This window comes from Quercus lobata, chromosome 11 (assembly GCF_001633185.2).
Source record: "Quercus lobata isolate SW786 chromosome 11, ValleyOak3.0 Primary Assembly, whole genome shotgun sequence".
In the NCBI taxonomy this organism is placed as follows: domain Eukaryota; kingdom Viridiplantae; phylum Streptophyta; class Magnoliopsida; order Fagales; family Fagaceae; genus Quercus; species Quercus lobata.
This window is the reverse complement of record NC_044914.1, coordinates 31,742,718-31,814,806: the sequence shown is the minus strand read 5'-3', so window position 1 is coordinate 31,814,806 and position 72,089 is coordinate 31,742,718. Positions and strand designations below refer to the sequence as shown.

Sequence of the window (72,089 nt, the reverse complement as noted above, 5' to 3'; positions counted from 1 at the left end):
TGATTGTTGGGTTTGTTTTATTTATGAAATATGGATGATTGTAGGGCATTTAATAATCTATGGATGTTTGTTGGGTTTGTTTATTTTTTTATTTTATAACGATGATTTTTGGGTTAGGTGTTTATGAAATATGGATGATTGTAGGGTTTGCCTTGTTATAATCTATGGTTGATTGGTGGGTTTGCGTTTTTATTTTATAAGGATGATTGTTGGGTTAGGCGTTTATGAAGTTGTTGAGGTTGTAGGGTTTGCCTTGTTATAATCTATGGTTAATTGTTTGGTTTGCTTTTTTATTTTTTTCATTTAATGATACGCTATGTTCAACACATATTTAGTTGATATTGTTATTATTAGGAATATTTCTAAGAGGTATTTCCTATGTTGATGGTTCATTTTATGGTTAGATTACAGGTTGAGGTGTAGATTGTTGACTATAACATATTTATTTATATATCTTGCCTTTCATAACCTAGTTGAAGAGTGTTATTGCATTGTGTAGGTCACTATGGCATCATCAAGAAACAAATGGTAAGATACATTCCTAAAGTATGACTTTGATGATGCTTACTTCAACGATGTTGATTCTAATAATGCCAGTGAAGATAATGACGATGACTGGACGAATTCAGAGTGTAATAGCGATGAAGAAGCAGAGTTCAATTTAGTGAATCCTATGGTTAGGGAGATGTATACCTACATGCAACGACATTTCAATAAATAGCCAATGCGTACAAGTATGTTGACCGACCGTGGATATATGGACGAACTTTATGAAGGTAATCCACTGAAGTGTTATGAGATATTTCACATAACATGACCATTATTGATTCATTTAATGGACGAGTTGAACCGACATGGTTATTTGAGGGACGGGTAGGGTGGGGTGAATGCCACCCAGGCGGTAGCCATGTTATTATACATACTTGGGCACAACACCCATTACATATGTGTTACAGACAGGTTTCAACACTCAACTGAAACGGTGTCCCGTCATTTTCATCGAGCATTGCAGGCTGTCCACTCATTTGTGAAGCATTTGATTAAACTTGATCTGAATTTCGTGAGCCTCCCCGAATATCTTCAAGTAAACGAGTACTGGCCACGGTTCGAGGTACAATAAATTCCCCTACTTAACTAACTTTGTTAGAACATATATGGAAAGTGTTAGAAACATATGTGATGTAAATTATCTAATCCTTTGACAAAACGCACTTTACTTGTAATTAACTAAATCTAGGATGGGTTTAGTACTTCAAGAAACAAGTGTTCAAGTTTTAGTATTGAAGCCATGCAAATCTGTCTAAGAAACAAGTGAAGATGTGTTATTCATTAAAGCTCGACAGATATCTAGATAGAATCATATTTATCGAGAATTAATGTTGAAGCTCGACAGTAGCTGTATCTATCAAGAATTACAAAATCAAAATTTTTAGAACTGATTTCATGCATATCCATGTGTATTTGTGTAGGGTTTCTTTTCTCATAACCCTAGACATATATAAGGATTATTTTAAGGGACTTCACATGATGATGCAACTTGATGCAATGCATATTGTGTCTGAAGACAATTTGCCCTAGTTCATCATATTCTCTCTAGAAGCTATTGCGTCTTTGCACCAAGGGTTTTGTAACCAAGGAGCTTCTTGTTCTTCATTGTTGGATGAACTGAAGAATTTTGAAGCCAACATCTTCCTCAAGTTGGTGTGTCTGTCACGTACTGGGATCCGTGCATCATTAATTAGTCACGTATTGGGAGTCGTGCATTGAAAGGAGAGATTACTGCTACATTACAAGTCCAATTGAGTATTGGGGTAAGGGTTTAACTGTAGGTTGGTATTAGGTACTGGGATTCCTTTTTCTTGAAACCGCTTGTTTTGATAATAGTGGATTCTCGAGAGTGATGACCTTAAATTCACTCGATGGGGTTTTGTCACAGTGGTCTTCCCCATTCATAAACAAATCACTTGTGTCAAATTTATTTTCCACTGCATTTAGCTTAGTTGGTGATTTGTTTGTGCTACCACGCTTATTGCATGAAATTGAATCTAATTAATTTCACTTGGCTAATTAATTGATTAATTTACCAAAGGCGTCAATACATTCTTGGCCTATCAAACTTCCCATCTATATATTACTAAAAGCTAAAACGTAGCATTTAATGTTGCTACGCTTACATTGAGCCATGTCAGCAACCATGTCATTTCCATCCTCTTTCCTAAATTTATCCTATAATTTTAAAATAATTTTTATCAATTTTAAAATACTAATAAAACTAAAATTATTTCCTAACTATATCCACCATAAAGCCCACTTCTTTTAAATTTATTTCCACCAACCCACCACTTATAAATTAAATTCTAACTTAAAGCACAAACCCAAGCCTTCTAAACTGAAAACCCTTTGAAAATCACGGTTTCAACCTCCTTAATTTCCTTCCCTTTTGTTTCTCACGTGTTCCTTCCCATTCCCCACCTTCTAACGACAGTTTTCTCACGCAAACTGTGTGACTTCCCCTTCCCCACTTTCTAGTTGCAGACTTCTTACGCAAAATATGTTCCTTCCCCTTCCCCAAATTCTAACGGCAGCCTCTCTATCTTCCTTACTCCTTTCCTCATAGTTTATAAATACTGACAGAAGCTGGATACTTCAATTCAGGTATCTCTAAATCCTAGTTTGTTTTTTTGCTTTATTCTTTTTGCTTGATTGCTTGATGTTTTTATTCACTTCTTACATTTTGTTACTGCCTACTGCCTCTTGAGTGTTGTGATGCAACTCAGATTAGTTCGTGTAGTATGTGCAAAATAAGGCAATATTGTTGCAGCTGAAACAATTTTCTGTGTTTATGTCAATGTAGATTTAATGGATTTGGTTATGTACTTATATTTTGGTCGGATTGATGGGTTAAATTTGATTTTGATTAAGGAATATGGGTAAGAATGCTTTAAGTTTGGGGTGTTTGAGTTAAACTAGGGATTGGGTTTTTATTTTTACTTTTCTCTTTTCTTTCTTAAATCTAAACGTGGGATGTGGAGTTTTTTTTTTAATCTAAATGTGTTAGTGTTTTTGGTTTTAGCCTAGGTTGGCATTTACATTGTCTGAGGATTCTGCCTCTCAAACCGTTTACAAGGTTTAGGTAGGCATTTACAATGTCTGAGTATTGGCCGTATACACTCTTTTTGGCATGCCGTCAAATTAGTGATTGAGATGGATCAAGTTTTAGGGACTAAGACAGTTTCACTGGTGAGACGCTATGTTGTTTTCACTTAATGAGTTTTGGCCATGATCATATAGGTGTCGGGTAGATGATACGGTGTGTTGACTTTTGTTTTTGATTTTTCTATCACTCTTGCTCTGCCTCAGCATGTCGTTTGGTTTCATTGGGGTTGCTCTGCATTGCTTTTTTGTTTATTTGTGTTGCTCTATGTTGTTTTTGCTTTTTTGCCATTTACTCTCTACAATTCTCACGTAACCCCATGTGTGGGTTCACTCCTTTTTGTTTTGTATTTTCCCCTAATCATAACATAAGAATATGCGTTATTTAGAATTGATGGAGGACTCGAGTTCTAGCATATTTGGTAGTTTGATTGGTGGGGCATTATATAGTTAGGATAATAATTTTAATTACTTTGAATATCCATTGTTTGGTGAGAGAGATACTATTTATTTATAATAATTATATTAATATTAGTTTATCACTGTACAATGGTTTTTGATTTGTGGCTTAGCCAATTTTATATAAATTATTGTATTACTTTACTCAAACATATAAATTCCAGTTGCTACATAAAAAATAAGTAAATAAAGAAAATTCACAACTCCAAGAAAAACTCAGTGATGGCACAATTTTTGCTCTAAGAAAATTGATTCTAACGAAAATTCTATTACTCTGAAATCAATCTAAACTACTGAAGTAAAAAATGAAAGAAGAAACAAAAAAGAAAAAGAAAAATCCAACTGCTCACACAAATGAGTTTTGTTTAAACTCTACCACTCTACTAACAAATGGATGAAAAGGAATTAGAATCAATGTGTTTAGAATATGCAACTACAACCAAAAGACAAACCAAAAAAAAAAATTGACACAATATTTTAAACAAGGAGATGTCAGTAATGTTTAACATGAGTTAACTAATTAAATATTTTGGACCTCAAATGCACTAATATGTGTATGTTAGATTACACGTAAATAATATAAACCCTATTTTGAATTCTATAAAAATACTATATAGAAATAATATTTTTTATTATTTTTAATATTCTTTATATTAGACTTTGACTAAGAAGATTAATGAAAAGGTTGGGCAATGGAGTTATTCTTAGAAAGAGTATGTAAATCAGCTGTTTATCTATATATTTAGCTATCTGATTCCATGAAATTTCAAGTTAAATGAGTCACAAGTGAAAGGAAGAGAGTTGAAAATATATGATAAATTTAAGAAACAAAGAAGACAAGAAATAGAGAAAACATATCTCTGCTTGGAAGAATTTCATTGTTTGCTTTTACCTCTTTGGGTGGTAAAGTAGACAAGTCGGTAAATAATGGTACAGGCCCATATGTGTTCCATCTCAACGGCCAAAATTATCATAGGATTGGGTCACTTCTTCCTATTGAAGGGGAAAAACCTACATTCGCTCAACTCTATAACTATGATACAGATAATGAAATAGGACATAGAATTGATATAGTGATCAAGAAATATAAGAAAAATGATGTGGATCCTGATATTGCTGTTGGATTATTGGAAATGTTAGATAATTGTAATGAATTGGTGAAATCATTTTGTGAACGATAAATCTCTCTCTCTCTTTTCCTCTTAAATTTGCTTATTTTATAGAGTTTACCCAGAAAGTTTTTTTTTTTAAATAAAAGAATTTTGATTTTGTTAATTTTTAAATTTTGAGCAAGTTACTGGGGTTTTAGTACATACATTTTGCAGTTAGAATATTGTTTCAAATTTGGTGAATTTTGGGGAATGTAATAGTGTGGAAATTTTATAAACTTTTACTGTCTAGGAAGCCAACTTTAGTCTAACAAGAAAGCCATGAACAACTTAAGTCCAACATGAAGGCCATGAACATCTAGGTAGTCTGTTGGCATGTTTTTGTTTCAATTCTTTTCCTTCCCCTAATATAGCTTTGTCGTTTGATTTGTTAGTTGAAATTGAAATAACACAATTTTCTTATTCTAGATGAAATTGTTTATGGATTTTTATTTTATGTATAGATTTCAATGCAACTAACATCAATTCCGTTGCTTACTGTTTTAATGTTAAGGATTCAGTGACAAACTTATTTTGTATTTGTACTATTGTTTTACTTGTGGGAAAAATTTGATGAGTTTTCTATGTTTGTGTTTTGTAGTTCGTATTGATTTACTGGATGTGAATGGTGATGTGGGGGGACTTAGACAAAGACAATGAGCTACCTGTCTTCTATCTCAAGGTTTTTGTTTTTCCTTTATATTAAGCTATAAATGGGTAACACTTTCTTTGAAATCTTATATAGTCATAGGTTCAACATAATATATTCAAAGAAACTCCTATTAATTATTTTTTTACTTAGTTATTGAATCAAACATGCATCCAAAATCTGTTTTAAACGGAAATAATTCAACTGATGATTATTTACCTTTTTTTTCTAGACTAAAGATGAGTGTTTACATTGAATTGTGTACCTGATGGCGCACTCCCACACATAGATAGAGTGGAAGAAAACCATAATTTTAGTTCTATGAAGTTCTTGAAAACTTGCCTCAAGTTATGATTAGGAGTTCTATGATGATTGTATGTAACTTATTATAGAACATGGTGGAAAAATTGAATCTAAGGGAAAGAGGAACCAACAAATGTCTCAAAGGCTATTAGCGCATGTTGACAAGTTTGGGGTTTGATGGTGCCATAGAAGTTTCAGTGGAAGTCTTCTCTCAGTTGCTAAGTTGTCATGTATGTAAATTAGGCTACTTATTGAAAAAAAAAATTGTAAATTAGGCTAGATATTGAAAGTTCTTGCTGAATTCTATAGTTACTAAAAGCTATGTTTAGCTACTAAACTACTTGAGATGTTCCTTAAAATTTTGGGATATAAGTTAATAAGAAATGTCTTTTATATCATGTTTTCGGATACAATTTTTATTCAACTTTGATGTTGGTTTTTATTGCCTTTTAGATTTTATAGAGAAGTAGGAACACAGAATTTGTATTTTAATTTTGTGTGTTTTTGTGTATGCATATCCACATTCCCCCACACAATATATACACTATCAACTTATAGAGTTGCATGGCTAGATAGTTTAGCAAATACCTATTAGTCTTAAATGGAGTTTTGCATTTTAATAAAATATAATGAATTCAAAGTGGAAATTTGTTAGATAGCGTCGCAATAGGTGCACATTTTATGATATAAATAAAACCCTATAGTCCGCCGCTAAAGGTACGTACATATAGCGGCGATTCCACCTGTCGCTAAAGGTACGCACATAAAGCGGTGTTTTTACCCGCCACTAAAAGTGCAATTAGTCCGTTTTACTTAATTGCCTATAGCTGCGCAGTGTGCCCGCCACTAAAGGTGGACACCAATAGTGGCGTACATAACCCGCTGCTAAAAGTCAATTGACATGAATTTGAACGTCATATGGTGGCGGTTTTATGCCCGCCGCAATAAACCAAAACCGCTGCTAAAAGTTGTATCTATAGCGGCACCGCAATGGTGGCAGGAACAACCACCGCAATAGCACCCGCCGCAATAGGTCGTTTTTTTTGTAGTGAGAAACATTTGAAATTTTTTTTAATGAATTAGTTTATATAACATGCCTCATTAAATAGATCAATCTTCAAATATTTATAAACAAATTATTAATAGCATGTAACTTTGCAATATGAACAAAACATTAGAATTGCATATCTCTTTTCCAACTACAAAATGTACCAATAATGAGAAACAATATTTGAAAGGAGATTTATATGGAAAATAATTGTGCTTGCCGAAGGAGGAGTAAAGATTCATAAATTTACTTTTGTAAGTCTGGGATGAAGTATTTTTAAAAGTTATGATTTTGGATTCATCGAACTTGCAACATTTAACCATTTAAACTTGTTGTTTAAGTACATGAATATTAATAATTAATCTTATAGCTTTCATCAATCTAGAGGAAGATGAATTAAAAAAAAAATCTTGAACATTTTTTTGAATTTTCCCGTGCATCGCACGGGTTAGCAACTAGTTACAATAATATATCATGCTATTTGATATGTGGTACATAAGATTTTCGGAAACTTTCATTTTTAGAAATGTGTAGGAGCGATTGATGGCACACACGTGAGCGCCCGACCTCCTGCAATTGTGACTCAGGCACACAAGAGCCACAAGAGTACTATAACAACCAATGTATTTTGTGTGTGTGTAACATGGACATGCAGTTCACTTATGTACATGTTGGGTGGGAGAGCAATGCCAATGACTCAGGGGTGCTCGAAGAAGTGATCAGTGACCCATAGCATGGATTCCCATAACCACCAACAAGCACTGTCCATTACTATGACTTTATCTACTATTCGGAGTTTGTTATATGTCTATGAAAGTAATAAGTGTCTACTAGCTCATTGTGTGTGTGTAAGGTCATACTACCTGGTGGATTCAGGCCTACCAATTGACACTAGTTTTCTTCCCCCTCAAAAGTCAATTAAGTACCATGCTCAAGAGTTCCGCTCAAGCAATAGACGACCAACATTCGAGAATGAGTTGTACAATTATAGACACTCGTCCTTGCGGATGGTTATTGAGCAATCTTTTAGAGTGCTGAAAGCTCGTTTCCCAATTCTAAATTTAATGCCAAACTTCAAGTGAAGTAGGTAGTGTTACATAATTATTGTGTGTTATACTCTGCACAATTTTATACACATTAACAACAGGGATGATGAACTGTTTAGCACATGGGGGGAGACTGAGATTGAAGGAAGTGCCACCAATAGCCAAGGCAATGGCAATACTAGAGCATCAAGTAGCTCAGCAATCCAAAGACATGTAATGGAAATGTCAGATGAAGCAAAAAGACTCATGGCCCAGTTTAGGGACGATATCACTGACACAATGTGGGCTTATTATGTTGCCCATGGCCATTGATCTTTTATGTTGCTGCATTGTAAACGCTATTGATTTTGCAACTTATGAACTTGAGAGCCTATGTCAAGCAATTAGCATTTATGTAAGCGGATCTAGGGATTAGTCAATTATGTAACATTATTGCGCTATTTTGGAACTACATCACAACACGTACATGCATGCTTGTAATATATTATCCGCATAATTATGTAACGTTATTGCACTATTTTGGAACTATAGGTTTTGCAACGCGCACATGTATCTATCATAGTAGCGGTATAATAATGAACTTGGCCACCATGTTGTCAATTTTGTCAAGAGGTTCACACAGGTTTCATTGATCCATAAGCAATCAATACATGGTATGCTACTTTCCAACATTATATCCAGATATTGCCATTACTATAAAAAAAAAATATTGCCATTACTTAACTGCATACTATGAAATGTCCAAAACAGTACCCTATCCAACAACTGTTAAATATATAGCTTAATAAAACATGGCATGGAAATAGCGTCAAACATTGTGAACGTGACCGCAAATAAACTCATGGCAAGCACAGTTGCGTCTATCCATGGGCCCCAAACACTGTAGAAAAAAAAAAAATACACCCCAAGTACAATCTAGGACATAATTAAAGCTCCCCTATACTTGCACACTTTCTCTTCAGCAATCTGGAGTGCGAGCTTAGATTTTTCAGCCCTGCGCTTTGCTATCCTTTCCCACTTCCGTGCTTCTGCTTCCATTGCACGGACATCATCCTTCTCATTTCTAGCAGCCTCAGCCTCAGCTACCAGCCTTCTAAACCTTTCCCACACAATTGGTGTTGTTTCACAGCCACAAGGGCATGTGTTCTTGTCCAACCATCGAAAGAACTTACAATGTTGATCGGAGTCCTGCAACAAAATGCATACCATATATATGATGGGCAACTAAGGAGATTCACAAGTTCACATAAAAATATAATACAATACTAAATGGATATGTTACAGACTGGCGACCAATGCTGACATCCATAAAACCTCCTTCCGAAATTACGGGGAGATAGGGATGTCCTAAACTGGTCCATGTCGCACATATGCCGACCTAGGAAGCATCAACGTGGCTAGGAGGGTGCCGCACTGGAGTCCAACGCGGCCCAATGCGGGGTGCAGCCACCGATGCGGCTACCCGCGCGTCGGTGCCGCATCTGAGTTTTTTTTTTTGGTTTCTAGATTCGTGCCGAACCGGCCGAATATCGGCGTGTTTCAGCTCGAAAAAGGAAATCAGCCAATAAGAGGAAAAAAAATTAATAAAATTAATAAAAAAAAACTTAAACCGAAAATACTAGTGGATATTGGTACAAGATAGCTGCTATTGCCGTCACAAGATACCAGTGGCCTTAACCCCTTTCTTCTTCTTCTTCTTCTTCTTCTTCTTCTTCTTCTTCTTCTTTGCTTCTTCGTTTTCTTCTTCCTTTTTTCTTCGCCGCTTTCTGTTCTGTTTCTTTTTTTGATAAGGTTTTTTTTTTTTTTTTTTTAGTAAAACGATAGGATAAGTTTTGTTAAATGCCAAGCTTTATTTGGTTTTTTGTGCTTCTCTGACCAAACACATGAGCCACATCTTCCCTTTTTTTTTTCTTTTTTAATGGGAAGCTACACCTATTTTAATACCCGCCACATATATCCTTCATTTTGTTTTTGGGCTGACCAAATACGTGAGCCACTAAGCCACATCTTTTATTTATTTATTTATGGGAAGCCTCATCTATTTTAATACCTCTGTCAATAATTCAAGTGTCAAAAACTTTTGTGTACTTATTACTATCTATCTATCTATCTATTATTATTATATGAGTTTTCTATTATTATTATTATATAAAAAAGCATGCTTAGCAATATATAAAATATATAAATAAAAATATTTTAAATAATATTTTAATTGCCGCACCCGCACCCTATTTTTTCAAAAATTGCCGAGTCCTGCACCCGTACCAGTACCCGCACCCAAATCTGAAAACGCACCCGTACCTCATAGATGCCGACCAGAAGTGGAGCTGTAACTATTGACGAAAGACATTGTCTGCGTTGCCCCCACACTTAAAACAACACACACAGGGCAGAGAGTAGAAATTATTACACTCAAGTTATATAGCAATCCACAGCTACAAGTGTTATTAATTACTTCTATCATAATAATTAGAAATCAGCAATATCTAAGTATTTATACCTTTGCCATTGTTAAAAATTCTTCATAGGAAATAAGCGAAGTAGGGAACACTTATAAAGACCCGTACACATATGAATAAAAGGAACAGAAGCTTCTACATTGGATATATCACCATGCAAGTCCCTAATAGTACTGATTTTGGCATTAGTATTGAAAAAACTTTTCGTTGTTTCTGGTATTTGTTTCAGTCATTGGACATAGTTGTTCTCAAGCAAAGGTTTCTTCTCATCAATGGAAAAAACAGTAGTCGAGGAAAAGACAGTGGTTGAAAATCCAAATAGGCACAAGTACTGAAGCATCTGTGGTTTGCCCCAATTTCCACATCCTAATAAAATATCATTAAATGCAATACACCACAATCATCACCTAATATACTGAACCCCGCCACTGAAAATCGAAATCAAACTCCCTTTTTGTATGCATATTAATACCTGTAACTAAAAATCAGAAAAAAAAATGTAATTACTATGTCTCTACCTTAAATTCTTAAAAAGATCACTGGAAAATTGTCAGGGGGGCTGTTCTGTATTGAAGTAGTATCCAATATATGGGCCATAGGAAGAACCAAAATCAGCTACCATTCAAAGAATAGTGAATTTTTTAAAACATTTTTTTTTTCAACATTCTGAACCAAAATATACAATGAATTAGCATACTTCTTGGGAAAAGATCATCTTAACACACACAAACTATGGATGACAATAATGTGGCTCTCTGTCTCTCTCTTAATAATTGAAGATTGTTGGTGGTAATGCAGTCTTTTATGCTTAACTGGCAAACGGTCAGTTTTTTTATTTATTTTCCTGAACCAATGAGAAGAGGATTGCAACTCTCAAGATTACCACCACAAAATACTACCACAATTTCTACAGAACACAAAGCAAGAGAGGAAAATCGACTAAAGTAAATCATCAAACACTAAAGCTACACAATGAAGTAAAGACATATTCAAGAACCCATAAATAAGAATTACACATTGACAGCGAGAAAGAGTCAATTATTTTATTTATTAAAAAATAAATAAATAAATAAACGAATAAAGAACAAGACATACCCACAAGGAACGATGGTGATTAGAACTTTCAGGGGGCAAGGATTGGGTTGAGATACACACAACAGCAACAGTATCGAGGTTCGTCTCTTCAACAAAGCACCAACGGAATTTAATGCTGGGTTCGGTTTCGGCGCCGAGGACGGAGGAAGGAGGTACAACCTGTTATGAGTTCGGTTTCAGGGACGAGGAGGGAGGAAGAAATCGGTGGCATCGGCGCAGTTGGGTGAGGATTGAGTGGAGGACATTAGAGGTGTTGAGGCTACGAAGGGAAGTGAAGAACTCTGGTTTGGTAAAGTTGGGTTTTGGGGTAAGTGGGGGTGAAGACTGAAGAGGGGGCGGGTAGGAGTTCTGTGCACTGGTAGCATAGGTCAGAGTGTGGGTCTCAATTTTTTAAGTTTATGGATTTGAAAACAGAATGGGGCTTTGGTGATATTCGAGAGATTTTGGACTATAGAAAACTAGTCGTTAATCCGTGCAATGCATTGAATAGTTAAATAAAAAGATAATTAATCCATCTCACAGTAAAAGAAAAGGCTAAAAGAACCAATAAGAGACTACTTTGTCCATCAAGTAATCAACCCAAGTGGCATCGTAGCTCATGAACAAAAGTCATTGTTGCATTTCATGGCTGCATACTTGCTAATAACTTATTGATGACAAATATAGAGATGGGACTAATGTAAGTCATCAATGGAATTTGAGTCAGCATCTCATTGCAAATGGAATATAACTCTATATTAAAACTAAAAGTAAAAGTTCAATCATTCTTTTTCTCTAAAATGTTATCAAAAACTATAAGTAATTTACATCAATTTCAAATAAAAATCACTTGAAGAATCAACTACTTTGAATCATTATCTGAAAGAGAAGCGACATAAAAAATTAAATAAGTCTCAAAGATGAAGTTCTTCGAACATATTTCAGCACCAATTTCCTAGTTCAGTTCAGCTCTATGTATGGCAACCAATTATCTTAGTCACTTACAATTTTCATCCACCTCCCTAGATCAATAAACTATATATCTACTAATCTACCTACCCTAACTTCAAATATTGAATACAAAGAAAGAGCCAAAATTCCTCAAATAGATTGTGTAGTGTATATAAACTTAAATTGTTCTATTGCATTTTATACACAAAAATAATATAGAAGAAATAGAAAAAAAAAAAATTTGTTTAGTATGTATGATTTGCCGTATTCAGTCACCAATGCCTCTCGTGTGAACTGCCACCACTACCACCTTTGTTCTTTCCAAAGAAGGCATTCTTGGGTTTTGGGATCTCATGGATGTCCATCACCTGAATCATTCTTTGCCTTTTGGCTTCACCAAAGTAAAACACACAAACACAAACAGCTTCAGCATAAGCCAAATTGATGAATCCAGTAAAATTACAGCAGAAGCAGAAAAGAAAATAAGTGAACTATTTTCAGCTTCTTTGTAATTCTCTTGAAGCCTTTTTCTTGCTGAAGCCAGTTTTCAGAGTCAACATCCCTTTTTTGTTGTTTTCTCTATCTCTGCAAAATTCCAATGAAGTGATTCAAATTCAGTTAAATAACATTCACAATCCGTTTGGTTGGCAAGAAATTAAAAATATCTCAAACTTCATAATATTAGGGAGCATCATGGGAAAACTTACACCTCCCATTCAATTGAGCTAAACTAAACTATTTGATGCAATTGAGTTTAGTTTCTCATATTTTGGAAACAATTCCTTCAAAAACTAATTTTCTTACTCCAAATGATAATCAACCAAACATTGGAGCTAGAGACTCTTAATTTGGTATTCATACATTTTGATGTGCTGAGGTAGATACAGGTGTTGCTCTAGGAGGAGGAGCTTCTTTCCGAGGAATAACTTTCGGCTTCGCCTCGGATTCAGAATTATTCTTATCTGATCCAGAACTCCCATCTGTGCAAGCAAGTTGGATCATTCAAACTCCAAACAAAAACACACTCACACAAAGCTCAAAAGTTGAACTTGGAATCTGATTCTACTACTCACTGTGTGGATTTGGAGAGTAAGCAAAAGCAGGAACCTACAAAAGAATAGAATATTAGAAACCTCTAAAACAAAACCCATTTTCCAACAGTTTTTTTCTCCTAGAAAAAACAAATTAGTTGGCTCAAAAATCAAAAAAATAAAGAAGAAAACTTAAATACACTTCCTTAGATGCTATACATTACATTCCCCAATTAATTGTCCTTCAAAATATAACAATGTTTGAACTGCAATGACAAATGCAGTAAATGTTTGTGCAAGCCCTTCCCTCCCGATCGGACAGCAACTCTGATGGATCGGGCTTTCCCCCACTCTTCATCAAAGAAGCCAGATTTGCTTGACTTTCCTCCCGGTTGATCCTTTCAGATCTGACTCACCGCTCTCAACGATTCTAGTAAGGAAAGGTGTGTTGTCACCACCGATTGCTGCCTTTTGATTAGGAAGTCTTCACCCTTATTGTTTTGCTTGAACTCGACGGAGTGGAAAAGCAATTAATGCCACAAATGCAAGGTCTCCTTGATTGATCTCTTTTTTTTTTTTTTTTATTGAACTTACCGATTAAAAAAAGCCAAAACCAATGGAATTCTTCAGCATCCCTCCGACCTCTGAACCCGAATCTAACCAAAAATCATGCTCTCGTCCAGACCAAGTTCGAAGAGATGTTGAGGTTGCTTGTATGGTAATCATCACCCGTTAAGGATTCCGCGTATGGTGTATCTGGGCCTAAGAAGAGTCCGCCACTAGAACCCAAGCCTTAAGGGGCGAAGGTCCAAGGGGCGTACCGCTAAAACAGTACCCTTCCCCAAGGCTCCGCTTTCACACAAACATAACTACTTCAATAACGAGAGAAACCGCGCACACAACGAAAGTATACCTAAAGTCGTTTCTTTTGGAAACAACTATTCACTTCGCAAGGGAAAAGATAAGTAGGGCGGAGATTAAGTTAAGCACAGAAGTTTTAAGAATCACAGAATTTAAGTGGGAAACTTTACAACACCTAAACAAATTGTTCCTACAAAAAATAAAATATTTCTTCAACCTGGTGATAACCATTTTGAGTAACTTTCTGCTCAGGTGAGTCTCCATCAGCTGCCAACAACAACAATTACCAATTTTAACTTACTTTCTATAATGCAATCTACACTCAGTTACTTACTCAAAAGAGGAACTGAAATTAAATTCATTCCAAATAGTACAAACAGTGTTACCCATTAAAGCAGAGGATGTGTTCCCCAGGTTGATTCAACTTCACCCATTCATCCACAATATCCTTCCACTTCCTAACAACACAAACAAAAATAAAGGAATTCAGCAAAAACCCCTTTATTCTTCACATCTCATTTTCCAATGACTTAAAAAGTATACCAGTACGAATTGTGCTAAGGTGGAAAATGATATTATCTTTTGCCATATATAAATACAACATGACCTAAGACCTCAAAAGCTTATGTGAATCATGTTTAAATTGTACTATATGATTTTATTCAAACATTAAGAATACAAAAACCACAAATCTAGATATTTATGGCATTTGTTTCAAGTTTATGCCAAACCAAAACTAAAGGCATGCGTGAGTGCAGTTCACAAAGGCTTCATGGCATGGTAGTGTTGTCAAAATGTAACATATAATCTAACATTCATTACATCCATCTCTACGTATTAGAGATTTCTTTTCTACTTTTATGGATCTTGGTCATACTTTTTGACAGCCTTTATGGTAATCTTTTATATTATTTTCTGGTAGTCTTATAAAGTCAATGATGATATTGGTTTTTTTACAAAATGGAACTTTGTTATTTCCAAACATTTCAAGGGTTTTAACTAATTGCTCATACTCATACTCTTTCATCTCCACCTCTACCCCTACTTTTTCCACCACTCCTACACCTTTTAAAAAAAAAAAAAAATTAACCCAATGATGTCGTTTAATGCAATCTCTTTTAAATTAAATAATTGACATAATAAAAAACAATGAAAAATATCATAACTTTGTGAAAAAAAAAAAAAAAAAAAATCAAACATTTAGAAATTTAGACTCAGACTCACTCACCAGGGGCAACGATAGTTGCAATAAGAGGCACAATTGAATTTATTACATTTCAGCTCAGTGTGTACCGCCATCACTAAGCACTATCTTTGTGAAAAACTCAAATCATGAGTCTGATTTCGAGGCTAACCCAATAATAGTCTAATCAAATTGTTTTGGGTACCTAAGAACACCAAAAAAAATATTCAATAATTATCAAAACAATTAAACAACAACCAAAAAAAAAAAACAATTTCTTTCAAACTGAATAAACAACTCCTTTGGAAATGCAGTATCATATTAACCATGATCACAGTTCCTCTAACAACACTATATCCTTAAATTTCACAACTTTTGACAGACATTACTCACAGCCAATTCCAACATGGAATTGACAAAATACTTCTACAATATCAAAGTAAAATACCCTTTTTTTTTTCCTTTACAAAAAAGAAATGTAATGGAATAGAGCACTACCAGCGGGCTTTCCACCAATCTCAACATCAAAAGAAACTTTATGCGTCAACGTGAAACAAATATATGAGCCAAAGATGGTAAATTTGTTAAATAATTTAAACGGAGAAATTTAAAAATTCAAAGAAAAAAAACCATTGGCACCCTGCCAAAAATAACCCTAACTAAAAAAAGCAATAGCTTTACAAATCAATGTCAAGCATCTGTTCTTCCTAAATCAAAACCAATCAAACCACAATACCAAAACCTAAATCATATTTCCAAATAAAAAAAATAAAATAAAATAAAAAAGGAAGAAGAAGAAGAAGAGAGAAATATTTCCTCTGATTTCATCATTAAGTAGGCTGCCTTTCCTCTGTTTGATTTCAACTGAAAAACTTAAATTCAGAGAAAAGAGAGAGGAAAGCAAGCGTACCTGGGCATTGGGTATGGAGTTTGATTTTCAATTGAAAATAATAACAGGTAGAGAATGAGTTGCATAATACAGGAAAACCAAAAGATGCAGTGGCGGTGATTAGTGGTGACAGCAATCCGTGGTGGCGGCGGCAGCGGTGGGAGAATCTGAGTTTTGGGTTTTGATTTTGTGGGAAGGAAAGGATGAGTTTTAGGTTTAGGGGAAAGTGATATTGGTGTGTGAGAAAAGAAGAGAGATTTTACAGAAGCATCAGTTTTAGGTTTAGGTTTTGAAGAAGTAACCGGTTTTGTAATGAGTATTTGGTGGGGGGAAATAATGAGATTTAATTTTTATTTTTAAATTAATAATGCTGACGTGAGTAAATGGGTTGAAAAAAAAAATCAAAACATATAAATCAAATTAAAAAAAAAATTAAATGCTTACATGGAAAATTGTGAGAGTTTCAAAAGTTTCGGTTATATATATATATAGATATATAGATGAGTTATAGAGTGATAAGTTAGTAGGAACTATTTATTAGTGTGTATGAAGTGTGAAGTTTGGAACTTGCATCCTGTCCCAAAGTGTACTCCTCCAACTTGGGCCAAAATGGGAAATTAACCCTGATTTTTAAACATTATAATTAGTAAGACACGTTTTCAAATTATATTTGTTACTAGCATCTCAAGTCTAAGAGACTCGATTTAGGGTCTATAAATCGAGTCTTAAAGACTCGATTTTCATGGGTTGATTACGTCTAATGTGGTATTTTTTCAAATGGCGTCTACCTGGAAATCGAGTCTCTAAGACTAGATTTATAACCCAAAAATAATTACAATCATTCATACTCAAAAGACCCAAAATGTAGAAATAGCAAAAACGCAGAAAGAAAGAAAAAAAGAAAAGAAAAGAAAGAAAGAGAGAGAGAAGAAGAAGAAGAAGAAGAAGAAGAAGAAGAAGAAGAAATGGAGATGCAAGCTCAAGATCTAAAGCCATCCACTTGAGCTGAAGCCACCCACGCCGACTTGAAACCCACCCACCCATGGTCCCACGCCGACCCAGGCTGCGTTGCCCAGGCTGCATTGCCCTAAGCAGCACAACCCAAGCTGTGCGACCCTAGGCAGCGCGACCCCTCTCTCTCCTATCTAATCTGGGTCTCTTGATCTTTCTCTCTCTGATCTGATTGTGCTGAGATTGTTGTGTCTCTGATCTGATTGTGCTGGATTGTTGCGTTTCTTGGATTTCTTTTTTTTTTTTTTTTTTTTGGGTATTTCTAGGAATGGCTGAGAGACTTGAGACTTAAAATTATTTTTGGTTTATAAATTGAGTTTTAGAGACTCGATTTCCAAGTGAACACCACGTGGAAAAAATGTCACATCAGACATAATCAGACCATGGAAATCGAGTTTTTGAGACTCGATTTATAGGTCAAAATCGAGTTTTTAAGACTCGAGATGCTAGTAAAAAATATAGTTTGAAAACGTAGCCTACTAATTATAATGTTTGAAAATCAGGGTTGATTTTCCATTTTGGCCATTGTAATTATTTTTGGGTTATAAATCGAGTCTTAGAGACTCGATTTCCAAGTAGATGCCACGTGGAAAAAAATACCACATCAGACGTGATCAACCCATGAAAATTGAGTCTTTGAGACTTGATTTATAGGCCCTAAATCGAGTCTCTTAGGCCCGAGATGCTAGTAAAAAATATAGTTTGAAAACGTGGTCTACTAATTATAATGTTTGAAAATCAGGGTTAATTTCCCATTTCGGCCTCCAACTTGGGCCAAAACTAGTTTGAACTCGGAAGCAGCAAAAGCCCACCTAAAATGACAAAGCCCAAATCTAATCTCTCTCAAATCCCGTTCCGTTCATACTTGGTTAAAAATTGAAATTCAAAATCTTTTCCGCAAAAACACAAAACACAGAACAAAAATGAAAGAAGAGCTCCGATTCGATCCTTGTTGAAGAAGGTACATTTCCAAACCATAATCTCTACGTTTTGCTTTTTCTTCTTCTCTAGATCACGAAGAATTTACGTTAGTTTCCGATGAATCTTCGAAGGACGAGTTATCTGAGATCTCGGAATCGAATCACGCTGGAGATATCACAAATGTATGTAAGATTCAATTTTCCAAATTTCAAGCTGTGTGTACATTTTTATGTGAAAATTTGCATTCATGTACAAATGCTTGCTATTTTCATTTTGCACGCAAATTCATCTATATATAAGTTTGATAATCATGTTGTTTGATTCTTAATTTTGGTTGATTACTCTTTCGCATTCACTATCAATGAATGAATATACTCCATCAAATTAAGAAGCTTCTGGATGCACTGTTGAGGATCGCTCGCTTTGCTGAACTCGTCGCAATGAAATTAAACACAAATTGTGCTTCTCTGTTTCGTGTGTTTTTTGGATCCTTGCGATGGCTATGACTTTTCAAGTTCAAGAGTCGGAGAAAACTCATTCTGTGGACCTCTTCTGACTTGAACTATATATAGTAATACTAATAGTGGTAAAAAAAACTTTCATCACACGTACGGTGATGATAAAGTCTTTTAATTTATTTTGATTCTGCATTGCTTTGAAGTTTGAACTGACATTGACAACATTATGTGTAAATGGAAAAGTGATTTGTTTGAGTACTGTTTCACAAAATTGAATTGAAAACTTGGTTAATGCAACACACTACTTATATGAATTGTTAAATTTTCGTGAGCTCTCTGATCGAATTTCCTGTATATATAATAAATTCAAGCTCTAATGCCTTCGCCTATGATGCGATGGAGACAAATTTGTAGATTAATAGTTTTATTGGGCCTTGATTTGCAAAAAACACTTTTTTTTTTTCTCTTTGGTTATGAATAGTGAAAGCTCGAAAATGTGTTAAAAACACAAGAGCTGTTTAGACCCCCAAATTAAAGTTACGGCTCGATAGATTTTACACTAACTTAATTCTAAGTGCGGAATAATGTAAAGGCGAGCGGATAAACAAACAAGCTATTCTAATCCATAATCAAGACAACACAGCAGTAAAATGTAATGTAAAAGAATAGGGAAGAGAGATGCAAACACAAGATAACACGCCGATGTGTTATCGAAGAGGAAACCGAAGAACTAGGCGAAAAACCTCTCCGCCACCCTCCAAGTGGTAATCGATCTACTAGACAATCAGTTGGGATACATGTGTTAGCAAGAGACCCTCCAAGCCTAATCTACCCGATGTACCTAAGCCCTCCAAGCTCTTGCTCTAACAAGGCTTCTCGGAACCGTGTCTTGGCTTCTTCCAATGCTTCCCAACAGTACCAAACTATCACTTGACACTCTGAAAGGGTGTGATAAGTGTTTAGGCTATCAACCTTATAAAGTTGAATTTTATCAACCATCTTGTTGGCTTTATTTCATACCAAATTTATTTATATTTTAGCAATTAGTAATCCTGTATTTAGGTGGGAATCATGTAAGGGTAGTGTGTGAGAGAGTGTGAAGAAATGTTCAAGATTGTGCAAAGAAGCAAGGACTCACGACTGAATCTCGCGGGTAGCTCGCGGCTTGCAAGCTGCCAGAAGTTGCACACGTGCCAAGCATGCAAAGAAGCTGAACCGTCATGCCAGCTGTAGCACTATAAGACAAAAAATCTAGTCTAGTCATTCAGTTACCTCACGGCTGGAACTCGCGGCTTAGTCAAGTCATAAGACCAAGCAGCCAGTCAGCTCTGTTTTGAAAAAACTGACTCTTCACATTCTACTCTCACCCTAGTATATATACCCCTTATACCCACGAAATGAGTAGAGCTTCTAAAGAGAATTTTAAGAGAAAAATTCTAGAGAAAAACAAGATTGACTCATCCCTAATCTTCACATAGTGACTCTTCAAATTCCTCTACTCTCACCCTCTCTATCGTTACATCCTTGAGAAGTACATTATCAAAACCTTTTCTCACCATACCCACATCTGTGAGAAGGTCATTTGGTATTTGGGAAGCAGTTAGGAATGGACCAATTTCATATTGGTTGATGCTATAGGCTATAGCGGAATCCGATAAGCTAAAAAAGAAATAGGTTCGGCCTAACCTCGTTAGAGTAGTAGCTTAGAGGGCTTAGGTACACTGGGTAGATTAGGCTTGGAGGGTCTTCTGCTGTTCATGTATCCCAACTGCATTTTTTAGTAGATTATTTACCGCTTGGAGGGCAGCGGAGAGATTTTACACCGAGAGTTTCGGTTTCCTCTTCGATAACACATCGTTGTGTTGTCCTTGTGTTTGCATCTCTCTTCCCTTAATCTTTGCCATTTAATTTCTATTGTAGATGTGATTTTATTTGGTTGAGATTGTTTATCAATTCTGTTATATGCTTATGTTCATATTCTGCACATTAATTGTTTGATAATAAGCTTGAATTGATAATTTGGAAATTGGGGATCTAAACGTTCATAGTGTTTTATACACTTATTGAACATTCAAACCTCTCAATAGTATGGAAATTGAGAGGTAGGAGTTGAGGAAAATCCACAAGCAATTGTGTAGAGGATTGTGGGTATAACAATCTCTAACTCTTAAGGTGTTTGGCTAGGGTTTTTGCTTAGAAACACTTGTCAAAATTTGTGGGTAATGTGGGTATAAATAGTGTAGGCACAGAAAGTGTGTATCAGACTTGACAGTCTGGCAAAACAGAATGTCTCATAGGTGTCTCGCGGAAAGGCCTTACCCGCGAGATACTCGCGAAACACAGCTGTCTCCATCCTATCCTAACTCTTCACATTCCAACATGTGAAAGTCACATGGGTCACTTTGCAGGATGCTTAGTCGCGAGCTACCTGCGAAAACTCTTCAGTCTTCAATTACTTGAGTCTTCACACTCTCTCTCTATCACACAACCCTTACAATCAAATCCCACAATAAATACAGGGTACAAAAGATTGAATAAAATTACAATCAAATTTAGCACAGAATTAAAGCCAACAAAACACATAGTTGTAAATAACAACTTTACAAATAGTTTTTCAGTCCACTTTGGTTTAATGTTTATGATTCATGACATTTTCTGTTAGTCTGTGGGGAAAACAAAATCCCTAAAAAGAATTACTAATTCAGTTCCTGATGGGTCTTGAAATTATGCGAAATCTGTAACTTCTGTGGATAAAATCTACCAAATATGATGCTTAGAAGTCTAAAACACTATTAACCTGCCTGCATCATTCAATTTCAATATATGGAGCCGCGCTTAATAGTGTAAAACAAAATTATTCATTCTTTACGTCGCCCCCTGATCAATAAATAATAAAACGCATTCAGATACTTTTCCTTGTCCTTCTCTCAACATGTAAAACAAGCCATCTTCATTATGTTGTCTGTCTTTGAGTTTCAGAAACCAGGCTGAGTTGGATATTCATCAGACTAACTGAGCTCACGTAGCCATAGCACATTTGCTCGATCGGCCTATTAATTCTTGATTTGTTTATACGCCCAATGGTTAGTTCTTAGCCTATTCAGATTAAGCTAAGATCTTACACTTTGCACCTGTACCGAGTGCCCCAGTCCACACCCCAAATAATGAGGTTTAATGACACTGCAAACTACAGCTTGCAACTCAGATCAATTGCCGGCTTGATTCTTTTTGGTTTTTTGATTTCCTGATACATGTCATGTCATACTTAAGTAGATGCAAGTAATTTACAAACCGACTCTGTTTGATGTTTGTTATCTGGTGAGTCTCATACCGTTGATAGTTGATACCACTGGAGTCGCTTAGTAGCCTTTTCACTTTTCACCCACCCCTTGTTGCAGTCAATTTAGCTTGGTAGTTAGTACAATTTACTTTTCAACTGTTGAGCCTGTTGGGATTCTTTCGGTTTTAAATGAGCAAACCCCAGCCATAGATTTGTTCTTCTGACTGCATACTTTCTCATTTTAAGTTAATTTTTTACTTGTTTCTTCTGTCAGTGCTGTGCCTGGGTGAAATGGATTTCCACTTGGGAAGACTTAGGGTCCGTTTGGATACAGCTGAAAACTGAAAACTGAAACTGAAAACTGAAAAACACTATAGCAAAATAATTTTTAAATATGTGAATAGTATCGTGGGACCCATTTTTAATGAAAATGTTGTTAAAAAGTGTAATTTGTGGGTCCATAAACAGTGCACGGTATGCACTGTTCATGAAATAAAGTCAAATATTGCTGCTGAAAAGTTGCTAAACAGTAACAAAATTGGCCAAAACGCGTGGGAAAAAAAAAAAAAAAAAGCCAGGCTGAACAGATTGAAAAGTGAAAACGCAAAACGTGCGTTTGGGAAACGCAAACGCGCTTCCCAAACGCACCTTTAAATTCCTAAGGCATGACCTCTAATAGATTACCAGCAGAAGTAATGACATCTTCCCTACTTCTATTACTTTACAATCTCCTTGTACAGCCTGTTATAAATCAATACTAAATCTCTTGCCTCTAGAAATTTCTAGAGTTTACACTCAATTTGTTTCTCTCGGGAATTCTCTAGAGCTTAGTTTAAGTTCAGCCACACATTTTCAGATTGTCTAGAAGGTTTGAGAAAGGCATTATTTTATTGTCAATAAAATATGAAGCCAGAAGCTTCAATGTCGGTTACTTAACCGACCTTATGCTTGTATACATAGGAACCTTTGGTTCCCACTTCCCACTTGTGATATGAGATGTGTGAGAGACTTGTGAAGTGAGTGTGTGTCATAAAAGCACCAAGTGAAGTAGTGTGTGACGTGAAGTGCAGCAGGTGAAGTGAAGAAAATAAAGTCAAGGGTCAGTAGCTAGGTGTCTAGGGCTAAGGTGTAAGTTGTTAGGTGTGTGCTAGTGTATTTGAGGATAGTGTGTGTGAATGTAAAAGTGCGGCGTGTGCACCGGTGTAATAATAGTAGTGCTTGTAAAGTATTGTAATTTAAAGGGTTAAGTTTTTAATAAAGCTCTTTGTTCAGTTTTTTTGCTTAACAATTTGGTATCAGAGTTTCCGCTAACTCAACACAGCCAATTTCAAAAGAGCACAGTTGTATGATATCCTTGAACCTACTTTCTTCTAATTAAATTCCAGAGCTAGCGATAACCTGTGTTCCCATTTTTGTCCTGACTGCCCGAACCTATAAGGGACCAAGTTTCAGATAAGAGTGCTTGATCAACTTGTCCTTCCAGTCCAAATACGTCTCTTTGAAACGAAAATGAAAAGAATAGCAAGCATAACTATGAAGCTAGACATCTATAGTATACTTCATATATAGTCTTGTTGCTAAATGAATATAAGAGCTCAAAACTCAAAAGTAATATTGCAGCTTACATATAAAGTAAACAGTTTTGATATTACAAGAAGTTCATTTACTTTTTGGCTTTGCTGGCAAGTAAATGAACTTATTGTGATATTAACTGTTCAAAACATTATTGTAATGTCCATACTGACGGCAAGTGGCCTCGTGTATAAGTATCTTAATGAGGTGTGGAAGGCTATATATATATAGCCTTCCAGACCTTCACAACCATGCAAACATTGTAACATTAAATTTTCCTTTTTCATGATTTTGTCATTGTTACATTGATCCCCATTCTTGGTGTTCTTGCATAAAATGTATCTACAATAAGGTTCATTGTTCTTGATAATAGCTTAATTTTGCATAATTATATCACTATTAGAAAGTATTATCATATTTATTTGTGTTAATTCATGCATAAAAATGCATTTTTTATTTGATTTTGGAATAATGTTGAATAGTTAATTTTGTGCTTAAAATGAATTTTAATGCATGAATATGTTTTTTTTTTAGGAAAATGAAATTTACTATAGCAATTCCCCCTCCTAGGACATTAAAGTTTACCATTACCGTATTCACGGCAACCACATTCCTTTTGGTTTGTATTTTGGTCTTTCGCTCATATTTAGCATTGCATTATGGGTAGAAAAATATGGGAGGTTGCACATAAAATGTAGAAGTGTCTAATTATTTTCCTATATTCTCGCTTTAGGGTTAATTGAGGGAGTTAAGGTTTTTTTTTTTTTTTTTTTTTTTTTTTTTCCTTAAATGAGACATAATGGATAATCAAAATGTTATATCTAAGCTCTATTTTTTGGAAAATTAGTCATTTTTCAAAGAAAGCTATTTTGAAAACTATCTCATTTTTCAGTGTTTGGTAACAACTTAGAAAATAAGTTTCAGAATGTTTTCTGGTATTTGGTATGCATAAATTTTTGTAACATTTTTTGTATAATTTAAAATGTGTATAATATGAAATTTATGTAAATCCAACTAATGTAATCAACATAAAAATTTTAAAAATTTTAAAAAATTTTAAAAAAAAATAAAAAGTATGAATTTGTTGCTTATACATATTAGCTCTATAAGCTCATAATTCAAAATATCCATATTTCTCATTCTCATAATTCTAACCATAAACTCCATTTCAAATAGTTCAAAATGGCAGTTTAACCTACAAAATAATCTAGTAGAAATAGTTTGATAAATACTAAAATGCCAAATTGTCTAAATAATCACGTCCAAATTTTAACAAAATGCATCTACATTATCAAAATTGGCTTAAATAGTTGTCAAAGAAGTTCTACAGCCATTGTCAATGGAGCTTGTCATTTTTCAACATGAACATCAATTATCTAATATATTTTGGAAAAAAGGAATGAAAAAAAATTCACTGTTAATAGCAATATAATGATAAGTATATAGGTATATAATCATAAGTATAGGGTTGGCTGAATAGTCAAAGCAATAGATGCAGTTGCCTAAGGCTCCAATTAAAAAAAAGGCCCCCAAATTTTAACCAATAGTGTTATTTATAATTAATAAATAAAATAATATTTTTTTATCAAATGAAAAACAAACAAAAAAAGAGAGAAAAATGCTACGTCCACAATATTTTCTACAAAACTTTTACAACAAATTCTAAATAATAAATTGTTACAGCCTATTATTGATGGTAAAAATATAATTATAGTGGTATTTTCAAATAGAAAACAAGAAACAACTTAAAATCTAGGATTTGTTGTGAAAAATATTATGAATGTTATACTTCTAAAAAATAAAATAATAATAAGAGTTGAGTTAGCAAACTTTTACTAGTTTTCATCTAGATCTACCATTAACCCCACTTTTTTACTTACCACTATCAATCTATTACATCAACAAGTGTGAAAAGTTTTGTCAAATTTTTTGTGTCTATTAAATTTTTAAAAAAAGAAAAAATTCTATGTTATTCATGTTAATTAGTAATAATTTTGCATCTAAAACAATATAATCAATTTTCACCTTAGATCCCTAAATGCATCAAGAGCCGCCCTTGTATAAGTATAGCAATATGAGTCATTGCAACGATATTGATAAATAATTTACTCATCATAGAATCCTTAGAATGAAGTAACACCTACCAAGTAGTGTGACAGTAAAATTCCTACTGCACACGTCAATTGATTAAAGAAAAAAAAGGATTTCACACATCCTAAAATCATGTGGGGTTGTTGCATTAAAAGACCCCATTGGTTTTGGCTTCACGAGTTGGAGAACAAGTGAAAAACGAATGTGATAATGTTAACCCAAAAAAAAAAAAAAAAAAAAAAAAAAAGGAACTATAACCGATGAAATTTTATAAATAAATAAACACCGAATCAGTAAGAAAATCTGTAAATTTGAACAAATACAAATCATGCTACAACGCATAAAAATATGTAGCACTGACCGAACCAGTCATAAAAATCAGCAAACAAAAACACCAACTGATGAGGCCGTGAAATCACCAGTGAGCCGCACAGTCCAAGCTCGCCGCAACTAGCAACCTGCAAAGAAAAAGAAAGTGATCTTGCCGTGGGCACCGGTGTGGTGTCGACCAAATACCCTCCGACGATCAAGTTAGAATTGTTCTCAACTCTAGAGTGCTAGAGAGGTTGTGTTTTGCGTACCTTGATTTGCGAGAGTATTCAAGCTTTTATAGTAGAAGAAAGTCGGTCTTTCCTCCTTGCACTAGAAGTCTTTTCCTTGTAGGACTCTTTTTCCTGAAATCCCAAAACGTGATGGGCAAATATTTCCTTGTAAAGCGAGTCTTTTCATTAAGGCGGATCTTCTAGAATTGCCCTTGTGCGGACCTCCTGATTTTCTGGGATTCCCTTGGATTTTAAACGTGCGTATCAAGCATTTTAAGTGAGACTAAGCCTTGGGCCCCTGCTTAACATCGGCCCATGATTTCGAATCCGTCAGGCCCAAATGTTGCACAATTTCTTGCCCATTAGTTGCCCCCTTCACCCTATGGTCTGTCATTGTTTTCAACGAACGGAGCATTAGGGTGACAGTTAGATAAATTTGGGGGGGATGACGATTAAAGGTTCATGATGATGACGGTTGAGAAACTGACGTTTCTAGATGGATCAACCCGTTGGCTGAAGATTCATAAAGTTGACGGTTCCACAAAGGGTACAATCTGCTGATGCGTGCAGACAAGTTGTCAACATTTATTGGGTATGCCACGTGTCAATCTCGGAATGGGCGTTGTATCGGATCGAAGCGTCGCTTCGTCTTCCGTGCATCTCCCATATATATAAAGCGCGTCACTCTTCCATTTCTACTATTTTCAGCCAGAAATCGTTTGTCAGAGCGAAGTCGTCACCCTTGTCAAAGAACTCCGTCGAGGACTAGTATCCGCAGATCACACCAACCGTCAACTATCCTCTTCCAAGTGCGGTGAGTACTTATTTTAATATCATAGTCAAGTTACATTTCTGTCCTTGCATTTTTGTTAGGCTTACTACCCCCGTCAATACTTTCAAACCTGTCAGTCTTAGGTTTCTTCGTCAATTGTAGGAAATGTCTAGTGCGTCAAGTAACCAGTCGGTGGTTCGTGACAGGACGGAATACGAGGATGTATACCCGTCCGGTCATAAAGACCAAGAGAGTCCCGGCGAAGATAGGAGTCCGTCTGCCTCCTCTTCATCCTCAACAAATGAGGATGTGGAAATAGTTGAAATAGAGGGTTCTGGTGACGACGGGAATCAAGCACTGGAGTCTGTTGTAGGTGCTGATGGACTAAGGCAGTTCATCATGTTGCCAGAGTGGACGGTGCATAGTTTCACATCCGTCATCAGGGAGAGACATTTCAGCACTTTTAGAACCAACTTCCAAATTCCGGACAACATTCCCATCCGTCTACCCTATGTGTCGGAGAAGTGTTACTACGAAGGGGTAGAAGGTGCTGGGGTATACAAGCAGGTGTTGAAGGCAGGACTTCGGTTCCCGCTCAATACACTTCATAGGGAACTCTTGCACTATCTGGGATTGTCTGTCACCCAGATATCTCTGAACGCTTGGAGGGTCTTCATAGCAATGGAGATTCTCTATGTTGCAATGTTGGATGGAGAAAGGAGATTGACGGTCTGTGAGTTTCTTCACTGTTACCGTCCGGATGAGATTGATAAATCAAGGGGGATGTATAGTTTTGCTAGTCGAAGCCCCTTGTTGAAGGTGATCTTTGAGACCCCAGACTCAAATAGAGACCGGAAGAGTCGTTACTTCTTCCTGGAGGGGGACAGATGGATGAACCGTCCAGGGGAGACGGAGTACATGCCTGTTGACACAACCTGGGGAGTGATAAATCAATCGTGTATGCACCCGTCCTATTTTTGTAATACCTTTCATACCCGTCCATTTTTATATATATATTTTGATCGTCTTTCTCTGCAGGTAGACGGCGCCCTCAAGTTAGCCTTGAGGAATTTAGTTTCCTTGAAAAGATTTGCAGAAAAACTAAGCCGGAGGAAAGGACCTGGGCCAAGTTGGTGAACCCAAAGACCATACATTGGTACTGTGATGGTCCTGAGCCCACTCAAGAGGCCATTAGATACGACGAGCGAGTTCACAAACGTAAGCCCGTCAATTTTACTTGGCCAATTTATTTCATCTCTATTTAGTTTAATTTCATCCGTCGTAATTTGCAGAGATGGAGGACGCAAAAAGGAGAGCTTTGATTAAATCTCAAGCCGTCAAGAAGAAAGAATCCGGCAAGGTGGCACCAAAAGGGTCGGCTCCGTCCTCGAAGAGGAAGCTGACATCAAAACCCGACCGTCCGTTTAAACAACCCAAGATTTCTCTTGAACCAGTTGTTGGCTTGATGGCTGAGGGTGCTAAGGCCGTCACCCCAGCTAAGCATGGGACGGGGAAGGGTTTTATGAAGGCCCTAGACACCAAACAAGAGAGACCTCCTCCTCTCCTCCGTGACGACTCCAAGTTCGCATTAGAGAAGCTGTCGTCTATTATCACGGCGGAGGATTATGAGGACCTAGGGAATCACTCGACGGAGGCTATGGGAGAGACGGGCCTCTTTGCTGTTGCTCAAGTAAGTTATGTCCGTCGATTATGTTTGTTTTTCCTTTTTGTTTAATACATTACGTGACGGGCTCTCTTTTCATTTGTAGTCCTTGGTCATGATGAAGGGATTACTGGATTGGTGTCTCAATCGTGAGAGTACTTTGGACCGGGTGCGTGCAAAGGCGGAACAGACGGAGGAAGAGCTTGGTCAACTCCATAAATGGAGGTCCAATATGGAGAAGAAGCTGGAGCTTTCTGAGAAAGCAAGGAAAGAGCTGGAGCAAAAGACGGACGAGGCGTCGACGGTTTTGGAGAAGAAGGAGAAGGAGATCCAGGAACTGAAGGAAGAAATCCGTCATGCTAAAGAAGTAGTCGTCAAGGAGTACCGCGACTCAAACTCCTTGTTGAGCAAGCTGGCGGACTCTTTTCTGCAAGACTTTGACGACTCGCTTCGTCAGATCAAGAAGGTCTATCCCGAGCTGGATGTGTCAATGATCAAAGTTGACGACCAAGGCCAGATTTCTGCTATTCCCGTCGCTTCCGAAAATACGGAGGACCTCTTTGGAGATGAAACAGCTCAGGGTGACGGAGAATCAGCCATGCCGAAGGAGGTTCCGGATGCCGACCCTAAGAAAGTTGATTGATCTCTTGTAATTTTTGTATTTTGAGGACGGTTTGTTCCTTCTTGTATGTTTTGAGCAGTTTGACGGCAGACTTATCCGTCAATGTGCACTTTAAACTTTTATTTCTGCTTTATGTCAGCCTTCATATTGAACAATGTTTTTTTTTTGACAATATGTTTATGCATATTTTTGTTGTTGATTAAGCATTTGCATCCGTGAGGATTTTTCTCTCCGTCTTTCTGTATAGGAATTGTTAATTTGGACAAACTTACCTTTTGGAGGGTCCGTCCAATCTATGAACACGCGAATGGGTTGCATTGGTTTTTTGATCCGTCCACTTTGTTGAAAGCTTTTATCTACCATGGGGATCCGTCCACTTTGTGGTTGTTATCTCACTTCTAATTGGATCCGTCTGTTAGGTGGACTCATGGATATACTATCCGTCCACTTTGTGGTGGTTTTACCTTTAATATGACCGTCCATTTCATGGACTTGTAAAAATTTTAACCATTTTGGCGGTCCGTCCATTTTGTGGGCAGCTCTTTTATCGTCGTGTTTATCCGTCCACTTTGTGGCGGTTATATCATCTTTAAAAGCACCGTCCATTTTATGGACTTGTAAAAAATTTTAACCGTTTCGGTGGTCCGTCCACTTTGTGGGCAGTTCTTTTATTGTCGTGGTGATCCGTCCACTTTGTGGCGGTTGTATTACCTTTAAATGCACCGTCCATTTTGTGGACTTGTAAGAGTTTTTACCGTTTCGGTGATCCGTCCGCTTTGCGGACAGTTCTTTTATCGTTGTGGTGATCCGTCCACTTTATGGCGGTTATATCACCTTTAAATGCACCGTCCATTTTATGGACTTGTAAGAGTTTTCACCGTTTCGGTGATCCGTCCGCTTTGCGGACAGTTCTTTTATCGTTGTGGTGATCCGTCCACTTTGTGGCGGTGTTCCTTGTAGCATATCCCATATCCATGCGAAAAATTAAGTTGTCTGTGAATACTTAAATAAATAACTAAAAAAAAAACCAAGTGCCTGCCCCCTTGGGCTTAAAAAGGCACAAAAAGATTGTATCAAAAGTTGGAGAAAATGTAGTAAAAGTTAACAGAAAATAAATAAGGGAAATTGAAAATCTTTCTCATATTCTTCTTCTTTCTACGGGTAGTATTTCCGAAGATGCTCTGAGTTCCATGGGTGTTGTAGCTTTCGCCCATCCAATGTCTCGAGGTGGTAGGTGCCCTTCCTTAGCCATGACGTGATCCTGTAGGGTCCTTCCCAGTTGGGGCCGAGTTTTCCTTGTGAGGAGTCTTTGGCGGCACCCATTACTTTTCGTAGCACTAGGTCCCCGACCCTGAAGTCCCTATGCCTTACTTTGTTGTTGTAATGTCTCGCCATGAGATTCTGATAGCGTGCTAGCCTTTGCTCGGCCGTCGTTCTGACTTTGTCCAGTAGATCAAGCTGGAGGCACATAGCTTCTTTGTTCACATCTTCGTCATAGCTTTCCACCCGGTAGCTGGTGAGCCCCACTTCTGCAGGAATGACAGCTTCTATCCCATACGCAAGTCGGAACGGTGTTTCTCCAGTGGGTGTTCTTGCTATGGTCCGGTATGCCCATAGGACACTAGGTAGTTCGTCTGGCCATACGCCTTTTGCTCCTTCAAGACGGGTCTTGATTATCTTGAGTAGGGATCGGTTTGTGACCTCAACTTGTCCGTTCGCCTGTGGGTGTGCGGGTGATCAGTAATGATTCTTGATCCCTAGCTCTGCGCAAAAGTCTCTGAAAGCATTGTTGTCGAACTGTTTTCCGTTGTCAGAGACCAGCACCCTGGGTATCCCGTACCTGCATATGATGTTTCTCCAGACAAAACTTCGGATATTTTTCTCCGTGATGGTGGCTAAGGCTTCCGCCTTGACCCACTTGGTGAAGTAGTCTATGCCGACAACCAGGAATTTTAACTGCCTGACTGCTGTAGGATGGGGGCCCATAATGTCAAGTCCCCATTGCGCAAATGGCCAGGGTGCCGTCATAGGTGTCAGATCTTCGGACGGCTGCCTGATGAAATTGCTGAACCTCTGGCATTTGTCACAAGATTGGACATAGGCTTGCGTATCCTTCATCATTGTAGGCCAGTAGTACCCTGCACGGATCAGTTTATGTACCAGTGACCGCGCCCCTAAGTGATTTTAGCAGATACCCCCGTGCACCTCTCTCATTACATAATTCGCCTCTTCTTTGCACAAACACCTCAGGTATGGTCGAGAAAAACCTCTTTTATATAAGATGTCTTTTATCAGCACGAACCGTGATGCCTGGACCTTCAATTTTCTGGCAGCACCTTTCTCATCCGGTAACACCCCGGCCTTTAGGTAAGCGATCAATGGCGTAGTCCAGTCACCCTTAGAGTCCTCAACCTGCATGTTTGTTTCGTTATCGATTAATGAGGATGTTTGCACGAACGACAATACCTGTTCGGGGACCACTATGAACTCGGCTGATGCAGACTTTGCTAGTTGGTCAGCCCACCCGTTCTCTTCCCTCGGGATTTGAACGAATTCGACTTCAATACTGTTGATCCGGTACTTCACTTCTTCCAAGTATTTCTTCATTCTATCGTTCTTGCACTCGTAGTCGCCATTGATCTGACTTGTTACTACTTGCGAATCGCAATGGACAATTACGTTCTCCGTTCCTGCGGCTTTTGCAAGGTCTAGTCCCGCCACCAAGGCCTCATACTCTATCTCGTTGTTGGTTATTGGAAAATCCAAGCGGATCATGCATCGTATCGTGTCTCCCTGCGAAGTTTGTATTACGACTCCAGCTCCTCCGGCTCGCCTGTTTAAGGATCCGTCTGTGTAGATTTTCCACTGTTCCTTTACTTCTGCCAATTGGTCCTCCCCGAGGGTAAATTCGGCGACGAAGTCAGCTACTGCCTGTCCTTTCATGGCCGTCCGCGGGAGGTATTGAATGTCGAACTCGCTTAGCTCTATTGCCCACAAGGCCATTCTTCCTGCTGCTTCCGGGCTATTCATTGCTTTCCTTAGTGGCTTGTTTGTTAAGACAATGATTGTGTGTGCCTGGAAGTACGACTTAAGTCTCCGCGCAGCTATTACTAGTGCGAAAGCCAACTTCTCCATCTGGGGGTACCTCTCCTCTGCACCACGGAGTGCACGGCTGGTAAAGTAGACAGGTTTTTGTATCCCGTCCTCCTCCCTTACTAAAGCTGCGCTCACTGCGGCATGCGAGATTGCTAAGTAAAGGTAGAGTTCTTCACCTTGCACGGAAGGACTAAGCAATGGTGGAGATGAGAGATCCGCCTTTAAGTCGTTGAAGGCCGCTTGGCATTCATCCGTCCACTCAAATGACTTTCTTAAGGTTCGGAAGAATGGTAAGCACCTGTCCGTCGCCCTTGAGACGAATCTGTTTAGGGCCGCAATCTTTCCATTTAAACTCTGGACTTCTTTGACCGTCCTCGGGGGTTCCAACTCCATTATGGCCCGTACCTTCTCCGGGTTGACTTCTATTCCTCTCTGGGACACCATAAAACCGAGGAACTTTCCCGCCGTGACCCCGAACGCACACTTGCTTGGATTTAGTTTCATGTTGAATGATCGAAGTGTGTCGAACGTTTCTCGGAGGTCGTCTAGATGATCTTTTTCGCGCAGGCTTTTGACTAACATGTCGTCAACGTAAACCTGAACGTTCCTGCCTATCTGATGTGCAAACATCTTGTTCATTAGCCTCTGGTACGTTGCTCCGGCGTTTTTGAGTCCGAAGGGCATTACCTTGTAGCAGAATAATCCCTGGCTGGTGACGAAGGAGGTTTTTTCTTGATCAGATACATCCATCCGGATTTGGTTGTAGCCCGAGAAAGCGTCCATGAAGCTTAGAAGCTGATGTCTTGCAGTTGAATCCACCAGGGTATCTATCCGTGGGAGCGGGTAGCTGTCTTTAGGGCAAGCTCTGTTGAGGTCTGTGAAGTCTACACACATCTGCCAATTTCCATTTGTCTTCTTCACCATAACGACGTTCGCCAGCCAGTCGGGATAGTATACTTCTCTGATGAAGCCTGCCCTTAGTAACTTCTGAACTTCCTCGGCTATGGCCTTATCCCGCTCCTGAGCGAAGGCTCGTTTCTTTTGCCGGACTAGAGGAAAAGAGGGTGACACATTCAACCTGTGGACCATGACTGATGGGTCAATACCCGGCATGTCTTCATAGTTCCAAGCGAAGACATCTTGGTTACTTCTTAGGAAAGTTGTGATCGTCTATCGCACCGGCCAACAGGCTAGCGTGCCGATTTTGGTTGTCCGTTCAGGCCGTGCATCGTCCAGTCTTACTTCTTCTAGCTCTTCAACTAGCTCTGCCGTTACTTTCTATTTCTCGATACACATCGTCTGCTGTTGATCCTCCATTTCTATCATGGCAATATAGCACTCTCGGGCAACGACTTGATTTCCCCGCAGCTCTCCTACCCCGTACTCCGTCGGGAATTTAATCATTAGGTGGTACGTTGAAGTTACCGCCTTCCAAGAATTGAGAGTTGGTCGGCCGAGTATGGCATTGTAGGCGAACGAGCAGTCGACCACGAGAAATGTTACTTCCTTGGTGATTTGCTGAGGATAGTCACCTGCTGTCACTGTTAGAGTTATTGCGCCCAAAGGGAATATCTTTGCGCCCCCAAATCCTACGAGTGGGGCGTTCGTTGGGGACAATTGTTCCCTGTCAATTCTCATCTGCTGGAATGCTGGATAGTACAGGATGTCCGCTGAGCTGCCGTTGTCGACTAGTACCCGATGCATATTATAATCCCCAATCTGTAGGCTGACCACCAGCGCATCGTCATGAGGATGGTGAAGTCTCCGAGCATCATCCTCTGAAAAATGTATGACGGGGTTACTTATTCGCGGCATCTTCGGTATGGATCCTGTGAGTTAGACGCTATAGACCGTCCTAAGATAGGTTTTGCGGGCTTTTTTGGAAGACCCGGCTGCAGCTGTGCCCCTTATTATCATCCGAATGTCCCCCATTGGTGGCCTGGGGCGCTCGTTCTCCCGTCGTGGGGTCTGTTCTTCCAGTTTGTCGGTCTTTTCCCTGCTGACGAATCTTTGTAACTTTCCCTGTCTGATCAGTGCCTCAATCTGCTGCGTCAGGTCATAGCAGTTGGCAATGTCATGCCCGTGGTCCCAGTGAAAGCGATAATACTTGTCCCTCGGTCTTTTGTTGGGATCTCCTTTCAACTTCCCTGGGAATGTCAATGCTCCTTCATCTTTGATTTGCATCAGTACTTGGTCGATTGGGGCGGTTAATGGGGTGAAATTGGTGAATCTTCCTGTGGGGGGTCTGAAGCGCCTTTCATCACGCTGATCCCCGGTTCTAGCGACCTTTCGCCCCCTATCTTGTCGTATATCCTCCTGCCTCTCCCTCTTCTTAGGTTTCTCTTCGCAGGCCAACAGTGCATCTTCTACATTCATATACTTGGTAGCCCTGTAGAGTACATCCGCCATGGTCTTCGAGTCGTTCTTGTACAAGGAAAACAAGAACTTCCCCTTCCGCAGCCCACTTGTAAACGCGGCTACGAGTATCTTATCGTCCGCTTCGTCGATCGAAAGGGCTTCTTTGTTGAAACGGGTTATGTAGGCTCGCAATGTCTCGTCTTCTCGCTGCTTGATGCTCATCAAGCACGCAGTGGACCTCTTGTATCGATGTCCGCCAATGAAGTGGGAGGTGAACTGGGCGCTCAACTCCTTGAAAGTATTGATGGAGTTTGGTGTCAGTCTACTGAACCAAACCCTCGCAGGTCCCTTCAGTGTGGTCGGGAACGCCCTGCACATGATCTCGTCAGGTACCCCCTGAAGGTGCATCAGGGTCTTGAAGGTCTCTAGATGATCGAGGGGGTCCTTGACCCCGTCGTAACTTTCGATCTGAGGCATTCGGAACTTCGGTGGCAAGGGGGATGAGTTGACGGACGCAGTGAATGGTGAGTCGGTCCTGTTCACTAAATCGTCGAGGTCGGAGGATACCCGCCCCTTGAGGGCGTTCATTATGACCTCCATCTGCTCCTTCATCGCCTGCATCTCCGATATGATAGGTGGGGGGGCAGGATCCGTGAGAGACGGAAGGCTCTTGTTTTGCCGTTCCTGTCGGCTTGGGATGTTGCTATCCTCTGGATTCTCCCGCTCCCTTCGCTCAGCACTGTCACCTTCCTGGTTTCGTTCCTGAGGGTTAGGTCCTGCATCCCTCTGACGTAGCTGCTCCTCCAGATCATGATTCTGCTTTGTGAGTCGTTCAACCGCCGTCATGAGGGTCTGGACCTGCCTTTCCAGTGCGGTAGATCTTGGCGGTTCGTCTCCTTGGGCGTTGCTGGTGGTGGCCATTGAACGAGTGAGTACCATGCAACTCTTACGTCCGGGAGGCGACAATCTTTCTCGCGCTTCCCACAGACGGCGCCAACTGATGAGGCCGTGAAATCACCAGTGAGCCGCACAGTCCACGCTCGCCGCAACTAGCAACCTGCAAAGAAAAAGAAAGTGATCTTGCCGTGGGCACCGGTGTGGTGTCGACCAAATACCCTCCGACGATCAAGTTAGAATTGTTCTCAACTCTAGAGTGCTAGAGAGGTTGTGTTTTGCGTACCTTGATTTGCGAGAGTATTCAAGCTTTTATAGTAGAAGAAAGACGGTCTTTTCTCCTTGGACTAGAAGTCTTTTCCTTGTAGGACTCTTTTTCCTGAAATCCCAAAACGTGATGGGCAAATATTTCCTTGTAGAGCGAGTCTTTTCATTAAGGCGGATCTTCTAGAATTGCCCTTGTGCGGACCTCCTGATTTTCTGGGATTCCCTTGGATTTTAAACGTGCGTATCAAGCATTTTAAGTGAGACTAAGCCTTGGGCCCCTGCTTAACATCGGCCCATGATTTCGAATCCGTCAGGCCCAAATGTTGCACAATTTCTTACCCATCACCAACTATTATCTAATAAAATTAGGATTTTAGAAGAAAGGAATGAATCAAATTACCACTGCAGTGATTACAACCCATGCAGAATTTTTGGAAGAGATCAGAGACTAGAGAGTGACAGTGTGGGCATTAGAACTGAGAAAAGAGAAAAAGTGAAGGGAAGAGAAAAGAATATTTGAGAGTACTGTGAAAGAGCGCTAAACCAATTATTGTTTCCCATGGCAAACAAAAGAGAATATTTATAGGGGTTTCGCCATGAGAGAGAGAAAGAGCTTGTTTTTCATTGACCAAAGATAGTTTTTTGTTGACCGATTTTTTTTATGCTACCAAACATTGGAAAATCTAGAGCACTATCTTTACAGAAGATTTTCCAGTGAAACAAAAAAATTACTAGAATCCAAAAGGATGTTCAACCCATAAGTTGATAGAATAGAATCTCAAGACATATTACAAAAATTGACAAAATTTAGTTACAAAATTGGTTGTAACTTTAGGTTACAATCTTACTCAGTAAAATAAACATTACTACATATTTTAAAAATCTAACCGTTGAATTGCATGTTCTTTACGCTCTTAATACTCATGTCAAATTTTGTGCCAATCAGATATTATTTACTATATGATCTATAAGTTTATATTTTATGCATAATTTTAAACTACAAAAACTTGCAATTCAAATAATTTATTGATAACATAGCTATTAATCTTTAATTTTTTAGAAATTTTGCAAGCATAAAGGATATAAGAAGAAGATGTAATCGAATAGAATAATGGTGGATTTGTCAAAATTCACCTTCAATAAAAAAAAATATATATATATATATATATATATATATATTTATATATATTGAGTAAAATTGTAATTTTAAACTACAACAAATTTTATAGCTAAATTTTATCCAACAAAAATATAGTCATGCTTTTCCAAAATTGGTTGCCCAAATACCTCCATGATGATTTACACATAATAATCTACTTAATCATTCTTCAACATTGTTTCTCAAAAAAAAATCATTCTTCAACATTTCTTCTTCACATAGCCCAAGCATATTGGCTAACATAAAACATTACATTCCCAAAGTACAACATATACCACAACTTATTAGAAATTATCCAACATGACATGAGCTTGGGGACGAGGCACTAGGAAATTTCCATATAGCGGGTCTTTCTCTTCCACCAATGTTGGCATTTATCTAATCGAATATGAACTGAAACCATAGTAAACTGCAACTTAGTAAACAAAGTGGGTAAAAAAAATAGCATGGCAAGAAAGGAATACAAAGATTTGTTATGATTCCATACTCCTAAGCATGTCCATTACATTGACATAGTCACCAGGGAATCATGCGTATCTAACCGTTTCCCACTGTACTGTATTACGTATATAATCAACATATTCTACAACAAGAAACATACCAAAGCCACCCAAAAAGTGACGTTAATAGGGCCAGATGAAAACCAATAAGAAGTTAACCACATCAATGGCTTGTAGAAATATTGTAAAATAGTTTGTAACTACAACATTATTCTTAACTAGAAGTAATGCTAGAAATACAAACTTTTTTACAAAATGCTAATATAGTGAGTGCCAGTAGTTATTGGTGAATGTTCAAATAGAGTGTAAAACACCTATGAATGTTTAGACCCCTAATTTACAAATTACCAACACAAGCTTATAATCAAACATGTGCAGAATATGAAAATAAGCTAAATCATAATTGGTAAAACAATCTAAACTAAAATTAATCACAACCACAGCAGTAATTACAAGGCAAAGATTAAGGGAAGAAAGATGTAAACACAAAGACAACACAACAATGTGTTATTGAAGAGGAAACCGAAGTCCTCGGTGAAAAATCTCTCCGCTACCCCCCAAGCGGTCAATAATCCACTAAAGAATAAAGTTGGGATACATGAATAGTAAAAGATCCTCCAAGCCTAATCTACCCAGTGCACCTAAGCCCTCCAAGTTTCTTGCTCCAACAGGGTTACGCTGAACCTTGTCTTCTCTAACTTACCGGATCCCGCAATCACCCATTGCATCAACCAAAATGAATTGGTCCCTTTCAAACTGCTTCCCACGTACCAAAATACCTCCTCACAGATATGGGTATTGTGAGATAAGGATTTGGCTAATGTATCTCTTAAGGATGTATCAATGGAGAGGGTGAGAGTAGAGGAATTTGGAGAATCAAAGGATAAAGATTGTGGATGAGTCAATCTTGTTTTTCTCTAGGGTTTTTTTTCTCAAAATTCTCTCTAGAAGCTCTCAACATTTCGTGGGTATAAAGGTATTTATAGTAGGGTGAGTGAGGAATGCAAACAGTCAGGTTTCTAACAAACAGAGCATTCTGGCGACTCAGGCTCGCGACTAGAATGAGTCGTCAATTTGAGTCATGAGCTAACTGTCTGGCCAATCTAGAAGTTTTGTCCTGTAGTGTTCCAACTAGTGAGACCCTTCAGCTCCTTTGCATGCTTCACACGTGTGCCACCTTTGGCAACTCATCAGTCACGAGCCAGTTGCGAGGCCCTTCTTGAGTGCACACTTTTGAGCTTTTCTTCACGTTCTCTCACACACTACTCTTACATGATTCCCACCTAAATACAGGGTTTCTAAATGCTAAATTACAAGCAAATTTGGCACCTAATAAAGCTAACAAAATGATTGAATAAAATTCAACCTTACAATTGGTAAATGAAAAAGTGATGTTAATGGTGGGTCTAGATGAAAACCAATAAGAAGCTAGCATATCAACGGTTTGTAAGAATGTTGTAAAATAGTTTGTAATTGTAGCATTATTCAACTTAACCAACACAATCACAATTTATTCATTTAGAGAAATTGCAATTAAATATCTAAATTCTTGTGGCAATTGTTTAGGGCCTACTCTCGGAGCACGGAGAATAATCCTCCATTCTCTCACATTCATGGTGAGGTCCACTCATTAAATTCATAGTGGGTTCCACCATGAATGTGAGAGGAGGGAGCACTATTTCTCCGTGTTCCGGGAGTATCTAAAAATTTTCCAGGGGCTAGCCAATACCAATTCTACTGGTTTATAAATTCATGGATTTCAAATTACGCAAGAATTTATTATCTATTAAATTACTTAAATTGTTATGAGAATAATTTGAAAACTCCAAAGTAACATAATCTACACATAAAGCACCCAAAAAGATACAAAATCAATCAATTTAATGATTCTCACAACTTTTATATCTAATAAATTTTATATGATCAATTAATTTTTTTTTTTTAAATCAATATTTCATTCCTATGTAGTTTGTAAAAATTATAATTTACACAATTTTCTCTAATATCCTAAGTAGGAATTCAAAAAAAGAAAAATAGATTTCTCATAAAAATTGGGTTTTGAATAATATAATTGATTTCTTTCATAGGAAAGAGAATAATGAATCAAGAGGTTTTTTTTTTTTTTTTCGATAAATTTGATAGTCAAGGGTAGGGGAACTTGAACCCTGGATGTCTTTGTTAAAAATATCAAGAGGTACCAATCTATTGAGAAACAAAACTCTTGAAGAATCAAGGTTATTTAAAAAATATTGTTAGGAAATTCTATCTATCTAGTTAATAGTCTCTAATCAACTACCATAATTAAAAGAAAGAGAGAAAGAAAGAAAGAGGAAAAGAAAAAACCTGTATCCTATCATTTAAGTTTATGCTTTGTAATCAATTGAATTAGTTAATATAATTTTCAATATAGTAATAGATTTGCACATGTGAAACCAAAAAGTGAAAGACCATCATGTATAAATTTATAGTATTATTATACATTTCATCTCCAATTAACTCATAATTTTAAAAAGGGAAATGAAAAAGGCAACACAAAAATAAGGTTGGTAGCAAAGGCTAGGTTCTCATTTCTAATCTAAGCTGAAGGCCAATCGACCTAGGAAGTCAAACCACCATGGAGGAAAATCTAATAGAAGGAATCAAGCACATGAAGCTAACAAGAGAAGAAGAAATACAGATTGCAGTATCAGGGGAAGGCAGAACGGAGCTGATCGAAGAGTGCACTTTAAGCCAAGATGGAAGACTAATGTCGGATAGATGAAAAAAATCAACGAGCACTGAAAAACACACTGCGATCGGCATGGAAAACAAGTTCAGATCTGAGGATTGTGGATGTAGGGAACGATACCTACTAGTTTAAATTCTCAAGTGAATATCAGATGAGATGGGTAGAGGCAAATGGTCTATGGAATTTTGAGAACAATCTTTTGCTTCTCAAAAGTTGGGAAAGGGGGATGATAGTAAACAACATCTCCTTCACTCACTCCCTATTTTGGCTACAAATCTGGGGTTTACCATTCGACATGATGTCGGAAAAAATTGGAAGAGACATTGGCAATAGTATTGGAAATTTTATGGCTGCGGATTCGAGATCATGGTCTTCAGATCAAGCAAAATTCATGAGAATCCGAGTGAACATCCCGCTGGATAAGCCACTAAGGCGGTGCGGAGTAGTGGCTAGCCCAAAAAGGGAGAAATTTCAAGTCTATTTTCGCTATGAAAGACTCCCTGTCTTTTGCTTTCTTTGTGGAGTAATGGGACATGATGATCAACATTGCCCATGCTCGGAAAGGCAAACGGACGAACCTCCTCTATATGGTGATTGGTTAAGAGCCAGGGAGGAAATAAGATGGGCAGTCAAAATAATGATCCAATGAAGACAACAGCAACACAGTACACAATCCAAAATCCAAACGCAATGAGACAAAATGCATCATCGGAGAGGGCAGGAAAAGGAGGAAAAAATGCAAAAAGGAGGAGTCTGGAAACAAGCAGGAATCTCGAAGAGCAAAAGGTTAGTGGAAACTTTTCTAGTGTGTCAGATAATGATAGTGACTTGTCAAACTCTTTATTTCAAATTCAAATTCAAAATAGTCAAACTAGAGAAATAGAAGAAGGAAGGGTGGGCCTTGGAAAAGCAGAAGCAGGTAAAAAAAGGTAAGGGCCAAATGGAAGTATTGACCAAGAACAGTCAATAAGTAGCAATATTCGGGAACCACCAGTGGGCCAAAGGCATAAGAAAGTTGTTGAAAATGAGGAAGTAACAAGCCCAATAAAAGCCCAAAAAGAGCCAACTGGAGAACAAAGTGTCAACAAAGAGATAGAAAAAGCCCAAGGCAAGAAAGGAAAGTAGAAGAAACTAGCCTGAGGTCAGACAAAAAGCAATGGAATAGAAATGGAATTCAATGACAACATAGTGGGGATAAAGTGTAGTCTTTAGGCAGAGGGAAAAAATGAAGAAGGCATGCAAAAGAGGGCACGTGCAGGTGAGTCAGGTTCTTTCAATTAACGGCGATGACTACTAGGTAGCATCACCAAGAGCCATGAATTCCTTAAGTTGGAACTGCTGGGGAATTGGGAACCCCTGGACAGTTCAAGCGTTGCGCGATTTAGTGCAACAATGGAATCCCAAGATTGTTTTCCTCATGGAGACAAAAGTAGGTGTTAGAAGAATGACAAAAGTAAAAGAAATGATTGGCTTTCCAAATGGTTTAATTGTCCCTAGTGAAGGTAAAAGTGGTGGAATTGTCCTATTGTGGACCAGAGAAATAGATGTTGAAAGAAAAAGCTTTATGAGATTCCATATTGATGCGATTGTTACAGATCAATCTCTAGACCTCAAATGAAGATTAACTGGGTTTTATGGGAACCCAGATACAAACTTGAGAACAGGGTCCTAGAATCTCCTTAAAATGTTGAATTCTCAATACCAGATGCCATGAATGTGTATGGGAGATTATAATAAAATCCTGTCAGCAACTAAGAAATGTGGAGAGCCTGAAAGATCTTAAATCTAGATGAAAGGATTTAGAAATGCAATTAATGCGTGTGGCTTCCAAGATATGGGGTATGAAGGGCCTAATTTCGCTTGGTGCAACAGAAGATCTGAAGGGGAAAGAATTCATCTTAGATTAGACAGGGTGTTGGCTACAATTGATTGGATGGAGCTCTATCGTAATTCAAAGGTATACCACATAGTGGATTCAACTTCAGATCACTGTGCTCTCTTACTGACAGATCAACAAGCCCTGCCTAACCATGGAAAGAGGCAATTCCATTTTGAAGTAGCCCTGTAATCTTCAAATGGGCTAGTAGAAGGGTTAAAAGATTGTGCATCTAGATTAGTAAGATGGAAATGATCTGATCTACATATTCCACGGAAAATTCAAGAAAAAAGAAAGAGCCTTCAAGCTATGATCCAAGCAGATCAAAATGGGAGCAATGGGGAAGAAATTGACAAGCTTCGCAAGGAAATTAATGAGCTCTTGCATGTGGAAGAAACAAGGTGGCATCAAAGATCAAGGGTTCAGTGGTACCAAAAAGGGGATAGGAACACCCAATTTTTCCATCACAAAGCATCCCAATGCAAGAAGAAGAATGAAATTAATGGGCTATGGGAAAAAGAAGGAAAATGGTGTGAAAGAATAGGGGGCATTGCTAATGTAGCAACTGACTACTTCAGGGAATTATTCACAACTTCATCCCCAATTAGAGATAATGAGGTGGCAGAGCTAATACCAAGGAAAATCACTGAAGAGATGAATGAGCACCTTACAAAAGAATTCCACAAGGAGGAAATTCTCCAAGCCATCCACAGTATGCATCCAACAAAAGCTCCAGAACCCGACGATATGTCTGCTATCTTTTATCAAAAGTACTAGGATATCATAAGAGATGATGTGTCTAAAACAATCCTTAATATCCTTAATTCAAATGCACCAATGGCAGATCTGAATCAAACAAATATAGCCCTCATCCCCAAAATAAATAAAAAAACCCAACCAAAATGAGTGATTTTCAACCCATCAGCCTATGCAATGTATTATATAAGATAATATTTAATGTTCTTGCTAATAGGCTTAAACCAATTCTATCCACCATTTTTTCAGAAAGTCAAAGTGCTTTTGTTCCTGGCAGACTTATAACTGATAATGTTCTTGTAGCCTTTGAAATTATGCACTATTTAAAGAAAAGAAAGGAAGGGAAGGACAACTATATGGCAATAAAACTCAACATGAGCAAAGCTTATGATCGGGTCGAGTGAGGCTTTCTAGAAAAATTAATGAAGAAAATGGGCTTTGACGATAAATGGATTAATTTAAATATAGAGTGTATATCTACTATCCCTTATGTTGTGCTTATCAATGGGGTTGCTCATGGCTGTATAACCCCTAGAAGGGGTTTGCATCAAGGAGACCCCATCTCTCCATACTTATTCCTCCTTTGTTCTGAAGGTTTTACAGACTTGATAATGGAGGCAGCTAGGAACAAAAAGCTATCTGGAATCTCAATATGCAGAGGTAGCCCAAGAATAACCCACCTACTGTTTGTTGACGATAGCATCTTATACTGCAAAGCATCAGGAATGGAAAGTAGGGAGTTAGTAAACATCGTTCAGAAGTATGAAGAGGCATCAGGTCAGAAAATAAACACAGACAAGTCATTTGTCTTTTTCAGTCAAGATACGATGAAAGAACAAGAAGTGAAGTGAAGGAAATAGTTGGCCCAATGCTTGATGCCCAACCAAAAAAATACATGGGCCTTCCATCCTTGATTGGCAGATCAAAGAAACAAGTTTTCAATGAAGTAAAGGAGAGGGTGGGAAAGAAACTAATGGGATGGAAAGAAAAAATGCTATACATAGGTGGAAGGGAAATTCTAATAAAAGCAGTAGCTCAGGCAGTACAAACATATACAATGGGATGTTTTTTTACTCCTGAAAGGGTTATGTGAAGACATTGAAAAAGAATGATGAGAAACTTTTGGTGGGGACAAAGGCAACATGAGTCTAAGATTGCTTGGGTTGGATAATCAAAGATGTGCAAATCAAAAATGGGAAGGTGGTATGAGTTTTAGGGATCTCCAGGCTTTCAACCTTGCAATGTTGGCAAAACAAGGGTGGTCTATGTTAGCAGAACCATCCTTACTCATGGCCCATTTGTACAAAGCAAAGTACTTTCCAAACAATGATGTCCTGAGTGCAAAAATAGGGAGCAACCCATCCTATGCCTGGAGAAGCATACATCAAAGTCTAGAAGTCCTTAGACAAGGTACAAGGTGGAGAGTTGGAAATGGGAAATTAATTCATATCTGGGATGACAAGTGGCTGCCAACTCCTTCAACATACAAGGTTGTTTCCCCACCAAAAGATTTTGGAGACTTTCCCATGGTTTTTGCACTCATAGATACAGACACAAAAAGATGGAGGAGGGACAGACTGGAAAATATTTTCCTACCTTTTGAGGTGGAAACTATACTCAATATCCCCATTAGTTATCATCTACCTGAGGACTCTATAATTTGGGTGGGCAATATTAAAGGGTCCTTTTCAGTGAAAAGTGTCTATTATGTGGCTAGAAGGGTCTTAGAAAAGAAGGCCATGGCTCAGGGGTGATGTGTGTGCTCCGCTATGGAAGAGGATGTGGCACTTGAATATACCGGAAAAAATTAGAATATTTGCTTGCAGATTATGTATGAATGCAATCCCCACATTGACCAATTTGTTCAAAAGAAGAATCCAAACAGATGTCACATGCCCTATCTGCAAAAAAGACCCTGAGACAATGGAGCATGCCATTCTAAGATGTGATTTTGCTATGGTAGTATGGACTAAATGGATTGACTGGCCTATCAGAATTCTTGGCTGCAACCTGGATGTCACTGATTTGGCTCTCAACTTAATGAGCCAGGGAACTCAAAGTGACTTGGAGAAATTCTTTGGGATGGCTTGGTTAATTTGTTATAATAGGAATCAGGTTGTGAATAAGGATTGTGGTGTAGCAGCTGATCATGTCTGGGGTTTAGCTATCCGACTGATAGAAGAATTCAAGGAGGCAAATATTCAATTAATAAAGCCGAAAGGGACAAGGGATAAAGCCTGGAAACCTCCCCCAAAAGATGTTTATCTTATAAATGTAGATAGGGCAGTACCAGCAATGGAAGGTAACTCAGGAATAGGAATTATAATTAGAGATTGGAATAATCAAGTTGTTGCAGCCTTGAGCATGCCCCTTTTGGGTAGATTTGCAGTGGAAGAAACTGAGACAATTGCTATGGAGCAGGGCATTGTTCTAGCCAAGGAGCTTGGATTAAATCAAGTCATCTTGGAAGAAGATTCAATGCAAATAGTTCAAGCAATATGCAGCAAAGATGTGTGGGGAGTTGCAGGTCATATAATTCATGGTATTCTGCAAGGAATGAGTGGCTTTCATTATGCAGAAGCTAGATACATTTGCAGGAATAGCAACAAAATAGCCCGTGAGCTAGCTCAACAAGCCAAAAGATCAGGAAAGGAAAGCAAGTGGATTGGTGTGATCCCTGAGGTCTAGCAAACTTGTGTAGGCTAGAAGGGATCTAGTGTTTTTTCTTGCTCTCCTTTTCTCTTTGGCTTTGCTGTCTGTGGTCTCTGTTGGTGCTTTGTCCTGCTGTTATCTTTGTTTTTCTGCTCTGTACCTGTTCTGTCTCTGATTGAATGAATATTTAGTTTCATCTTCAAAAAAAAAAAGAGAACTAAAAATATCATAATATAAAGTAGGGTACTGAAGTACTTTAAGGAGATTGATAGTAAGAAATTGATTCATAGACAACATGTACAATCTAAGATCACCGAGCAAACAATGGGTATGCACATAGTTCCAGAAAGTCAGAAACTACATAAGTTAGCCATAAACGCTATCTTGGTGGTCTTATACATTTTTTTCTTTTTTTCTTTTTTTTCTTTTTATTTCCTAGATACATGTACTTCTTCCTTTTTGGGGGCTTTCTCTTCAAGCATTTTGATTTTCTAAATTTTTTACCTAGCACCTTCGGACTGTTGTAGTCTAACTTCAAGCACAAATATATGATTCTAGGAAGATTGGACACGGATACGAGTACAACATAGTAACACGAGCAATTTTTGAAAAATTATAACATAAAAGGATCGGTACGACACTAGTATGACACAATTTTTTAAACAATGTCCATAAACGATGACAGCTCTTTTATATAACTTGCGGCAAAAAAGCAAGCACTGGAAAATGGGCCGGTAATGTTTGTCTACTATATAAACTGGGTTAAGCAAATAGCTGTGAAACCTTAGTATGAGACACATTCCCCATTTCTTATATTTCTCTTCATTCTTTTTTCCGGAGGGAATGGGCAGAGTAGCAGTGTGATGGGCAAGTATGTAGTAAGTTAGGCAACGTTTCAAAGTTTTAAGGAAAATAGCATCTCGAGTTTTAGAAACTCGAGATCCATATTAAAACCCGAGTCCCAAAGACTCGCTTTGCGAGTGTTTGGCTGGACGATTTGGACTGAAAATGCTACATAGATCTCGAGTCTTTAAGACTCGAGTTCCATGCAAAAAAATTTCCCCTATAGTGGCGTTTTTAAGTCCTATAGTGACGTTTTAAAGCCCTATAGCAGCATTTTCCTGCAATTTTTTTTTTAAGTGTGATCATCCATACCAGGTTCTGGGAGCCCTATAGTGGCGTTTTTAAGCCCTATAGTGATGTTTTAAAGCCCTATAGCGGCGTTTTTATGCAATTTATGGAAATCAAGTCTTTAAAACTCGATTTCCACGTCGATTTTTTTCACCGGCCCACTTACAAATCGAGATTTAAAAACTCGAGTTTTATCTTAGAACTCGAGTTTTAAACACTCAAGATGCTAGTTTTCAACATTGTTTTGAAACGTGACAACTAACTAAATTTTTTAATATTTATTGTTATTTAGAAAAAAAATTCCTCGCTCACAACCATCAATTCCCTTTTTAAAGTAATAAATGACGAATGAATGACATCCACTTTTGAGAGTTGAGGAAGTGTGATTGAAACCAAAGAGGGATAGAAAAAGCTAGACATAATAATGTCTATAGCTTGCACTTCAATAACAGTAAGAATTATCAATATCATCATCATCCCCAACAAAAGTTTTCTCATGAATTTCTTATCCAACGATTTATTCCTATTTTAAAAATTGTCTTACGTGATGGTAAAGTTAGGATTACATTTAAGGCTTCAACTCTTGTCTAAGAATTGTGATTGTGACTTCTGGAAAGTATGACCAATATTAAATTAAGAGGCAATGTAATTAATGTCTTTTGGTTAGAGCAAAGAATATCAAAACAATTTTTACGTTAACATTTCCTTTTTTTTTACAAAAGTCACATATATTTTGATGGTAAAGTTAGGATTACAATTAAGGCTTCAACTCTTATGTCTTATATACACTTGAATGATGAACCCAAATTGAAATCAAAAAAATGTATAAATTGATTTAATCCTAAAAAATTCTTCAACTATTTTTATTTTATTTTTTTTTTTTAAGAATTGTGGCTTTTTTAAAGTATGAGTAATATTGAATTAAGTGGTTATGTAAGTAATGTCTTTTGGTTAGGATCAAAAGATTTTAGAATAATTTTATGTTAACATTTCCTTTTTTAACAAAAGTCACATATGCTTGCAACGGCACAATAAATTTCAAGTGAACATGTGACGATGGATGAATCACTAATGACAAAATATTAAATCAAAAACACATTTCTTAAAGTTTGAAAATAATATATTGATTCACAATGTGTGATTGACATGTTATATTGGATTATATGAAATTTGTAAGGACTTGATTTGGACTCCTAGCCCAACAGGTATATGGATTTAAGCCCAAAACAATAAATTTGTAGAAAATGGGTTGGAAAACTAGGACTTAGCGAACCAAATAACCGAAAAATAGATTTTGATGCATAAAAAGAGAAAGATAAAAGGAGTTGGTTTAAGGAATAATGCTCTCGGATTGGTCCGAGAACATTGGTTCTTGAATATTAGCTCTTAAAACTTTATTACAGATTTGTTTACAGTTTTTCCCTCCCTCTTTCATGGAGGGTCTTTCACATTATATAGCCCTCCCTAGACTATCTTGATCCTACACTTGTTGATCATCTGAACCCTTAATTAAGTACATGTCCCATCAGACACTCTCTTTGGCTTTCTGTGGGTTGCTTTTGCCAAGGCAGCACTGTTCAGAGGTCTTCTTCACATAAATGCGGCTAGAAAAGTAGCTGTAATGCATTTAATGCGGTGGTAGCAGCTTTCCCTTAGATATTTTGAGTTTCCTTCCTTCTTGCACGTTCATGAGACACGTTCCTATTACTGGAGCTTGTTGGAGGATTATCTTAGTTGCTAGAATGCATGCTTGAGCTGCATTCATCATATCTGAGGAGGAGTTCCTCCTCGGATCACCTTCCGTTCGTTCCTCACTTATAAGACTTTCACTAGAGGCTTCTGATAACTGCTTGCTTCTCCTCAGACAATCCAGTGTTCCCAAACAAAGGCCTAAGGCCCAACATGTCATTCTGGGCCTTATCCCCACAATAACCCCTCAAAATCCCGGTTTTTATCTCTTATCTGATGAGAAAAGGTGGGATTTTGATTCCCAAAAGATGAAGTCAATTAATCCCTTGATTTACACGTGTTGGAGTATAGTTTAATGTACCTTATAATTGTTGCTGTCGTTTCGAAGTTCACGAGGCGCTATTGATTGCCATAGACGGCGCCAATTGTAAAGACCTGATTTGGACTCCTAGCCCAACGGGTATATGGACCTAAGCCCAAAACAGCCCAAAACAATAAATTTGTAGAGAATGGGTTAGAAAACTGAGCCTTAGCGAACCAGATAACCGAAAAATAGATTTTGATGCCTAAAAAGAGAAAGATAAAAGGAGTTGGTTTAAGGAATAACGCTCTCGGATTGATCTGAGAGCACTGGTTCTTGAATATTAGCGTTTAAAACTTTATTACAGATTTGTTTACAGTTTTTTCCTCCCTCTTTCATGGAGGGTCTTTAACATTATATAGCCCTCCCTAGACTATCTTGATTCTACACTTGTTGATCTTCTGAGCCCTTAATTGAGTGCATGTCCCATCAGACACTCTCTTTGGCTTTCTGTGGGTTGCTTTTGCCAAGGCAGCACTGTTCAGAGGTCTTCTCCACATAAATGCGGCTAGAAAAGTAGCTGTAATGCATTTAATGCGGTGGTAGCAGCTTTCCCTTAGATATTTTGAGTTTCCTTCCTTCTTGCACGTTCATGAGACACGTTCCTATTGCTGGAGCTTGTTGGAGGATTACCTTAGTTGCTAGAATGCATGCTTGAGCTGCATTCATCATATCCGAGGAGGAACCGAGGAGGAGTTCCTACTCGGATTACCTTCCGTTCGTTCCTCACTTATAAGACTTTCACTAGAGGCTTCTGATAACTGCTTGCTTCTCCTCGGACAATCCAGCATTCCCGGACAAAGGCCCAAGGCCCAACATGTCATTCTGGGCCTTATCCCCACAATAACCCCTCAAAATCTCAGGTTTTATCTCTTATCTGAGGAGAAAATGTGGGATTTTGATTCCCAAAAGATGAAGTCAATTGATCCCTTGATTTACACGTGTTGGAGTATAGTTTAATGTACCTTATAATTGCTGCTGTCGTTTCAAAGTTCATGAGGCGCTATTGATTGCCACAGACAGCACCAATTGTAAGGACCTAATTTGGACTCCTAGCCCAACAGGTATATGGACTTAAGCCCAAAACAGCCCAAAATAATAAATTTGTAGAGAATGGGTTGGAAAACTGGACCTTCGTGAACCAGATAACAGAAAAATAGATTTTGATGCTTAAAAAGAGAAAGATAAAAGGAGTTGGTTTAAGGAATAATGCTCTCGGATTGGTCCAAGAACACTGGTTCTTGAATATTAGCTCTTAAAACTTTATTATAGATTTTTTTACAGTTTTTTCCTCCCTCTTTCATGGAGGGTTTTTCACTTTATATAGTCCTCCCTAAACTATCTTGATCCTACACTTGTTGATCATCTGAGCCCTTACTTGAGTACTTGTCTCATCAGACACCCTCTTTGGCTTTCTGTGAATTGCTTTTGCCAAGGCAGCATTGTTCAGAGGTTTTCTCCACATAAATGCGGCCAGAAAAGTAGCTGTAGTGCATTTAATGCGGTGGTAGCAGTTTTCCCTTAGATATTTTAAGTTTCCTTCCTTCTTACACATTCATGAGACATATTCCTATTGCTGGAGCTTGTTGGAGGATTACCTTAGTTGCTGGAATGCATACTTAAGCTACATTCATCATATCCGAGGAGGAGTTCCTCCTCGAATTACCTTCCGTTCGTTCCTCACTTATAAGACTTTCACTAGAGGCTTCTGATAACGGCTTGCTTCTCCTCGAACAATCCAGCGTTCCCGGACAAAGGCCCAAGGCCCAACATGTCATTCTAGGCCTTATCCCCACAAAGTTCATATCAATTTACTAGTAAATTATGAAAATCAAAATGTAAATCGTCAGACTTATATGGTGAAAGTATTGCTTAAAATATTGTGTTCATGTTGAAGTGAACTTCTTGAAAATTAAAATAAAATTCTAATTGGAGTGTTGTTTAAAATTATTACATTTTAAATTATGTGGCAAAGATTCATTAAATAATAAATATAAAAAATACATTGACCAAGGGTAATGATGGGCCTGATCCTAGGTTTAGTCCCCTTCAATCTAAAGTCATCATTGAAGAACTCATCATAGCATATTGTCTCTCCTCCGATAGACTCACGTTATCATGCTACTAGAATGCTATCATTTCACTGATACTATACAACTAGAGTCATAAACTATTCAAGATAAGTAAGGTTGTCAGACCTAGACTGGACTGGGTGGTGTTAATGAAAAACCAAATTGAAATCCGATTTTTTAAACATAGAGAACCAGATTTATTTGAAATTCTGTGAACCCCTTAAATCACGGTTGGACCGCACGATTCATGCAAAACCAGTGGCATGAACTGCGGTTCAAGCATGCTTGTTAATTAAAAAAAAATTTAGAAAAGTGCGCTTACTAGGTTTAGAACCTAGGCACGGTCAGAGTTGGAGCTAGAGTCTAACCACTCAACTAAGCTTGCAAGTTGATGCTCAACAATTAAAAAATAAAAAAATTAAAAAAAAAAAAAACTTGAAGTAAACTTAACACAATTTAAAAAAAAAAAAAAAATTATAAAAACAATTTAACACAATTCTATTCTACTTAATTAAATTATCCATCTCTTAAAAGGAATTAAAAAAAAAAATTATAATTAAAATCCTTCAAAGATATTCAACTTTACTTCAAAAATTAATCATAAATTTTAATGTTTTCATGGTTTTTATTTTATTTTATTAACTTTCTTATTTAATTTGTAAATATATGCTTGAAAATCATTAAATTTCCCTCACATATATAGATATATTAGTCAATTTTGCTAGTTTTATAAATTTAATATCTATATTTGGGATTTAATTAATTATTAAAGTAATTATGACGTCATCACGGTTCAACCTTGGTTGAACCTCGGTCCAACCTTAAAAATCTTGAACCTCTCCCTTTACTAGTTCTTTGAACGGTTCAAGTCTGAAAACCGTGTTGTTAAGTACATATTAACTTATTATTACTATAGTGCTGGAAGCAAATTACTTTGATATTATATTACTATTTAATAAACATGATTTCACTTGTATTTCACTAATAAACATATACATTAATCAATTGATCCCTCACTACTGGACATATATTATTTGAACATAAACCATTACTAGACATATTGTAGACACCTCATTTCATACCCAGTTAATAACTTTTGGACTCCGGCCCCAATGATGAGCTTGGTATGTCAAAAATGGGTAATTGAAGTTATTTTGATAATTTGGAAGTAATCACAACTCAAAAGTGCTCCAAATCATTTTAGAGAGTTCAGGACTATTTTAGTCATTTTAGAGATTTTGAGACTATATTAGTCATTTTGAGGTTTCAAGAGTATTTTGGTCATTTTTATTGGATTTAGTGTAATTTTGGTAATTTTAGAGGTTACATTGGTATTTTGATATTTTTTTTTTTTTTAAATTTCAAGTGTATTTTTAAGGTTTTAGGTAATTTGGCCATTTTGGGTCATCCAAGGGTATTTTGTGGTTCAAGGGTAATCTTGGCTTTTTTTGGTGTTGAGGTTATTTCCAATCAATTTGTTATTATAATAATTTTAATTATTTCTAAAAATGTTTATGAAAACATTATATGAATATTTCATTTTTGAATTACGATTGGAATATAACCATCTTGGTGTAACATCAAGCGAACCAAACGCCCCATAAGCGGTCTTGAAAATCCAAACATCAACTCATTATACCTCTGCTAGCGGCTCTTACACATTGTTTCAAAATTCCTCTGCTAACTGTAAAATGAATACTCATTAACTTGCTTCCAAAACAATTTTGAAAAAAGATGTATTAGTTGTTAAATTCTTCTGCTAACTGTTAAATGATAACTAAACCAGTCGCCTCCCAAAACGATTTTTTGAAATAAATTTTTTAGTCTTTTAGTGGTGAGATATTTAAAGGAGTCCTTTTTGTAAGACTACAACTCAATGATCTAGTACTAAACTTAAGATCAGATCATCACATTTTGTACTACAGAAAAGCATGCAGCGAAACCTAGAGGTTAGCCAGATCCTTTCCAAAAAATATTTTTAACAGTAACATTTAGCAAGCTGAACTTAAATAAATCATAAATTAATTACACGTTTTTAGGAAAAGAATAATTTGGGTTCAAATCCCCTCTCCTCTTTGTAAAGGAAAAAGAAGAAGAACGCAGAGTTTTAATACATGGTGAGCATGGTCTCCTAATGGTGATTAACTAGCCCCTGATATTTAGGTACAGTCCAAATTACATCTGCTGTGACATAGTAAAAGTATTATACAAATAAACTGCCACAGTCCAAAAACTATGTGTCGGATTGAAAATTGCAGTAAACCCTTGACTTGCATGGCAAACAAAATTTCAAAATCTAAAAAGAGAAGCAATGACTGCACACATGCTCCTCCAACTCTAATTTCCCACATCCATTATAACGGTACAATTCCAAAATCCAACGAATCCAAAAAATACGACAAGTCTAGAACTCTCAGAAATAGGAAGAGACTTTACAAAAAGGGACCTAGCAGTAAGTCGTCCAGCCAAAAACTCTGCGCTTGAAAGAAATCCGGCAATTTTAGTGTGTCCAATGGCTAAACCTTCATGCAATAGTTGGTGAGCTTCTGCTTTGGAATATTTTACTTTAAACATGTTACATAATAATTTAAATCTCCACCGTCCTGGAACTGTTTCATGGAGTTTATGCGATTTTGGCATTTTGCACTCTAGATATGTAAATAACAGTGGTCATGGGAGGAGCAGGCAGATGTAATTATAAGGGAGGAATGATATATTCAAATCAAGTAACGTCAGCTAAAAAGCTGATTACAGATCAAGTTCTAAACACAGTAAAATTTTAACTAGGGAACTGAAATGACTGCAACCATTCTGAACAATAATGCTTTATTAAATGCATAACTTGGTACATCAAAGTAGATAAGAAAAAGATAAATTCATTGAAAAATGGTGTTACACTCTTCAAACAATGAGGTTCTTAATTGTATCTAGAAGTTTACATTTTACCGTATGAACAACTCCCTCTCCCCAACAATCATCAATGCCTACATCTAAATGTAACCTAATCAACTTTATCCACGACTTAACCTAAAATCCAGAACTTATTCCCTTTGGCAGTGCTTGTAAAATTCCATATTAGGTGTGTCAAAATTGTATAAGAACTAATAATCAATGCAAAGATTGAATTTTCAAACTAAATGTGGACATCAACCCATGCCATGATCTCATCCACTGCTGAATTTCTAATCAATGTGCTAATACAGCTTTGTTCATTCTTCAGAATCATACAAGCAAATCTTCTCAAGCTGTATGGTCCAATCTTCTCCAAGTATTTGGGGATTCAATTCCATAGCAGCACGAAAATCAGACATGGATGCGTAAGCAGATCTTTCTGCTCTTTGCATGTATCTACCAGGTAACATCTGACTAAAACCTGGAAGGAATTGATGGTTTTGTTGTTTATAGTGATTATTTCCACCCCTTGACACTGCTAAACCCATACATGGCTCAATCAATCTCTTCAAATACACATCTAATGCATTATTCAACAGGTTAACATAATCCACTGAGACGTTCATGCCCTCCATCTCCAACTTGCGCTGCAAACGACTTCTTAATGATCTTGTATCAGGTAGCTCACCACTGTTCTGACAGGTCTCTGGATGATAATCATTACATACAGATACATTACAAAGAGATTTACGAGCACCAGCCAAATTCATGGATATACCAAATGGAGCTGTTACAGGGCTTCTACTTTGAACACCTGGGCTCCCTGCCATTTGTTCAACCTCTTCACCATCTTCAACAGATGCAACTTCAACCGGAGGTCTGCTACCAAGAGAAATCAATTCAGTCGCACTTTGCTGCTCTTGTGCTTTAGAAACCAATTCCTCACACACAACACTTTGGGGTTTCCCATGTGGGCCAAGAGGACTAGGGCGGTCCTTAAACTTGCGATCCCTATTAACTGGTGACCTTCCCTTGCGAGGAGAAGGAGGAAAGGCATCCCCATAAAGCGATTGGAGACAATTTCTCTGATACCCATTTGAAGCTTTTACGTCAAGGGCACTTCCCACTTTCCTAATACCTCTCGTTGGTGGAACTTTGGCCACACAAGCATTCTTGAGAATTGCTTTTACAAGCCGGTTGTGAAGAGGGATATTTTCCCTCCCAATCGTCCGAATGCAGAATTTATCAAATTGACTCTTGCTAACCTTGGAACTGAATAAACTTCCAAGCTGATCAAAGTACTTCTCAGCTCTATCATGCCCAACCTTTCTAAATATCAAAGCTTTAAGCTCTGCAGTGTCAATTCTGGAAAAGTTTTGATTGGGCAACATTTTTCCCATAAAAAAACACTCCTCAATTCCACACACAATTTTCAATTCTCCAGAAAAACCCAGATGACAAAACACACTATCTTCAATTCAAAACCTAAAACCCTAATTCCCCAACAAAGTTCCCATCTGTATATTCACAAATAAAATAAAATAAAAAACACATCAGAAAACAATTATAACCTATAATTCTGTGTTTTTTTTTTTTTTTTTTTTTAATATCTAAAACAAAAAAAGAACAAGACCCATCAAAAAAATTCAGCTCCTAACAAAATTAGCAACATTCTAGCGACAGAGAAAAACTTGGACACACAAACAAAACATTGTTACTTACAACAAAAATAAAAATAAAAAATAAAAAATACCCAAACAATCAAATTACTCTATGATTCAATCAAACTTATTCAATTGGCTGAAATTGAACAAATTTGATAAATTTAGCATCGATTTTTCAAAAGTAAAAGAAACCTATTTGATATTTCAATCAGAATTGAAAACCCAAAAAGCGAATTGAGCATTGAAACAACGTAGATTGAGATACGCACCTGAACAAGGACGAGAACGTTGAATTGGCTCTGGACTCGAATTCGATTATTTCTTTTTTCTTTTTTTAAATTGGGTTTTTTGTGGTTTTGCCCCAATAGGGAATAGTTTTCGTTTTTGGGTGATCGATGTTTTGTTTCTATATTTCTGAGTCTGCTAAAGGTAAACAGTGAAAGACCAAACAGAGATTAAGATCTAAGGGCTAGTTGGGCCTTTTGTGTTAGACCACACGTGCGCTTGGTGAAGCTTGTTATGCGAACTATTTAAGGGCCTGTTTGTTTGCTCCTTTTTATAACTGTCTTGTGTTCTAACTTTTGTTCCCTACAAAGAGAGACCATGAAATTTTATACTTGAATTTTATTTTATTTTTTCTCAAAGTAATTTTGTATATCTATTGTGTAATATACCCCGATGTAATTTGAATTTTTAATTTTTTTTTTAATCTGAAATAGGGTTGCTAAGGAGGCAAATAAGAATAAATTTTGGCTCTATTTCAATTTCAAGCTCAAACCAAATTAGATTTTAGCTTAAAAACATATGTTTAAAATTTAAACTAGATAAATTCCCTTTTATGTGTTCTCCTTCAAAAATAAATGGATAATTTTAAACTATTAGTAGTATTTTACTATAAAAGGCTTATATAGTGTATGCTCATTTTTAAAATTAAAAAAAAAATATATATATATATATATATGAAAGCGGGTATTATGATAACTAATGTGGTTGGTGTTTTTTTTTTTTTTGATAGGTTTAAAAGAATAGCAATTAGTTAATGTGATTAATGTTATATCAACAATATAATAAATAAATGTTTTAGTCACCTTTTTTTGTGTTGTATTTAAAAAAAATTAATAAATCCTTTTGTAAAATTTATATAATAAAATTTGTAATATCATTTGAAATTATTCATGTTATATTAATGATTAACCATTAAGGCCTTGAATTTGGACGAGCATAAAAATAGTTTCTCCCCTCTTTGTTTTTTGTTTCCCATGAATAATTGATAGATAAGAATTAAGAATTGGCAATTTCCTAATAGAGATCGCTACAAGTATCTCAAGAATAAGCATGAATGAAAGATGATAATGTATAATTGAGGACACTCTATGGCCCTTTTCTAACTAAACATGTAGAAATTATTAAAGTGATGACTATTAGTTGAATTTTCTTTTTCTTTTTCATTTTTTTTTTTTTTTTGGGATACCCAGTAGAGAGTTACAAATGATCACAAGTCCACAAAGTTAATATAATTAGTTGATCATAAGAAGAGCAATAAAACCAAAAAATTTTATTTGAAGAAGTTCCCAAATGAAGAGGGGGCTTAAGGGTCAATTTGGAATCAGTTTATTTTGTTGAAATTAAAAATTTTATGCTAAAAATACTGTATATAAAGGTAAAAGTTAGCTGAAATAGTACAATGTGACCCATGAATAATACCAAATAGTGCAGTAGAACCCATGAATAATAGCAAAAATAAGTTGAATAGTAAAATAAGTTAGCAAAAATATTTGTCAAACAGACACTAAATTGGTTTGCAATTTAGGACAACAAAAAAATGAGATCATGTTGCTCTTGAAAGCAAGACCTCATCCATATAGCTAGCCGTGTCTTACAAAATTTGACATGACCAGGGGATGCAGTTAACTGAACTCCAAAAGGATTTATTATAATTGAAAAATGTATAAACCAGATTAAACTAAGCTATCACGATGTTTGAGGATAAGTTAGCCACATTTACGCTATACTTAAAAAGACTAGTAACAATTATAATCATCCACATAACCCAAATTGACCTAATTCAGTTGATGTAAAACTCAATAAACAATTAAACATATATCCATGTCACAGAAGAACCTTTTAAAATTGTGCTTGAAAGGGCTGTGCCGAATGCAACAAACTTACAATTTTCTACATTTTTTAAGTTAAAAGATAATAATCATTACAAATCTACATATTAAGGCTTGAATCCATTCATGAATTTCTTCAATGAAAAAATATATATACAGGTTTTTAAACTTCACTTTTTTCAAGATACACAGCCTTATCAAACACCCATTTTCGAAAAGCTGAAAAATAAGTTGTAACAAATGGACAAACTAAAAACTAAAATTTAGATCATTCTATTTAAATACTTCCATCCAAATCCAAATGAACCATTATAGATTTGATTCCCTAAAAAATGCGGAAAGTTTGCCTAGATAGATTTATTTACCAAGACCACAAATACTTTTACAAATTGTTGCATTTACTAGAATAATGAATAGTAAGCAACATGAACAATACATTCTTCTGTAAATCAGTGAACCTCTGAAAGTTAAGTTACCTATACCCATAGTACATAAGTACGCCAAGGTCGTCACCTCCTAGTCTGATTTCAAGTCTTCTTCCAATAAAATTTCAGATGATTCTTGTTTTGTCGTAGTATTTGACAAGTTTGAAAGAAGACCAACCGAAGCCTCACCTTGAACTTCTCGATGCAGTTGTGAGTGTGACTCATCTAAATGGTCTTCCATAGAGTTATTAATAGGCAAGGGAGGTTGTTCTGCATCAAATTGTGTCCATTTCCTATCCTTTGCATGAACTAAAGTAGGATACAGTAAAAACCCTATGATTATTACTGCACCACTGACTAAAAATGTCTTCAAAGAGGCCAAGCACATAACAAGAACAAGCATCAATGCAGGAGGCAAGCAAAGCATTGTCACCCCAAATGTTCCCAATGGAACTTTATAAGGTCTATGAAGATCTGGCTTCTTTATTCTCAATTTTATAAAAGCAGCAAACTCAAGAAGCATTCCTATAGCATATAAGAAATTAAGAAATTCCAAGATTTCCTGAAAACTCATCCACGACAAGAAGATAACTCCAGTAGCAGAGCACAAAATGCTAATGGTGGGCGTCCCATACTTTGATCTACAAGGAAATTAAAAGAGGATTGTCATAAAATAGCTCATTACAGTGTGTTTTTTTTCCTTCTTTTTCCTTTCCATCCAAACGATAGTTTCATGTACAGGACATTGGTAGCAAAAATATGGAAGAAGACTTCAAATCAGAATCATATGATTGTCTCATAGATTAAATTCATAGTTTAAGTCATGCCTTAAAGAATCATGAATCATATGATTGTTGGGCAGCGGTGGGGTAGAATAAGGTCCACTTTGGATTCTAAAATAGAACTGATCACTTGAAAGGGCTAGGAGATAAGCAGTTAAGCACTATGCGGTTAGCTTTTACCTTTTATCTTAGAAGTAAATTAAATAGGCAGCAAGAGGTCATTTTTCCCAAAAGTTGCTTACAAAATTTTAAATTCCACATACAAAAAGGAAACAGCAAACAGTCTCAAAGAAAGCAAAGAAGACAAAATGGCTGACCTTGAAGCAAATATAGCTGGAAGCATTCCCATCTCGCTCATCCCAAGAAGTTGGAAGGCATCACCACTCATTTCTGCTTCAAATAAGCCCATGTTAGACATTGCAGCAGCTACTTGTATCCACCACTTGAGCCAGTAGCCACCTATCAACATCCCAACTTCTGCAAAATAACCATCACTCCACTCACTAGGTGCAGAATTTGTAGCACCTGTTCCTGCAAGTAGTGGAATCAAATACGATAAAACCACCAAAACCACAGCCCCAAAAAGCGCCTTTGGAAACGTCTTGCTCGGATTTTCCACCTCACCTGCAAGAGTACTTGCCTTATCCCAATAATTCAAATTCCAAAACATACTATTGAAGTATCCCCTCCAATCCAACTTTTTAAAATCTACAACTAGCCACTGCTTAGGCCTTATTCGGGGAATTGAAAGAATACCCATCACCACAAATGGGCAAAGAGAGAAAGCTGCAAGGGTAACTGCAGAAAACCCAACAATGTGCAGGCCTCTATAATTCAAATAAGTCAATGAAACTGTAATTCCTAATAGAGCTGGAATTCTGGCAGCCAATTGGTTGAAGATTGGAAATGAATGCTTCAAGTAATCGAGGAACAAAACTGGGTAAAGAGCATTGTCCATAACCCCACTAAACCATTTCCAAAATCCCTCTTGGAACCCCCAGAAAGGCCCAAAAGCTGATGATATCCAAATAACATATCCACCATTTTCAGGGAAGCTTGTGGAAAGCTCAGCTGTCACTAAAGCTTCAGGAATGCTCCAAATTAAAGGGAATATTAAGAAACCAAGCAAAGACAAAAGAGGGCCTCCTCCAGCCTTGACTGAATCCTCTACTCCAAAAGGACCCCCAGAAACCTCATAGAAAATTAGAGCTATAAGAGGCAGCACTGTAAGTTTTGGATTTTTTTTCACAGCAGTATTGTTGTCATCACTGACCATTCCCTCTTCACCCATCCACAGGGAGAGAGAGAGAGAGAGAGAGAGAACAGAACTTAGAACCACCAAAAAGTTTAACACGACTTTTAGTCAACTGGGTTATGCATAAAAATCAGATCTTTTGGGGTTATGAAGCTAATTCCTTAATACCCATCAACCAAATGATCAAAAATGAAGCACAAAATGGATTTCAGTTTTCGGAAACTACCTGTTTTCAAAGTGGGTATTCATGGTTCGTCTGTCTCTGAATCTTTGCTCCAAAAACTCTCTCCCTCTCTCTCTCTCTCTTCTATGATTCTATCCTATCCTTACTTCTCAGAGAACGTGGAATACAAGGACAAAGGCATTGATTCTGCGAACAAATGTGAGATCCATTGTTGTCACATTTGCGAGAAAAATCAAAGCTTTGACTTGTGTGTGATTACTTATTATTACATTTACACACCCCGTCACCGTCACGTGGGGATAGGTGGACACTGGAGACATTATTGTACAAAATAGGCGGCCAGCTTTTGTCATGAGATTGCGTGCAACATTAGATTCGCACGTACACTAAACTAATCACGCATTTGTCATGGATATTTTAGAGCATTCACGCGTCTAAAAAATTTAGGGCGTTTAGTAAGAAACGTCTATTTGGAATTTTTTTTTTTTTTTGGTCAGCGAAAGAACTTTCATTAAACTTAAAAATTAATAAATCTATTACATCTTATGCTAGCTTTGTCAGCAGCTAATATACTTTCCACCACAGACGGAGGATTCAAAAAGATTACAAAAGAGTTAACACTACTAGCACCAAGCTTAGCCAACGCATCAGCACACTAGTTGGCCTCCCTATATATGTGGACTATCTGCTTGTTGGGGATCTCGCTCAGCAGGTTCCTGCAATCGGTTAGTAATGGTTCCATTAACAAGTTAACATTATTATTATTTATCAACAAAACAACACTCAAAGCATCCAACTCTATAATTAGATTACTAAGACCCATCTCCTTGGCTAATAGAAGCCCATCTCTTAGAGCCCACAATTCTGCCATATAGCTATTTGAGCCCCCAAGAGGCCTTGCAAATCCTTTCAACCATTGCCCATCATGATCTCTAATGACTCCACCACCACCAGCCTGTCCAGTGCTCCCAATAGTAGACCCATCTGTTTTCAACTTCGCCCACCCCATTGGAGGCTTCTCCCAACCCACTTCAATTACAATTTTTGCTTTAGGCAACTTGGCATTCCTTCCCACAGAGAAAAATTCCGCACTATCATTAATGCTCTTCTTGTAGAATGTTTGCTCCAACCTGCCTGTCCTGAAAACAAAATTATTCCTATGTAGCCAAAGATTCCACACTCCTATGGGAAACAATATTTTCCAAGGAATCCCCATCCACCTAGAAATGACATCTGATTTGCAATTTACTTCAAGCCATTCACCAATGGATAAATTGAAAGTCTCCCTCAAGCAGGTCGGAAAATGAAGTTGCTGCCAATACTCCTTAGCAAACTCGCACCCCCTCAGCAAGTGATCAACAGACTCATTACTTCGGTTACACAAACTGCAGGAAGCATCAATATTCAGGCCTCTCAACCCCAAAACCTCTCCGGTAGGTACACTGTTATGTAAACATAACCAAAGAAAAAATTGGATCTTAGGGAGAGCTTCAATTTTCCACACCCACTCCATCGATACAGCTTCAAGCTTCAAAGGATCAAGCCCCTTTGCCAACAAATATGCAGACTTCAAGGAGAAAAATCCATTCTTAGAGTAGGCCCATTGGAGCGAGTCCTCTGCCTCACTATTACAAGACAGCGGAGTAGCTTTAATGGCATTGAGAATATTTTCAGGTAAATCAAAGGATAATAGGTCTACTTTCCATACATGATTATGATCAACACATTGCTTTACCGTGATGAGCTCTTCCTCACGATACAATGGCCCTTCAATGAGAGATCTCAGCGTGCCCATTGGGAGCCAAAAGTCAGTCCAGACCTTCACTGTATCACCATTTTTTACTGACCATTTCAGTCCCTTAACATAAATTGGTCCACCTCTCTTACATGCCGCCCAACAGCTAGAGCCTGGAAGCTTTCTTCCTTCAACAGTCATTCTACTTGCTGAAAGATACTTGGCCACAAGCATTTTTGCCCATGGAGCCTCCTTTTCACAAGCTAATCTCCAACAAAGCTTTGCAAGAATGGCATTATTTCTTTCCTTCATTTTGTGCAACCCCAACCCGCCAAGCTCTTTAGGGAGAGTTACCTTATCCCAGCAAACCAAGTGCATTCTCCTTTTTTCTTCTGTTGATCCCCACAAAAAGTCCCTTATAAGCTTATCTACTTGATCACAAACTTTAACGGGTAATGCTTGACATTGCATGTAATACTCTGCCACAAGAGCTGCTGCTGACTTAACAAGCACCATTCTACCAGCCCTTGACAGTAGATTTGTCCTCCAGCCAGCCAGTTTACTTTGTATTTTATTGATCACAAAGTTGTAAGCACTTCCCATTCTACCTTGATGAGTAAAGGGAAAACCAAGGTATTTTCCTAGGTTGGTGGTTGCGGCAATCCCAAGCCTCCTACAAATGCTCCTTCTTCTCCTACCAGCCACATTAGGGGAAAATAAAATTTTTGATTTTGTCAGATTCACCTTCTGCCCAGCAAGATTGCAGAAATTATCCAGCACTTCAATGATAGCTTTGCAATTTTTCCTATCCGCCTTAGCAAAAAGCATCAAATCGTCAGCGAAGAATACATGTGAGAAGCTCGGCCCACTTCTTGAAGCTTTAACCATATCCCATCTCTTTTCCTCGCACATACTAGTGATTTGGGCTCCAAGGAATTCCATGCATAGAAGGAATAAATAGGGAGATATAGGATCTCCCTGCCTTATTCCTCTCGAAGGTTGGAAGGAATCCAGTTTACCTCCGTTGAACAAAATAGAAGTGGTAGTAGTAGACACACAGCACATGATCAAATTTATCAACATCTCCGGAAACCCAAAATGCTTTAGCACCATTTTGATAAATGACCACTCTAGGCGATCATACGCCTTCTCCAGATCAATCTTAATAACCATAAATCCCGTTCTTCCTTTTCTCTTCCTAAAAGAATAAATTAACTCTTGGGCAATTATTACGTTATCCGTACCCCTTCTCCCTTTGAGGAAAGCGGTCTGCATTGGGGAAATTAAGGATGGCAGCAGTGGTCGAATCCTCATAACAATTATCTTTGAAATGACTTTGTATATCGTGCTGCATAAGCTAATGGGTCTATAATGACTGACCGTCTCAGGCCCCGGTTGTTTAGGGATCAGAGCAACAAGGGTCTGATTTAGATATTCAGGAACTTTCTGCCTTGTGAAAACTTCCTTAACCTCTCTCTTTACCGAGTCCCCAACCACCAGCCAAAACCTTTGAAAGAATCCAGCATGTAGCCCATCAATGCCAGGAGCTTTGTAAGGCTTCATAGTTTTAAAGGCATTCCATATTTCCCCATCCGAGGGAATGTTGATTAAGCTACCAGCTTCCTCTTGACTAAGCTTAGCACACCATTCCGAGCTCCATTGTGTAGTAATAGGACAGAAAACTTGCTCTGATTGATAAAGCTTCCTGAAGTTTGAGTTGAAAATTTCCTTAACTTCCTCTATATTACGACACCATTCACCCTCACTGTTTTGGACACAGGTGATTCTATTCTTACTTCTCCTATTGAACGCAGAAATATGAAAGTATGCTGTATTTCTCTCCCCCGAAATTATCCAATTGGTTCTGGATTTCATAGCCCACAGCTCTTCTTCAAGCTCAAGAATTAAATTGTACTCCTCTGATAGCTGCTTTTGAAGATTGATCAAAAAAGTATTAGGGCAGTGAGCTAATGCCCTTTGAGTTCCCAACAATCTCGCCAAAATATTCTTTTTCCTTATGAAAACATTACCAAATACCTCTCTATTCCAATTTTGTGCTTTAGTTTTGAAAATAGAAAAAGCTTCAGCAAGATCACCCTCACTATCCGCCCAAGCATCCCTCACCACAGCCGGGAAATCACAATGACTCAGCCAAATAGACTGAAATCTAAATGGCCTGTCCATATTGGAGCCCAAAAAAGGATTTAAGTTCAATAACAACGGACAATGGTCTGAGTTAATTCTAGCTAAATGAGTTACATTAGCTTCCAGATAAAAACTCTTCCAACCCAGATTAACCCAGCACCTGTCAAGCCTACATTGAATTAAATTATCCAACTCCCTCTTGTTAGTCCAGGTATATATAGGACCTGTATAGCCAAGGTCCATCATACTGCATTCATCCATACACTCCTTTATAGCTCTAACTCTCCTCTGGCAAATCGGGTTCCCCCCATACTTCTCCTCAGCAGCCAAAACTTCATTAAAATCACCCATAAGTGCCCAAGGCAGATCATGCATATTAGCTAAAATCTTAAGGTTATTCCACAGAATGCAACGTTCTTCAAATCTAGGACTAGCATATATAGCACTAATTAACCAGCTAAAAGATTGAGATCTTACCGAATTAGCACATGAATCTCCTGCTCAGTAGCTGCTAGGACTTCAACATGCACCAAATCAGTACGCCAAAGCATCCAAATACCTCCAGCGAACCCAACTGTATCTGCCACCGCATACCCATCAAAAGGCAGAGTCTCTATAATCTCATCAGCCCTTGCACCACTCATTCTAGTTTTAGTGATCACCATGAGTAAAGGTGAGTGCCAAGCCACCAAATCCATAACCATTTTCCTAAATAGGGGTTTCATAGCCCCTCTGCAATTCCAAATCAAAATATTCATAATTTTTGAATAAGAAGAAACACCGGACTCAGACAAAGAAGAAGTATCTTCAGTGTCTCTGGATCTCCATAGCTCCATTAGCTCCTTCCTCAACTCCCAAATCCCCCGGAATAGAGTCACCGCATGTTTTATTATCCCCAGCTCTTCCTGAGTAGCCTTGATCAGAATCGTGCCATTCATCTCCGGTTTTGCAAATTGGATCATTTTCACCTTGTGTAGATTACCCATCAATGAGCATTCCACCGGAGCCGTTAGCATCATCTTCCTTACTGCGACTTTTGACTCTGTCCACCCTACTTCCGCTTCCGACAGAAATTTTTCGGAGTTCTGCATGTTTGATCCTGTAACTGATGACCTTGAGCTTGTCACCGGCAGCACCGGCACTGGAGGTCGATCCGTCAAGAACCTCCACCACGGGTCCGGAGTCATGATCCATGCTTCGTCTTTCATTGGCAGATACCCCAGTTGCCTGCTTCTCTCCGTCAACGGAAACATGTTCTTCCACGCCACCATCAGGTCTTGCTCGAACCAGCCCCATACATCTGTTGGATCTTGCTTTATCCAACGGATTGTCTCTTTTCCCACAGGAATCACCTTTCCTTTGTAAAAGATCGCCCAATTCTCTTTGTTCTCCATCGCTGTTACCAGAGCCCTCCGCTACAGAATTTTCTATTAAGTCACTTGGGTTAACTTTATTGCTGAACGGGCTAGAAAAGCAAAATGGGCCTGGCTTAGCCTTAGACCCAAACACAAACACTCCGTTATTCTTACTCTAGCCCACCACTTTGGACTGCATCCCAACTAAACTAGTTACTCTCTGGTTTGTTTTGGCGCGTACACCCTTATCCTTTGTACCCTTCCCTATTTTTGGTTGGCTTTGACTAGACATAGCCATCACATTTGTCCCTTTTTGCAATACAGCAGGTTGCGTGTGTAGCGCTTTTCTCTTTCCATTTCTTTCATTTTGACCCGCCACTCTAGATATGGTAGCTGTAGCAGAGGATGCTTGCGTCAGCTGGACATCAACCAAGTGATTCGTCTTTGCTGAATTTTGCACTGGCTTTTTCCTACTATTCACTTTCTTCCTACTGACCACCATCCATTCCCCATATTCTTCCTGAGTTTTTTCTTTTTCTCTATCCTTCAACCCCTCTTCCTCCTGGGTATTTGTCTTCTCATTGTGCACTTCACATTGGTCCTTATTCCGCTCCTTGAATTGTTCCTTAACAATGTACGGGCATGCTTCAAGTTTATGCCCAATCCTACCACACGAGAAGCAGAGGGCATTGATACCCTCATAGAGCACACTTTGTTCAATCTTGCCAATAAATATCCTCCTTACCAAAGGCTTATCCAAGTTCACTTGGACACATAGTCTAGCAAACCTACCCCGTTCCCAATTGACAGTGTGAGAATCGATTCTGAGGACTGGGCCAATGGCTCTCCCTATTTTTTTAAGAGCATTCGGTTCATAGTACTCCAAGGGTAGCTCAGGTAGCCTTATCCAAACTGCTACTGATGAGAGAGTTGCCTTAGAGGCCTTGAAACCTGGCTCCCATTGCCTGATAGCAAGAAATTGCTGCCCTATAAACCAGGGACCCCCTTTGAGGATGGTATCAACATCTTCCATTAATTCAAACTTCACAAGGTAGTAATCATAACCCAAATCTATGCAGTCCATTCTTCCACACAGATTCCACATTTTCCTTATCCTCTTAACAAGGAAAGAAAAAGCCATCCTCTTCCCAAAAGTTTTGACAATCAGTGCTTTTTGCCAAGGAGCTCTCATGTGCATCTTCTCTTCTTTTGAAAATCCAATTCTAACATCTCCATCCTGATCGCTATCCTCTTCGTTATCAGACTCCACATCCTCTTGCATAGAGCAATCAAAGCCAAAAGCTTGCTCAAATGCTCCAGGAATTGCACCCACCAACTTATCCTTATAGCTCTCCTCATTGTTTCCCTTAACGTTCTCCCTCATTCCATCCACACGATGGCTATCCTTAAACTTCTTCGTACTGCGAGCAAGAGTATCCTCCTCTTCATCTGATCGTTTCAGTCTTTCTCTCTCCATGGTCTATGATTGTACTTTTCTCTATTTGGAAATACATATAAGTTAAAAGTATACGAAAATTATTTAAATACTGAAAATTTATTTTTTGATAAGATTTAAATAATGAAAATTGATATTTAAACAACAGTGATAAATAGGTCCTTAGCTTTTAACAACTCAAAACATTAGTTTATTTATTTTAAGTTTTAACAACTTACTTTATAATACATATTACAACAAAAGTTTTATATTAACATTCAACACATTAAAATAATATAAACAAAACAATAAAATAAAATATCTAATATAAAAACCAACAACCACAGCTATTAATATATTGTTACTTAAAAAAAAAAAAAACTATTAATATATTAAAATATTATTTTTTAACACTACATTAAAATATATATTTTTTTTAAGTTTAACTGCTTTGCTGCAGTCACAATTTTGGAGAATTGGTTGTTAAATTGATTTTTTTGTCAATTTAGCAACCTCACTGTCACTGGGATGCTCTTAGTCACACCATCACCACGCGATTAATAGTTAGGAGACTTTTCTATCTTTTCACTCAAAAAAAAAAAAAAAAAGTTAGAGACTTCTTTTTTTTTTTTTTTTTTTTTTTGGGAAATGTTAGTTAGATAGAGACTTAGAGTATCGGTGCAAAAATTTTAGTATAAAAATTTATATTTTTTATTTTGTATACAATTTTTTATTAAAAAAAAAAAAACACTACACATCAACTATCTATTTTATATTATATTTTATTGAAATACAAATTTTTCTTGATTTTTTAAATACCTAATTCTTCACACACAATCACCACTATCATTTCTTCCTTTATTCTCATATATGTAAATAAAAAATAAAAAACGAAATACAAACGAATGGTGTCAGACTGCCTATATAAATTTATACGGATAATGTAAAATGAATACAAACAAAAGAATCATATTTTCTATATAAAAAAAAATGAATAATAGTTTTTTTTTTTTTTTTTTTAATTTGATTAGGAGAGACTTTAACAGTGAATGTTGAAAACATTTGGACGTGTGAATTGAGCTAAGAATTATAATAAACACCAACAATTGGAAATTTACTTCCAAAATTATCCTCAATTGAATTTTATTTTATTTTAAACACAAAGAATAGTAATAATTTATTTAGTTTGACATATATCATATTTTTTAATCATAAAGTTTTCCTTTTATTTTAGTCTACGCAATAAAAATTTAAAAAAAAAATCATATCAATCATATTTTAACATGACAAAATTTAATTCATCTTATTATCACAAAAAAAAAAAAAAAAATCAATTCACTTTATTCATAATGAAGTTAAAGAATTTAGTCCTGAAGTTGCCATAAGAACTTCAAAGAATCCTAATATAGATGGTCCCCAACCCCCCCCCCCCCCCCCCCAAAAAAAAAAAAATTATATCTTGTTTAAAATTAATGACCATAAAATTAATCCTCAAAAAAATAAAAAATAAAAGATTACCTTATAAATTGGACATGTGTTTTTCCTTTCAAAAAAAAAAAAAAAAAAGAAAGACAATATATTATTCCCTCCTGTATTTGAGAATGGTGAAATTATTCAAACCAAAGGTGCGCTTCCTTCAACTTGTTATGTGAAGTTGTGAACTATCTAAGAGCCCGTTTATTTGCTCCTTTTTTATAACTGCCTATGTTTTAACTTTTGTTCCATACATAGAGACTAAATAAAAATAAAAATAAAATAAATAAAGGAGAGAAACTAAAAAAAAAAAAAAAATTTGGCAGCCAAAGAAATTTTATTTTTAATCAATTCTAAATCTAGCTTTTGGTTATGAAATTTTATACTTGAATTTATTTAATTTTTTTCAAAGTAATTTTGTATTTCTATTGTGAATTGTAACCTCCATACTCCAAACTAGAATTTATCTTAAAACTCATATTTAAATTTTAATTAAACTAGATAAAATCTTTTCTCTATGTTCTCTTTCAAAAATAATTGAAATTTTTTAAAATTACTCTAATTATGTAATGTATTAAAAACCGATTTAAAACACTATTATTATTTTCGTGTGTGTTCTAATAAGTATTATTGTTTATTCAAAATAATAATAATTTGAAAAATATTTTTTTGTCACTTTTTTGTGTTGTATTTAAAATTTTAAAAATCAATTTATAAGATTTATGTAGTAAAATTTATAATATTACTTAAAATAATTCATACTAAGTTAATGGTTAACCATTATAAGCTTCTAACTTGCATAAGCATAAAAATCATTTTTCTGGTCCTTGTAATTTTACCTAATCAAGGTCTTAAAACTTTCATTGCAAGTACAATTCTCATCAATTTGTAAAAATTTTGTAATAAAATTTAGAGGTACAATTATATAATAAAATTGATACTAATTCATAGAATCACTTTTTTTTTTTTTTTTATGGGAATTCATATAATCATTTTAATTTGTAAAAATTTTGTAATAAAATTTAAAGGTACAGTTATGTAATAAAATATATATATAAAATTTATAGTAATTCATAGTATCATTCAATTATTAATTGAAAAATAAATATAGCTATAAATTTTATTTTACTGCAAATTTACCTCCAACTTCCAAACCTTCCATCTTCCCGCTCTGTCAAGAATGTCCGAGAATCCATTGCAGGCTCTCTTCCAAACCTTTGAGAAAATCTCAAACTCCGTCCAAACCCATCTCTCCAATCTCATAGGCCAACCTCACTACCCATCGCCCACTACCATAAACCCTCTCTTGTCTTTATCTTCCCCTTCCAAATCCAAAGTAAACCGATCAAACACTGACTCTGCTGCCTCTCTCCAACCCAAACACATTCTCGACAAGGTACCCATTTGTTTTCGTCTCCTCTACACTGACTTATACGCTTTGTGTTTGAATTTTATTCGAAACTTTGGTGCTTATGGTTTAATTATTTGTTTTTTTCTGAACCATGGAGTTGAAGCTCAGTAACTGTTTGACGAAAGTCTGAGCTGAATATTTCATTGTGATTTTTGTATCTTATTGCATGTGGGTCTTTATTTTATAATTGTTGTAGCCATTTGTTGTATGAATTGTGAGTGCATTGATATTTACTGGGTTTGCTTAGCCAATGTTATCAATTACTTTGGACTTTTCAGCTGGGGATGTGGTTAGTGGGGAATATATGTATCCATTACATGCTACTATGCCAGTCTGTTGCCAAATGTTGAATTGACCCATTTAAATTGCAGGGAAGAGTTTCTTTTGGACTGATCGTTTCATCATTCTAACAGATCCTAATTGAATGGGTGAGAACATAGGATTTTTCATGGAGGGTTTTAAGTACTTCTGAAGTAACCATGTGTATAGAGGGTGATCCAGTGAGATCCATACTCTCCACTGATCACTAGTATAGTAGTATGTGAGTTTCTATCCTGTTGGATAAATTTAAAAACGAAATACGGGTTTCTTCTTCGTAAGTTGCATTTCGACTACATATTTTGTTGAGACTTTGGAATTTGGTTCTGTTGTGTTTGATGTGGATCATTGGACAAGAGAGGAAAAGGCAAATGTTTGACCTGGAGAAGACAAGGGACCGGCTCTTAGGTTATTTTGTTGTTACTTTTTTTGATTGGGCACGTTCCTAGGGACTCAAGAAAAGAGATTCCATTCCTATGTGTATTGAGTCTCTATATCTTTGTACATAGTCTTTTGTATCTTTTGTAATTCTTTAGGCTACTTCATGCCTTTTTTGTATGAAGTAGTCTCTTTTTGATAAAATTTTTATTACCTATCAAAAAATATATATTTCTTGGGATTTATATCAACTTATTGAATTATAATTTATGTACCAATTGATTAACAAAAAAAATTTATGTACCAATTTATGTGATAAAACGGCATGATTGATTCAATTCTAAAACCTGTCTTTTTCAGGGAAAATCTGGTTCACCTGTAACTAAAGAAGATCTTGGAAGGGCCACATGGACTTTTCTTCACACCCTTGCTGCTCAGGTGTTCTCATTTCCATTGCTTGATGATTTTGCATCATCCCTTCCCCCTGGTTGGTTATGCACTTATGCTTCTTGAATTCACAACTCTAGAGGATATGTGTTTTTCATTTCTGAAAAAATTATTTTTCTTTTGGGTTAATATGACCTGCTGGAAGAAAAATGAGTCTTCTTTTGGGTGAGAGAGACAATAGTCTATGTCAATTTATTACCTTATTTATTCCTCCCCATAGATTTCTAAAAAGCATTTTCCCAAATGCATCTTGCTTTCATTCTGGGGAAACTTTCTCTGAATCTTTCATTCTTTATTAACCAAGATTACAACACCCCCCCCCCCCCCCCCCCAAAAAAAAAAAAAAAAGAACGAGATTGTTACTCTTTGGGATCACCTCACAGGAAACCTCAACATCCCATTTTTGCCTAAAGATTTGTTTCTAATATACAAAAAGTAAAGCATATGTGGAAGTTCATAATGCTTCTTTACACTTTCTCATGCAGCCACAACAACAAAACTGTCTTTCTGTTATTAATAAAGAGCTTTTGATCTTCTCAGTATCCGGATAATCCAACAAGGCAACAGAAGAAGGATGTAAAAGAATTAGTATGTTACTCTGGCCCTCTTTGTGTGATCTGTTCTGATATTTTCATTCATTTGTCAATTGGCTGTTTACATTGATAATTGAAAGCTGCTTATAATTTCTCTTCAACCTATGCCACTGTTTAGTTTACTGTTGATTTTCAATTATGTGGTTCATGATGGGAAGAAGCCTGGAAGAAACAATTTGCAGTGATTCTAGGTAATGATGTTTATTAGAACTTAATGGACTTTCTTGAAGGATTTCAGGAAAGTAATGTTCATGCAGAATATTTATTTGAATGATAAAGGTATGCTGACATTCTAAGTGACATTAAACAGTTTGTCAAGTCATAGGTGTGGTTTAAGTTGGATATCAGCTGGTTTAACCTGAATTTCATAGTAGACATGAAAAAGACTGATCTAGGTTTTTCGAAACGCTAGATTAGCCAAATATGACTATGGTTCCAATGGAAGGAAGTATCTGGATAGAACTGTTCTATGTGTAAAGCTCAATTTTGTTGTCTATAAACCTGGGAAGCATGGGTGAGCCGATTTGGCCAGCACACCTGAGTCCGATTCGCACAGATGCACTGTGCAGCTGTGGACACGGCTGCACGCATGTCCATGGACGATATATATATATATATATATATTTTTTTTTTTGGGATTCGGTCTGAAACAAGACCTGAATTGGTCCGATATGGGTCGAAATTCTTGTTAAAAAAAAAAAAAAAAAAAGTAAAATATTAGATCAAAACACACTGTTTTGCCGACAGACATTAAAGGA

General features: G+C 37.0%; 5 protein-coding genes and 2 long non-coding RNA genes across 7 annotated transcripts in view; 2 read left to right on the top strand and 5 right to left on the bottom strand.

Moving 5' to 3' along the window:
• Nucleotides 1-8,472: 8,472 nt before the first annotated feature.
• Nucleotides 8,473-11,779, bottom strand: LOC115967677. The gene is made up of 2 exons (XR_004086514.1): nt 11,361-11,779; nt 8,473-8,994 (listed from the first exon to the last, which is right to left on the bottom strand). It is a non-coding gene; the product is annotated as an uncharacterized LOC115967677 (long non-coding RNA).
• A 1,479-nt stretch (nt 11,780-13,258) lies between these two features.
• On the bottom strand, nt 13,259-16,390 carry LOC115967855. The gene is made up of 4 exons (XR_004086570.1): nt 16,276-16,390; nt 14,569-14,640; nt 14,400-14,449; nt 13,259-13,397 (listed from the first exon to the last, which is right to left on the bottom strand). It is a non-coding gene; the product is annotated as an uncharacterized LOC115967855 (long non-coding RNA).
• A 17,728-nt stretch (nt 16,391-34,118) lies between these two features.
• On the bottom strand, nt 34,119-35,561 carry LOC115966722. Its single transcript, XM_031085893.1, has one exon. It carries the CDS (start codon nt 35,559-35,561, stop codon nt 34,119-34,121), a length of 1,443 nt encoding a protein of 480 aa, XP_030941753.1.
• Nucleotides 35,562-44,743: 9,182 nt separating this feature from the next.
• On the top strand, nt 44,744-45,508 carry LOC115966721. The gene has a single exon (XM_031085892.1). It carries the CDS (start codon nt 44,744-44,746, stop codon nt 45,506-45,508), a length of 765 nt encoding a protein of 254 aa, XP_030941752.1.
• Nucleotides 45,509-53,534: 8,026 nt separating this feature from the next.
• Nucleotides 53,535-55,817, bottom strand: LOC115966229. The gene is made up of 2 exons (XM_031085477.1): nt 55,551-55,817; nt 53,535-55,134 (listed from the first exon to the last, which is right to left on the bottom strand). The coding sequence occupies exon 2, from the start codon at nt 55,015-55,017 to the stop codon at nt 53,935-53,937; it is 1,083 nt and encodes a 360-aa protein (XP_030941337.1). The 5' UTR covers nt 55,018-55,134; nt 55,551-55,817; the 3' UTR covers nt 53,535-53,934.
• Nucleotides 55,818-57,642: 1,825 nt separating this feature from the next.
• LOC115968353 (probable polyamine transporter At3g19553) lies at nt 57,643-60,338 on the bottom strand. Its single transcript, XM_031087735.1, has 2 exons — nt 58,920-60,338; nt 57,643-58,461 (listed from the first exon to the last, which is right to left on the bottom strand). Exons 1-2 carry the CDS (start codon nt 59,891-59,893, stop codon nt 57,912-57,914), a joined length of 1,524 nt encoding a protein of 507 aa, XP_030943595.1. The 5' UTR covers nt 59,894-60,338; the 3' UTR covers nt 57,643-57,911.
• An 8,975-nt stretch (nt 60,339-69,313) lies between these two features.
• LOC115968352 (FAD-linked sulfhydryl oxidase ERV1) overlaps nt 69,314-72,089 on the top strand; it is a 7,715-nt gene continuing 4,939 nt past the window's right edge. The window contains exons 1-3 of the mRNA XM_031087734.1: nt 69,314-69,580; nt 70,652-70,729; nt 71,279-71,326. Of these exons, the coding sequence (XP_030943594.1) occupies nt 69,365-69,580; nt 70,652-70,729; nt 71,279-71,326 (342 nt within the window). The 5' untranslated portion in view covers nt 69,314-69,364. The remainder of the gene's footprint in view (nt 69,581-70,651; nt 70,730-71,278; nt 71,327-72,089) is intronic.

Coding starts and splice junctions, on each gene's coding strand:
- LOC115966722 (XM_031085893.1), bottom strand. CDS start 35,561: ATGGCCACCACCAGCAACGCCCAAGGAGACGAACCGCCAAGATCTACC.
- LOC115966721 (XM_031085892.1), top strand. CDS start 44,744: ATGGAGCATGCCATTCTAAGATGTGATTTTGCTATGGTAGTATGGACT.
- LOC115966229 (XM_031085477.1), bottom strand. CDS start 55,017: ATGGGAAAAATGTTGCCCAATCAAAACTTTTCCAGAATTGACACTGCA.
- LOC115968353 (XM_031087735.1), bottom strand. CDS start 59,893: ATGGGTGAAGAGGGAATGGTCAGTGATGACAACAATACTGCTGTGAAA. Junction 58,462..58,919: donor CCAGCTATATTTGCTTCAAG/GTCAGCCATTTT, acceptor ATTTCCTTGTAG/ATCAAAGTATGGGACGCCCA.